Genomic DNA, 72,089 nt, shown 5'->3' on the forward strand with positions numbered 1-72,089 from the left:
AGATGAGTAATATAACTTATCTATGATAACCCAGCTAATATGTGGCAACAAAGGATTTGAACCTAGGTCTATCTGAACCTAGACCTAATTTCTTGCCCATGGTGTCTTCATACTGGTTAACTATGTCAAATGTCAGAGAGTTCAATAAGATATTGAAGAACGATCCATCAGAATGGGTGATTATGATGTATTTGACAACTTTTAATAAACCAATTTTAGTACAGGAGAGGGAGTAGAAGCCAGATTTCGGGGATTTGATTTGTAGAATGAGCATAGAGAATGTTGTTGTCATAAAGAAAATGGAATTATTCAAGCAAGGAAGAAAAAAGGTTAGCAGTATATAACTGAAATAACTTTGGAGCCAGGCTATACTGAGTTCAAATACTGTCTTTGCCAATCATTTAATCTTGGGCTCATTAACTAACTTCTTTGAATGTCCGTTTCCTCATGTGTAAAATAGAAATTCCTATCTTGCAATATTGTTGTGAAGATTACAGATAATGGATGTAAAATACTTTATATATTAGGCATTTATTCATTGAAGGAATTGAGATAGGATTTATGATGCAAAAGGGGCTAGTGTTGTAAGAGGAGGTAGTCTAAAGTATTTTACCCAGTAGCTATTATTATTATTATTATTCCCAGTAGTGGTCCTTACGTTTTTGGGGAGATCCCATACTTCTTTCAGAATTTGATGGAAGCTTTGAATTCTCTTCTAGAAAATTTCATACACACACAAGTGTTAAAGATAATTTCCATGGCTTCACTGGTCCAATAAAGGTTAAAAAATAATAATTTACATGTATTGAAGGTTTACTATATGTCAGATACTACTATAAGTTCTTCATATACATTAACTTGTGTTCATTTTAAGATGAAGAAATAGGCCCAGAGAGGTTAAGAAACTTGCCTAAGGTCACAGAGCTAGTAAGTAGGAGGGCTAGGATTCAAACCCAAACCACTCTACTATGTTGCTTTATAAATTCATATGTTGAAAATGCCACATGTAAAATGACATTATTTACAGAACAATTTTCAATAGCAAAAAATTATAAACCACCAGTAGAGAATAATTAAATTAATTATTAGACAGTCAAAATTGTCAAAAATTATTGGTACCTCCTTGTTTTTACAGATAGGCAATTATGTCTAAGATAATTTACTAAGTGGAAAATCAAGGTGCAGATGAATGTATATAGTTTACTGCTTTCTTATATTAAAAATGAGAGGAAACATATATATGTATGTGCTTGTATGTGCATAGAGTATCTGTGAAAGCATAAATAAGAACCTAAATATGGTAGTTGCCTCTGAAGGAGGGAAGCTGAGTAAATCTGATCTCAGCCTGCATTGTATTCTAGCACTAAGTATACACATCCCTAACTTTCTAAATTAGATTTTAAATTCCTTAAGGACAAGGACTTGTCTTATTCATCACTGAATCCACCCAAACATAACCTAGCACAGAGTCTTGCAATTAGTGAATGCTCAATTAACATAGCTACTCTGGATTCAAATGAATAAAGGAAAGTACTCTGAATTCAAATGAATAAAGGGTAGTAAAGACAGAGGAGATAGCAAAGAGAATACCAAAGGTACATTTGAAGACAGTCAAAAAGGCTCTACAGAGAACATGTAACTTTCATGTTAATGTTAGAATAATACGATATAGATGTTATCAGTTGATTCCCAGCATGAATGTTTAACTATGTCTATAGTTATTTAGTCATAATAACATTTTGACTGAATTTTTTAACAATCACTTATGAATCCCTATGAAACATGATTTGAGACAAAGATTCTCAAGGTGTGGTCTACAGATCCCTGGAGGATCTGAGACTCTTTCAGTGTGCCGTCAAGGTCAAAACTATTTTTATAACAATACTAAGACATTTTTACTTTTTCACTGTATTGACATTTGCACTGATGGTACAAAACATATGGAGGGTAAAACTTCTGATGCCTTAATATAAATCAAAGCAGTTGTATCAAAGTATTCTAGTATTCTTCATTGCCATACATTTATGGGTAGAAAAAGCAGTTTCACTTAAGAATGTCCTTGATGCAGTAACAAAAAAATTATTAATTTTGTTAAATCTTGACCCTTGAGTACAAGTCTTTTAATGTTTTGTTTAAAAAATAGGAAGCATATATAAAGTACTTCTGCTGTACATTGAAGTATAATGGTTGTCTCAAAGAAAAGCACTTGTAAATTATTTAAAGTTTGTGCTGAACTAGACACTTTTTCATGGGACACAATTTTTACTTGAAAGAAATTATAGTTGTTCAGATTTGGGTATTTGGCAGACATTTCTTAGAAATGATCAAAGTAAACCTGTTGCTTCAAGGAAAAACAACTGCCAAGTATTCGTTGCCAATATTAAAACTTGAGTTTTCAAGTAAATTAGAAATTGGACAACTTGCACCCATCATCATATACTTGACAGCTTCCTATTACTTACAGACTTTTCTGATGAAACCAGTGGTGATTGTAGCAAATGTGGTGCATTTTTGATTCTGTATAGTGAACTGTATCAAGTGTAGCATAACTCCATGAACCAATATGTTCCAAGAGACCAATGCAAGTGGTTACAAATAATGCACGGCTAAAAGACCAATTCAAAATACAAGATATATCAATGAATTTTAATAAAATAGAGTAGGAAAAGTTCCTTGATGTGCTTTCAGAATCCACATTGCAATAATCCTGTAAAAGCCTACTACTAGTTTAGTTTTTGTGTTGTAACAAAGAATATGTACACTCAAATGAAAGGATTATTAAAATGCTCAACTTTTTTCATCTCATCCACATGAGACCATATTTTTTCCCTAAATTACAACTGAAACAATATATCACAACAGATTGAATGAAAAAAATAAATATATGAGATTCCAGCTTTGTTCTGTTAAAGAGGTTTGCAAAAGTGTAAAACAATGTCACTCTTCTCACTATTTTTTAGTAAATTAGTTATATCTCATAAAATATATGCTATTTATGTTATCATACAATGTATTTATTATTTTAAGTGGATTAATAAATTAGAACTTTTATCCAAGTAGAGTTGATTTACAATATTGTGTTAGTTTCAAGTGTACAGCAAAGTGATTCAGTTATAATTTTCAGATTATATTCCATTATAGGTTATTAAAAGACATCAAATATAGTTTCCTGTGTTATACAGAAAATCCTTGTTGCTTATTTATTTTATGTATAGTATTTTGTATCTGATAGTCCCATACTCCTGATTTGTGCCTCCCCCACACCCTCTTCCCTTTGGTAACCCTAAGTTTGTTTTCTATGCCATCAATTTTAAATGCCTAATATGGGAAATATTGATAACGTTTACTTGAAACAAATAGACTGCCGGTATTTCTCCAGCAAAATGCGTTTAACAGGATCAACAGAGAATTGCAATTTGGGGTCTGTAAGCATGATAAGCCAAGTGCAAGTCCCCACACAGTAGGGGAAGGAGAGTGTTTTATAGAGAGGAAAAGAAAGTTTGGAGGGTGATAGTAAACAGCGAGTCCATGGCTTTTCATTCACTGAGTACTTGCCAGGAAAGAAGCGGAGTCTTTCTTCTTCCTGCTGGGCTCAGTTGCAGTTGCAGAGCAGGAGGGCGCCATCTTCTGGACTCCGAACTCTATTTAATTGACGTTTTTGTTTCATTATTTACAATAGATACAAACCGTATAAGCAAAAGCTTTTTGGGATCCTAAACAAGTTTTAAGAGTGTAAAGCAGTCTGAGACAAAAAGCTTGAGAATTGCTTATTTGAGGAATTTGACTTAATTGTTGATTTGAGGAATCTTTGCTGCTTGTCAATGCCTGAAATTTCAGACACTTGGAATCCATTCTCATGTGTTTGCAGTGCCCAAATCCTAAAAACCCTTCCTGTTTTAGTATTAAAGATATAATCACATCAAATTCTTTTGTGACAACAGGAACCCAGAGGGTCTGGAAAAGCACACTATCCTTGGAGAGAAAGCTGAACAAAAAGTCCAGAAAAGGAAGTTAGGGCACAAATATAGCCTTCACCTATTCCATCATGTTCTCAATGGTCAGTCTTAGTGATATTTATAAAGTTAGTAAACCTCATAGCAAGGAACCCAAAATAAGAAACCTAGAGAAGATATACCTTTCCTCATCCCTTGTCCTCTTGCCCATTGTTCATGGCTTTGACTATATAGAAACCAAATAGATGACCAATAATTTTGGGAAAGCTTATCATTCATGTTAATTCACAATATGTATATACAAACAGCCAGTTAGCTGAAGGAACCTTGTTCTTATGGACATTTTCTGAAATACATTTCTTTAGAAATTCACATCCTGTGAGACTAACCATTTCCCTTTTCAGGACTGTAGGTTCCTCACAGGGGGTCTCAAGAAGCTGCTCTGTGCTAATATCTGTCTCCAAAAACAAGCCTCTAGGGTTCAGGGAAATTATCTCCTCTTCCAGTTACAAAGTAAGGTTTTCTCATTGAAGAAAGGTACTTTAGTGTATGACTCAAAAACGTTTTAGTGAAAAATATGCAAAAATTAAACCCCTTCAAAGACTGATTTATTCCTACTTGTGAAGATTAATTTCCTCTTTCATTTTACTGATTACAGTTTTAAGTGCTCTTTTAAGAAAACTAATTCTTTTAAAATTACTCTTTATCTTCATTCTTACTGTCACTGCCCTAATCCATGCTCTTATTACCTTAAATGTAAATTATTGTCATTTCCTTCAATAGGGCTCTCCACCTCCTGTTTCATCTCTTCTCCAATGCATTCTGTGCAACTTTGTCTCAGCAATCCTTCATGGAGTGGAAGAAAAGAGGTTGGGCTCTGGAGCCAGACATACTTGGGTCTGAATCTTGCCTCTCTCACTTATTTGCTGTATGATATTAGGGAATTTAATTACCCTCTCTGTGTTTCAATTTGCTTGTCGGTAGGATAGGACATAATATTAGTCCCTACTCCTTAGGAATTTTCTGAGGATTAAGTGAGAGGATGTGTGTAAATTGCCTAGAATGGTGACTAGTACATAGAAAGTACACAATAAATAAGAGTTTTTAATCTCCCTCTCTCAGCTCTGTTTAAAGCCCGTGAATGATTTCCTGTATCCTATGGCTTCTGTACACTTAAGTTCTTCTTTGTATGGTTTCACCCTCTGAGTTACTTTCCTGCTGTTCCCTAGCATGCCCTATGCTTTAGTCAAAGTTTTGTCCTCACTATCACACAAATAGTATGTTTACTCTTCATTTACATGCTTGGCAATATTTCTTCTCTCTCCTGGAGTCCCTTGACTTCCCCTTTCTCTTTAAGCTGGTATTTGCCAAATTGCAGATATGCATATGTCTCTCCATTGTTTTTGCTATGTCTACTTACCCTCTATACTATTATTTGTATGTGTGTTGTTTAATCACACTTTTTAAAACTTAGCTACCTACTTTAGCCTCATCCTAAGTAGTATTATGAATGAAATCATAGACGTGAAGTGCTAATTTTATTACATTTAAAGCCTAAAAACAAATGTGTAACTTGAAAATGTTTAAACAGCAATTCCTTGTACCACCAAAAATAACCTTGCATGCCTCCAGTGGGACATGTTTCACCCATTGGGAATACTACTGAAACCAAATTTGTCTATTGCGCAAAGACCAGCCAACCTTCCCCAACAGGTTTAACCCATACTGAACTCATCTTAGCTTCCACACAATTTAATAGTAAATCATACTATTTATGCTTTCTATGTTATGTTTTCTAATTATTTTATGGAGTGATTAACGTGTCACTTAAACTGTATACTCTTGGAAGATAGAAGACATATTTTATGCTTCTGAATTCCACTCTTCCCACTCAGCATCCCCAAATTGATTGTTGTTATAGCTTCTTAAGCACTTATTGAAAGATTAGTTTTTAAAAGTGCAGGAATAATCTGTGTTTACAGAGTCAGATATGGGAAACTCTTGAAGACAGTTTATCTAAAGCAATTAATACTCACTAGTTCTAATGCAAAAGGAATTGAGATCACAACTCATTATTTCCTCTTTTTTTTCCACTTTTTGTTATACTATTGTTCCAGAAAGAATTGAAGATGGTTTAAAAGGACGCATACTATAGCAAGATAATATAAATAAAAAATAGGTGGAACATAATAAAGAAAAATGGACAAGGATGTAAAATTAGAGCCATGAAAGAAAAGCACACCATAAAAATATCTCCAATCTTGCAGCCAGCAGACTATAAATTAGTTCCAGGGTTTTCAGCAGATTATATAAAAAAAGACACATGACACAATTATCAGTATCTGTTAAGAATCAAATCAAACCAATTGCTTAGGAAAAATCTAGCTCTTCCCAATACTAAGATCAGGTAGTATTCTTAGGTCCTCCTAGAAAACACAGTATATTGTAATAAATAATGTCCTCAACAACAGCTATCACACCTAATTTACTGTTACTGTTAGAGAAGACCTAAAAGCCTTTGAAGCACAGACTCATAAACTTTCCTAGACCTAGGGAAGATATGATGTATCAGTTAAACTTTGAAAGGATACATAAGAGAGAAGGGAAGAGTTCAGAAGTATAGGCAAAGTGGGGCAGCTGTACTGTTTTTTAGACTTCTATGACTGGATATTTATTACTTGGTTTGAGGTGATAATGATTCCTAGACTACCAGTCATACTCAATAACTAAAGTCTCTCTTCTAAAAGTTAATTGGAGATGATTGTTAAATTATCAGCTTTTTTGGTTTGTCCACAGATTTACTCCTTTAATTAACACTAAAAACTTTACCTAAGTTGAAATGTTCTTTGCCTAAACTGGGTCACTGTCTTCTGAGCTACTTTTGCTTCCTTTTTTAGAACTAATGAAAGGAGAAGACACTTGCATGCAAGAGAGCAATGAGGTAAGCTGGCAAGCTATTTTCTTAGCAATGTTAAGATGTTGTCTGGGAAATGAAAGTGGGCAGCCGTGACAGTAACTAATTGTCAAGAAAGGGTTCCTTTTATCCTTTTGTCCCAGGGTTTGGCTTTAAAGGTCAACAGGTCTGGAACTTTCTTTGGCCAGAGAAGGATCATAGCCTAGGAAAACTGGCTTACACTGCCCAAACTCAGAAGGGATGGATTTGTAACAGAAAGCCAATTTAATAATTTATATTGAAGACCAGAACTGCCAAATGGACTGAAATGTATGTTGGCCTATCAGTGTATTCTTTCAGTAAGCGTGCCATGTCAGAAAACTAAATTAACAACAGATTGGAGCTGGATAAATATATGAAATCTGAATTAAGAAGGGGATTGCAAGGTCATGCATGTTTCATTTGATATACCTCAGCCAGGTTGGGTACTCTCTTCCTTTACCAGTTCTCACAAGTCATGGCCTTTTCATCAATCAGTTCAAGTTCTCAGTTCCTAGTGCTGAAAGTGTCTCTTTTCCATCTCTTGATGTCCTTGAAATTTATATTAGTGATCTCTGACTGTTGGGTGTGGCTCTATCTAGTTCTTGAATCATTCTAGTTTTACAAGAAGAGCATGTTGCAGATCCAGGTTGCCCTTCTACAAAAATGTTGTCAACCACTTTAATCAGTCTTATCCATAAATCCAGATGCTACTGTTTGATCTAACCCACAGTACTTTCTTTTCTCATTTGTTATGGTTATTACCCAAAAGGCTCTTTGCAGCTCTAAGCCCTGGGTTCTGAATTTAGTTTCCTCACATGCACACAGAGGTTTGTGCTGGTTTGCAAGCCTTGTTTCTTAGAACTACTCTCAGACTTGGCTGATACTATAGTCCCCAAGTGTATGATCTTTCTTTACTTGCAACTTATAAAGGCTCCACAGACAAAGACTAAACCTTAGTACACTGGAGGGAGACTGAAATATATATGGCTCATTTATTTATTCATTCATTATTTGAATATTTATTTTTTTCATTCATTCCTTCACATTCATTCAACAAGCATTCATGAAAGTACCTCGTGCTGGACTAGTTTGAAATGCAGAGATGAGTCAGACATGATCTTTGCCCTGAAGCAGTTTGCAATACACTAAGAGGGTAAGAAATGTATAAAAATAAACAAACTGCACATTAAATTATAAGCCCTGAGATGAGAGGTTGTGGAAAGGTACTCCAAATGCAGGGAATAGCTTAAGCAAAGGTAGTCTTACTGCTGTTAGTTCTGACATGTATTTTTTTTTGGCACTACTTCATAAGTTCATTGAAGGGAAAGGTTATTTTTCTATAGCTTTATAATTAAACTTTTTTAAACCCTCACAATTTAAACATAAGTCAAAATTATAAATAGTACCTTCCTAAATCTACATCATCATTAAAACTCCCAAAGTTCAATAAAATAATAAATCACAAGTTGAACAAACTCAATTTAAGAAAATGTAATGGGAGTCAGAGAATATTCTCTGACAGGTATTCTTGAGGTTTTCTCACTCTTTCTCTCTCAGGATTGAAGGAGTTGCAGTTTTCTTGTTCTTAGGTAAACTCTCTTCAGATTTTGCCTCAGAATCCCATCCTACCATATAGCCTACCAGAATCTAGTGAGATGGATAGGCATGTGGGTTGTAGTTGAAAGAGATAGGGTAAGAAACAGTGAAACCATGAGGAATGCCAGTATACAGTCATTATTTGTTTTTGAACACCCTTTAACTCTCTGCTCCTTGAATTTCTTTGCACGAATGAAGTAAAAACTAAATGAAACTTGAGTAATGTCTGCTGCTCAAGGGACTTACCTTTGGTCTGTGTAAATATGGTTTCTGTGGTGAGACACTAAATGCACTTAACTTCCTTTTTCAACAACAAATTTGTCAGTTATCAGTAAGCTCCGTGCCACCCAGACTTAAGCTTTTTTGCCTCCAGCTCCCTGCAAAGAAACAAGCCCAGCAAGGCTCCAGGGTAAGTTATAGCTTAATATGTGGGAATTGGTATAATTTGGTGTGGGAAGATTTGTGGGGACATGAAGATCCGGGACAGAGACAGATGTGAGACCAGTGTCCAAATTGAAAATAGTCCCTGGTTTCTTATTTCAGACTTATTACAGCAGGAGCAATCATGATTTCCCTTGAGTCTGACTAGAGTACAAAGTTAGGGTTAATGCCATCAGTCCCCACCATTATTCAAGGAGCATGGAGTCTGTGATGCAGCTCAGTCTTTGCTGAGGGTTCTTTGTTTTTTCATCAACAAGGGAAGATGGCACAAAGTGGTAAGAAAAGAGTATGGTCAGTGAGATTCATTGGGAAAGCTTGACCTATTCAGGCAGAAAAAGAGGATTTGGATTTCTGCTCTGTATAAATTATCTAGTTGCTTAGTGAAGGAACATTTTTATGTATAGGCTCCTCGCTTTGGTAAGTTTAACTTTCACAGGTACAGCAACAGATAGTAAATTCTCAGGAGAGAAAGAAAGAAAGTCAGATCATAGATTTGGGGGCTGAAGGAGCTCTTAGAGATCCAAATCCTTCACCATACAGATGGGAAAACTGAGAGACAGTGAAGTGAAGACACTTAAGATCACCCAGCTAGTTAGTCGCAGAGCTGGAACTAGAACATGTGTCTTCTAAACTACGGTCCCTTTTTCCTACAGAAGCGGGCATCTCCCAGAGAATACTGTAAATATATTTATAACTGTGTTGCATTTTAGGTTAGGAAAGGAGAAAATATGCCAGATGACAAAATCTGTTGAAATGATTTCAAAGTCTGTTCAGAGGCATTTCTCGATCCTTTGAAAGCTGCTTTTTGGCCCAAGTTCAGACCTACTGCATAGCAGAGCCCCAAAAAGAGGCACCTATCTTTTCAGTAATTATTGTTCTTATTACGTTGAGTGCTAGCAATCTCTCTGGTTCTGAGACAAGATGACTGAGTCAAAAGGAGACTTCCAGTTGGGTAATCCTTCAAGGTGGACTGTGCCACAACAGTTGGTACCAGAATCATTTTGGATAGAATGATAACAAGCTTTATTGTGCTTTTTGGGTGGAGTAGTCTCAGTCCCAAGGATCCTGCAAGTGGGAACATTTTTATTTTGGTTTTCAAATGGACGTGGGAGTCCTTGCCATTTCTATTAATTGAGGAGTTTATCCCTTAGCTGTGACACAGTAAAATTATTCACTGTTGAAAGTATGTGATAGGTCGATATATTGAGGCTGAAAACAGCCTGAACTATACTGAGAATCAAGTCATGCATTTGGGGGTAATTATCTTTGGAATAGTTCCTTTTGAACAGAGGGCCTTCTTTGATCAAAACAGTTCCTTTTGGGGCTCAACTGGAAAAGTTGTTGAGTTCAAGTTGTGCAGACTGCTCAAATCCTGGCAGTGGTGGAGCACAGGGCTTCAAATGAGTAAGCATACTTCTGGATGATTTTGGGTGGCTTTTCACAGCTAGTTGTGTTTGAGGTAAGTCAGTTGATGTCCTAAGAGGCAGGACAGTCTATGGACCTAATAAAGAGAACAGAGCTGTCTTTGTGAAACCATCTTTTCTAAGTGTTTCAACAATCAGAGCAATGATTGGCAGGAAGTCTATGCTTTACTTAAAAACTTTTGCTCAAAAAGTCTCATATTTCAGGTCGAGATGTTTTATATTAAATGTTCATCTAGTATTGATTCACATGCATCAGAGGCAGAGTGATGAAGTATATGAACCAACACACAGAGAGACAAAAAGTTTTGGTTCTAGGCCAAGTTATGCCAATGATTCAGTTTTGACCTTGGGCAAGTTGCTTTATTTTTCTGGGTCTCAGTAGCCTCACCTATAATAAGGGGGGAGGGGTTTGAAATAGATGGCCTTCAATTTCCTTCCTAGTAATACAAATGTTTGACTCTAGGCTCCTGGTGCCTGAGAAGAGCTGCATATCATGAAGTGGTAAATAATGGGACCATAGTAGGGAAATCTAACTACAGTGAACCTTCTTGAAATACAGTCTAGATCTCAAAGTGAACTCAGTAATCTTTGCTAAGGGCCATTATACTTCTTTCAGAGTAACATCATCATGAGAACTTCAACTTTCAGAGCACAGGCAAGTGTTTTGTAAATAATTTCCTTTTTTTTCAAATGATAAGATGCAAACATACAAGGGAGCAAGTTCTGTAATCTGATTTCCACAATGACAGTGTCACTCAATCAGTATTTCTCAATCTTTTAAGTTCAAAGTTCCCTTTGAAAAACATAAAAATCTCACTAAAAAGTTATTGTGGACTTGCTTAACTAGGAACCAGATCTTGGAGTCCTAGAAAAACCTATTCCATCACATTGACATTTCCCAAATACTGTGGGCCCAGTAGCCAAAAAGATTTTTTTAGATCTGCACTTTCAGCAGTATGTATTATATGGACAATAATTTTGATTTCCAAATATATTTACTGTAATAAGGAATTTTCTTTTCAAGTAACACATATTTTCCACTTTTCTACTTTAAGAATTATTGCATTAGTCTTAGTAAATATTTCTCACACCTATGCTTTTGGGGAGATTTTCTAAACTCAGAGAAGTACAGCATCCAATGAAAGGCTTATGGAGATTACTCTCTGTACAAGTAAAGTGGAAATGAACTAAGATTTATTTAACATATACAGTGTACCAGACATGAAAATATATACATTTTCTACTTAAAGATGTACATTTTCTATTTAATCTTTATAATAATATATGTTGCAGGCACTATGATCCTAATTTTATAAACGAGGAAACTGAAACCAAGAGATATGAAGTGAGTCTTTTCAGGCTAGACAGCTGATAAGTGAGTCAAGATATGAATCCAGGTCTGGCCAAAGAACACGATTCTTTCCATCTCCAAAATGCTGCCCCAAGTACAAAAATGATGAATAATTAGGCCTCCTTCTTACCTGATTAAAAATCCAGTAAAGATGCATGAAGGGAAGTTCAATTCCAACTCTAAGATATTAGTTTGTGAATAGTCTAATTGCTTTAATTTATTTTAAGGGTAAAATAATTTTCACTTCTAATTTATGGGGAAAATGTCTAGATTTGCAGAATAGATACAAACTTTTGTGTTTCTGACATTAAGCCAGGTTATTTACAGTTGATTTGAATTAATTCAGGAAATGGCTGAGTTCCAGATTCCAGTTGCTCTTCTTTGGCTGTGGTTATGAGTGATTGAATGAAGGACACCATGGTCATGGGTATAGGACTGGCTTGGATAATTCATGTGAGACTTCTGTGGTTTAAATAAGAAGAAAAAGGGGGAAAAAAGACAAGTTACATTCCCAAATGGCCTGTAGATATTTTCCCCTGTAGAGTGGGAAGGGCCTCCATCAGCAACATTTCTCTATTTAGTTCTCACTTCTCCTCCCAAGATGACAAGCTCACATACTGGCCCTATTATCAAAGAAAATAAGAGCCACAAATCTGACAGACATGTTCATTTAGTGGTATTAGTGACTTAATGATGAGGGGTGAAAAGAGGGAGAGGACTAAGAGGGTAAATCTTTATAGAGTTGTACTAGGAAAAGAGCAGTTACTTTGATGCCAGAAGCCTATGTTCTACACTCTTCACTCTGCCACTTGCATAGCATTCAGATAAATGTGATCACTTCTTGGAGTCTCAGTTTCCTGATCTGTAAAATGGGGATGATATCCTCTGACCTAATTTGTTATATATATATATATATATATATATGGTGTAAAATATGTATATATATATATACACATTTAATAATGATTAACAGCAATTATAGATGTAATAATGATGTGTAAAGTGTAAATCAGCAGGTAGGTTGAGATAGTGGCAGCTGTATCAATGATGGCAGTGGCAGTGCTGATGGTATTAGTTAGGGGTGGGGGTTTAGAGGAGCCAGGCCCGTAATGTCATGGCAAGTTAGAGCAGAAGGTAGTTAACATGATCCAGTTCATATTGTCTTATTTTAATAATGAGGGAAATGAAACCCATGTAAGGGAAGGGGATTAGCAGGACAACACAAAGAGACAGAATTTGAATAGTTACTAGAATCCAAGTGTTTTAGCTCCAAATCCAGTGTTCTTTTTAATAAATTCTACTGCTTGAGATTCCCCATCCTATCTGTCTTGTTATATTCAGCTCACTACTCTTATAAATACATTGTTCCAGTACTCTATCCATAGATCTATTATAGTTTGGGTTCATAGGCAAAACTCGTTAAAGATCCCCTACACTGACACCTGGTGGGCAATCATTTGCCATATATGTATAGTCATAAAAGTGCTAGAAATAGAACCAAGATTATTAGCTTCTTCATCTTTGAAGAATGGCCTTATCCACAGAAATGTTACTTTAAGGTATTTCTGTGCAACAAATTGTTTGCAGAGAAGAATTTTAGCTGTCTCTACTCATGAAGATCCTCATTATGACTGCAATTGTAATAGCTGTGACTTTGAGAAAGAAACTTTATCCTGCTGAACCTTCATTTTCTGATCCGTAAAGGGGTATAATAATAATTAACTCAGAGTTCTCTCAAAGATCAAAGATAATATATTAACAGCGCTTAGCTAAAAACGGACAGGATGCATGTGGAAACTTCTTGGATTTAGTAGTTCACTGAAACTTAGGAGTCTGGTACAAATTCTGATGCTGCCATAAAATAAGTTCATTTTGGCTATAACTTTGTGAAAGCACAGCATTGAGCTAGTTGGTTGGGAAGTGAAGCTGCTTTTGGGTAGACATTATTGGTACCTATGCTGTTCTTGGACTCAGACATAGTATGAGTCATATTTAGTGACATGACATACATTTGTGTTCTGAGACAAAATTTAGTTATTTCCATAAAGTCAAGTGTTTAATGACATAATAATAATTCATTTAACTGGCTCTAAAATAAAAGGTTGAGATTACAGGCTTTGGAGCTTTTAGATTTGTTAGACTCCAACCTTATTATCCTTGCCTTGACCATATTTTCCTCAGTAACAAAGGGTGAAAAACTATTGCTGTTGTTCAGGAGAGTAGCTTATGGGAGAGACATTAGAAATAAAACTGCCTAAGGCTCTGCTAATATGTGCCTATTCTCCATACTCTTACCTTTATAAACCAATGTGTATGAACTGAGATCCTACTACACGCCTAACCCTCTGCTAAACAAAATGAGGGATATAAAAGTGTAAGATACAGTCTTCCCTCATTGAGACTACATTCTTATAGTGTAGCCTAAAAGTCCAGTACAAATACAAAGAAGGAAGAAGTCAGAATAGGTTGCCCCATGCAAGAAAAAGATGAGATTTGAGATGGGATCTGGAGAGTGGAATAAAATATATACTTCTGAGATGGGATACAGGAGAAAGGAGTTTGATGAAGTTTTAATCATAAATTTTTTGTTTTTGTTTTTGTTTTTGTTTTGCGGTACACGGGTCTCTCACTGTTGTGGCCTCCCCCGTTGTGGAGCACAGGCTCCGGACGTGCAGGCTCGGCGGCCATGGCTCACAGGCCTAGCCACTCTGCGGCATATGGGATCTTCCGAGACCGGGGCACGAACCTGTGTCCCCTGCATTGGCAGGCGGACTCTCAACCACTTGCACCACCAGGGAAGCCCTAGTCATAATTTTATAACAACCTTCATTATCAGGAACATCCGTAAAGCTGCACATTTGAAGAGAATCTTGTTAGCTCAATCATGGTACCTGATTTTCCTGCTCTGATTATTAGATTAGAAGGCTGTGCTGGTCATTCCCTTTAGGGTTTAGCTCCCATTACAGGCCCCTCTTTCAAGAAGAGGCATCTCTATGAAGGTACTGGCCTTTGATGTAGGCAGTGTGTACCCTGGATAGAGCACTGAACACTGGATAAACCAAGAGGCATTTACTTCTTTAAGGATGGTATTGGAGGCACTGGGAATTTAGCCCTCATCTCTATCTGGGTGGTTCGCAGTCATAGAGCTAGGAGCTGAAGTATATACTAAAGATATGGTATTTTCACAGGTTATAATTTTGCCTGGGTTGCATTTTTTTGTGTGGTCCTGCTTAGCTGAGTTGGTTATGCAACAGCAATGAGGTTAAGTCTTTAGGATTAATCCCCACATGAGCCAGTTAACATCAATTTTTTTAATAGTGCTATATATTTAGCCTTGTTCTAGGGTGAGAGAGAGAGCGAGAGCGAGAGCGAGAGAGAGTGAGAGAGAGAGAGGACAAAATTTAGGGCATAATCCCTGACTTCACAAAGCTCACAGCCCGGTGTAGAGAGATTCATAAACAGGTAAACAATAAAAGAGTTGTCATAAGGCAGAATATTTGCCCAGTTAAAATATTTACTAAATGATTATGTGCTAGTTATTCTGCTAGGTTCTAGAGATTTAAAGATGAGTAAGTCATGCGCTTTGGCTTCAAGAATGCTCATAGTTTAGTTAGAAATAAAGAGATATAAATGGAAACATTCTAGAGCAGTGAGTGTATCATTAAAACAATCCTTATGATGACATGGCAGCCCAGATTTGCCTTTTTGATATATCATTTTGGCAGCAGAGTATAGAATAGATTTTAAGAGAGCAATCCTCAAAGCAGGTAGATCAGTTAAAGAGTGTTTTAATAATCCAGAGAGAGAGGAGGGAGAGAGAGTGGGAGAATGAGAAAACTTGGTTGATTTAATGAGAGTGAAGGTATCTAGGATTATTTTAAGGCTTCTGGCTCTTGTAATTGGATAGATGGTGTGGATAAGTAAAAGGTCAGGGAGTATGATGAGTTTAGTTTTGAATATTTTTATTTTGAGATGCCTGGGAGATATTGAAATGGGAAATCTCCACTGAAAGTTAGACATATAGGTTTAATATCTGAGAGGAGGCCAACCCTGGACATTGAGACATAAGAGTCATCTGGATATGGGTGGTAACAGAAGTCATGAAACTGGGTGATGTTACTTAGCACGAGGGCACTGAATAAGAAAAGAATATGCAGACCTAAGGAAACCAAACATTTAAAGGATGTGCAGAGATAAAAGAAACCATAAAGGAGACTCGGTATGAATGGATAGATAGTTAAGAGGAGAGTCAAGAAAGAGTTGTGGCTTAGAAGCCAACAGAAGAGAACATTTAGAAAACATGGAAATGATCAGACTGTGTCCAAGCCGGCAGAGAAGCCCTGCCTGATTTAGCAATGTGATGGTCACTTGTCACCTTTATTAAAGTAGTTTCAGTGATGTTGTAAAGATATGCATGTCACCTTGGAGTGCATTAAAGAATGGATATAAAATGAGAAAAAGAAAACAGTCAGTGTCAAAAACTATTGTGAGACGTTTATTTAAGACGAGAAGGAAAATGACAAAGAGCTAGAATAAGATACATTGACAAGAGTAGTATTATTTTGAGTGTTGGAGAGACTTGATGACAAATATCTAGCTGAGAGTGAAGGACAACATGATGATCTAGGAGTGAAAGGGAACAGCTAATGAAAGAAGATCCTGAGAAAGATAAAAGGGATTAAGAGCATGGGAATTCATCTTGTGCAATAGGAAAGACAGCTGTGTTGGGAAGGATGCAGTTGTAGATAAGATTGTGTGGGTTGGAAGGGGACAATGGATGAAACTGAGTTGTTTCTCACCCAATAACCTCAATTTTCTTGTGATTTAAGAGGTAAGTTTCTCTGCTGAGAAAGTTGGGGGATGGGAGAACAGGAGAGAAGAAACTTTAAAAGAGTTGTGAAGGTGCTGCATAGGCAATAGGAGAAGAAACTAATCAGGCATGTGCAAAAAGAGGCTGGAGCAAAAAATCTTAGGCTGGAGATCATACTCTTCTAATTTTAGCATTTCAAATAGATACTGGTATTTTTAATAGGATCATTCGGCAGTTTGGATAGTAAAAAAGAAAATGGATTGTGGACTTGATCTGGGATTAAGACCTTGCCAGGCTGGTACAGCAGAAGAATGATGAGCAAAGAAGTTGAGGGTTCTTGTGTGAGAATAGTTAATTTGACCATTTAATGTAGTCTGTGTAAGGGAGGAAGTAAGATGAGGGCGGGTGCCAGATTGGCTGAGGAGAAATGGTGAGATTTAGAAATTTCAGGTCTCTGGGAGTGTCTGGTGCAAGCTAGCATAGTGAAACTTGCAGTGAAGTTCAGTGATTTTAGTGTTAGAGAAAGCAAACCATCTGAAGAGTCAGGAATTTATGAAGCTTGGCAGAGAGTACAAATTTGAAAAGTTCTGGAATAAGGAAGAGTTTACTTTTGACTCAGAGTGTCAGGAATAGTGAATGCTGTGAGCTGCTAATCTGAAAGGGCTTTGGAAAAGTACAAAACTGCGATATCCTTGTATAACATTTCACATGTTTTATAAATGAAGTTATCTTTGACTCCTCAAGCAGTCTCCCAAACACTGGTCAATTCCGTATCTGACTTTTACTTGAAATTCCAATATTCATGCCATACCAAGTCAGAGCTTTTTTTTTTTTTTTTTACTTCCTTGATTGTTGGAATAGTAGGATGATCGATTATTCTGTTTGTCCTGGACTGTCACCAAAAATCTTACATGCTGGGAAGCCCTCAGTTCTAGGCAAACCTGGACTGTTGGTCACCCTACAAACTCACAACTAATTTGGACCTCCTGTCTCTGGTCTCCCAATCCATCTTCCACACTGTTGCCAGAGTGATCTTTCTAAAACACAAGTATAGTAATATCACATCTCTTCCCAGAATCCTTCAATAATTCCCCATAAAACTCTCCATGATCTAGTTGCATCTACCTTTTAAGTTGCTTTTCCCTTCCACTACCTTCTTCCACTCTAACCTCCTATTCCACCTTCCCCACCATCTCACCCTGTTTTCCAGCTGGTATAGAACACCTATTCTTCCTTTCTATGGGTCATTCATTTTTATACTTTGAGAACTTTGAATGCTTTTCATTCACCTCTGAAACTCTTTTTTTCATCCATTTTTCCTACAGCCTTCCCACTCCAGCTGTTTATTAAAAGTGAACTTATCCTTCAGGATGAGCTCTCATACTCCTCTTCTGTGCAGGATTCATTTCTACTTTCACAGAAATTTCTTTGTTATCCCTTTCATGGCACATTTAAAAATCTATTATGGTTATTTATTCTTATGTCTTTTTCTCCTTAAATGACTATAAACTTCTTGAGGACGACAATCATGTATTATTCTTCCTTGAAATTTCCCACCCCACTGCACTATCTTCATCAATTAACATATCAAATACACATAAAGCAGAATGTCCCTTTGCTGGATAAAATTATGAATTGCTAAATCCCAGATGAATGGTATTGATAATACAAAGTTCAGCCTTTCTTGAAGAGGTGGAACTTGACCACAGCTTTGAAGGGCAATTTAGATTTAAATACAATAGTGTATAATTCAGGCAAAGTAAGGTTAACTTTTATCTTCTCCCCAGCCACCATCAGCATTTTTCTCTCTAACCCTTTCCCTGTAGTGACCAATAAAAGAATGCAGGTAGCTTGACATAAGTGCCATCTTCTCTGGCTCGAGGTGCTCTATCTCTCATAATTTAATAGAAGCAGCCCAACATGGTTGAAAGAATGTTAAGTAAGAGGCATACAAACCTGACTTCCGGTCCTAGTTTCACCATATTTTAACCCTGTGACTTTGGACAGGGTACTGAGTTGTTCTTGAATACATCTCTTTGTCAGCTAAACAATATGGTAGGGGTATTACTGATGTCTGTCCTGCTTACCTCACAGAGATGATGCTGTGCCAACATGAGGATTTCTTATCACCTATGACATTCACCTCAGCTCTTGTCATGCATTGGTTGTGATGTTGGAAATGTAAAAAATATTTTCTCCACCAGACCAGAAGTTTCTCAGGGACAGAGATTATAGTAGATGATTCTATATTCTCCATAGAACCTAGCACAGAATTCATAGTATGATGCTTATTAAATATATGTTGATTGAGTGTTGGCCTCCAAGGCAGCCAGAGCCCTCAAAAGGCCAAAGAAAAAGGTAAATACACAAGTTGTTTTCCTTTTATGATTAATTTCCATGTGGAAAATTAAGCTCTGGGGACTACAGATGTTACCTCTCACTCTTGTTCCAAGTCCCACAAGCCATTTGCTGATGCGATGAGGCAGGTATATCTTTCATTTGCAGAATGACAATCAACAAAAATAAAGTGTTGAGAAGCTTTTGGAAGCAGATCACAAGGACTACCCTCTCCCTGAGGTCTAGATAATAGTGTTGATGGTACTCTGAGATGTTGGGCTGTGCCGGTATCTACCTACAGGATATGTCTGACCACCTCTGATTCTAAATTGAATATTTTGCTCTTTTCTCAGGCTTCTGAAGGCATGTTATTTTCTTAGTTTTAAAGGGTAAGTGCAGCAAATATTGATGATAATAGCCCAAATCAGAAGACAACTTTTGAGGGAAATAGCAAGCAGCAGAAATATAGGGCTGGCCAAAAAGTTCATTCGGGTTTTCCATAAGCTCTTACCCCATATATTAGGTGACATATCAGGGTTTGCATTTTTACTTAATGATTCCAAATAAGGACTTTACACTATTTTGTATGCAATTGAATCCAATTATATCACCTTTCTTTGGGTGTTTACTAAGTCACAGGTTAAGTCTTGGCTATACGGTCATGAACAGAATAAATCTTTTTATGGCACTAATAGGGCTAACAGCACAGTGAACGAAATGGTCAATAAAAGGTGAGCAAAGATCTACATCACAAGTATTGATGCTACGAAGAGAAATTTCACGGAGTGTGATAGTATGTAATGCTATGTAGGATGACCTAAATAATAGTGTCAGTGAAGATGTCTCTGACCTTCCAATTGAGGTTAAAGGAGCCAGACATGTGAAAAAGAAGGAAGATAATTCCAGACCGAGGAAACAACGTGTGCAGAGGTTTTTCTCAGGAAAAAAGTTTGGCTTCTTCTAGAAACTGAAAGCATCTCAGTGTAATTGAAACAGTAGTGAATGAGGAGAAGAATGGCATGAAATGATGTTAAATGACACGGGAATGGCCTTCAAGCCATGGTGAGAAGTTTGTCCTTAATACAATAGAGAACCAGCAAAGGATTTTAGACAGGAGAATGACAAGATATTTCAAAGAAAAACCACTTAGGCCACAGTGGGGAAGAGGTTAGAAAGCGTTAAGAGATTACATAGTCCCTGCCATCAAGGAGTGCAAAGTCTACTTAAACAGAAAGACATGTTAACAGAATTTCAGTGTGTGTGTAGTAAGTGCCATGACAGAGGTAAGGGAGTATGGATACAAGCGTGGGTTCCAATTCTTATATACCACTTCTACACTATGTAAGTTTTGTGACTTTGGCACAACTTATTTAACCTCTCTGGGTCTCAGTTTTCTCATTTGTAATATGGAAATAATCATTGAGTTGCTATAAGGATTAATGAGATAATATGTGCTTAGCCTATAAATAGATGGTAGCTCTCAATAAGCAGTAGCCATAATTAATGTTAACGTTAGACACAGTATGGGGCTGAACTGCAGGAGACAAGACTAGGGTGCAGGGAATCCAGTAAGGCATCTTCTACAATAATCAAGAGGAACAATGACAGTGGCCTGGGTTAGAACGGCAACAGTGTAAGTGGAGATGGATTGGAGATAGCTTTCAGAGCTTTAAAGGAGACAGAATCACCTGGTTTCTGATTAGATATGGGTGAAATATAGTGATAGGAGTTGGATGAATTCCCAGTTTCTATCCATAGTGTCTGGGAAGAGAGTCATGGCACAGACAGAGAAAGGGAGCTTAGACTCAAGAGTGAATCACCAATCATGTACCCTTTCCTGAGAGAGGAACCAAAAATATGTCTAGATTGAAGGGAAGAGAGATCAGTATCACAGGGGGCACGAGCCAACCACAAATAGTCAATAATAGAGCCAGAGCCAAAGAGAGAGGCACAGAGACAGGAGCAGGGGCAGAGACTGAGAGAAGGAACATGTTCTGACTTTGGACCTTCCATTCAGCCTTCTCCTTTTAGTGGCTTCTTTGGTTGTTCTCCTTTCTAAAATTTCAGTAGTGTCACAGATTGTTAACAGGAAGCTAAATGTTCCCTGAGAGAGTTTATATTTTCACCCTACCCCCCAAAATTCCCCCAGTTTCCCATTACCATGGGGATTTTACACTTAATTGTCACCAGACATATTTGGGGAAAAACCCTTCCTACCTCCCCTTCAGTCTGGAGAAGAAAAAAGATTTTGGAAAGCAGGTCATGCAAATCTCTAAACTTGAAATAAACTGAATTGCAGAAGCATAAGAAACCACAGAAACAAAATAAATTGTGAACATCTTGCTGTTCTGGCCTAATAGGACTTTGTTATTTAGCACAGAGGTATGAAAACAACCTGTCACATTAGTAAGTGAAATTTTCTGTACCAGTGAAGCAGAAACAGATATCCATGTTTATAAAGTGCAGAAGTGGAAGTGTAAACTTGGTGGGTATGAGCTGTTTTTAGTTCTTAGAACTGTAATGCACTTGATGTAGCCTCCCTTGCTCTCTCACAAACCTATGCATAGACAATAGATAATAGTAGAAACAGGATCAATACTGAAGTAATATGGAAATAATCACTGGGCTGCTATGAGGATTAATGAGATAATATGTGCAATAAAATGTGAGATAATATGTGAGATAGAAGTGGGTGGTAAGGAGGGGTGGGTGACATGTGTGAGGACAGATGTTTAGTTATATCCTGATGGCATAGCTAGAGTAATTCTAATGTTACAAGATCATAAGGTCCTACTATGGGGTTAGAAACGTTCTGCCATAATGTGCCCTCCAGATATCACAATGATCCTCATTCTATTAAAAAGTCCCTCCTAAGCAGGGAGAGGCAACTGGTATAGTGGAAATAGCACAGACTTTGGATCAAGTCAGGCATGGTAGTAAATCCAATTTTTACCATTTTTTAACTTTGTTACCTAAGACAATTTACTGAATCTCTCTGAACCTCAGTTTCTCATCCGCACTATAAGAGTAATAATAGTAACTTACAATGGTTGTGAGAATTGAATTATGTAATGCATGTGAAAAATTCCATTGCAGATTCTGGGGTACATAATTGATAGGCCATTATAATTATTTCATTTCTTTTCACCTGTGAGTACCCCTCTACCTTTGTTCTAAGTCATACATACACAAGCATGACTCTTTAAGATATATCACAGATAGGTCAAATAGGGAGTATAAGAGGAGGGAAAATGAAAGTACTCTTTAGAGTAATGGTAGCTTATAAAGTTGACTCTCTTTTATCTGTGAATTAATCCTTTGGGGTTCTGTTCTTTTATCACATTTCTATTCCCTGGAGTAGGACATAGAATGATATAGGAAGTCATTTTGCTACTTATGAAGAGAATCTAAGAGGCCACTCCTTTGTTTTTGTAAACATACTTAAAAAAACAAAACAAAAACAATACCAACAACAAAACTCCACCTGAGGAAACCTCAGTACTTTTTTTTTTTTCCAATTCTAGCTCTAAAGGCAACAAACATTCCTGCAGTACGGACAGAAGCTATGTTTGTAAAATTTGTCTTTGAGAGGAAAACAAATGATGGACAGAAGGGTGTGTGGAAAGATTAACCACCCTTTCCTCCTTTTTGAAGTCCCAGATCTTTCATTTAGTAGATTTGTGGCCTTAATAAATCCCTCTCTGGGCCTTGCTTCTTCTACCTGTATCATATGGTGGCTGAATTAAATGTTTTTTAAAGGTCCTTTTCAGTCTAAAATTCTACAAATAAAATAACAAGGTTGTTGCTGCCCTGCCATTCTTATTTGCAAAGAGCCTGCATAAATCCATGGACAGACCTTGAGAAGCCCTAAAAATTATTGTATATTCCCCATGTCTTACATATAATACACAATAAAAATTATACTAAAGCATAAAATAAACTAAGGAAGTCCAAAAAACTTTCTCATTATGATGAATAATGAAAAAAATATTAAATCTTAAATTGTTTCAAAAAATGATTTTGGTGGCCTATTTTGCTGGTACCTTAATCAATGTTCACTGTGGCTGTTGGATAATCTGCCAAGACATGATGTCACACCAGTACAGAATTGCCCTTAGATAGAGAATAGGTCTCTTCCCTTTCCAATCACATAAGGGAAAACATCCTGGTTCAGCTTCTAAATCCATATATTACTGAAAAAATTCATGTACATTTGGAATGAAACCTAAGCTAAGAGAAAGAGAGAAAATGCATGAAAACCACCAGCTATTGTGATAGAATAATAAGGAGGTAATATTCCCAAGCCATGAAAATCAACCAGGATACTGGTAATGCAGGCTAAAGGAGGCAGGTCTGTTTTCCAGGTGCTGTGGTGTCAAGTTAGGAAGTCAGGACCCAGTGAGCAAGGTGGAAGACAAAGGAGAGGCAAGAAGACCTGAACAACAAGACTGGACTTCTACCATTGCAATTGGGAAATAGTGAACAATGGTCATCCCAACCAGAGCTTGAGGCAAGAGAAATCTTGATACAAAAGAAAAAGACTCAAATATCACATTATTTTTCTGTGGTTAGAAAAACAGACGGAATATTTCAGGACTTCCTTACCTGCAAGACACAGCTTTGACAATCTGGGAGGGCAAGGCAGTTGGATGACAATTCCATGGTTCTCTGACTGATTCACTGGGTGACCTTGGATCAATAGTGTATCTTCCTTGAGCATCTTCTTCTTCATCTGTAAACAAATCCCTTCTAATTTTAATATCCTATGACTCTGTAGGTATAAAAACAAATCTGGTGATACCTCATCATATTTTTGATTTGCTTTTCTCTAATAATTAATGATGTTGAGCATCTTTTCATATGCTTGTTGGCCATCTGCATGTCTTCTTGGAGAAATGTCTGTTTAGGTTTTCTGCCCATTTTTTGAATTTTTTTAATGAGCTGTACAAACTGTGTGTTTTGGAAATTAATCCCTTTGTCAATTGCATTGTTTGTAAATAATTTCTCTCATTCCATAGGTTGTCTTTGTGTCTTGTTGATGGTTTCCTTTGCTTTGCAAAAACTTTTAAATCTAATAAAGTCCACCTTGTTTGCTTCTCTTTCCATTACTCTAGTAGATGGATTATAAAAAAAAAACTATTGCTGTGAGTTATGTCAAAGAGCGTTCTGCCTATGTATTCCTCTAGGAGTTTTATAGTATCTACTCTTACATTTATATCTTTAATCCATTTTATGTTTATTTTTGTGTATGGTGTTAGAGAATGTTCTAATTTCATTCTCTTACCTGTAGCTGTCCAGTTTTCCCAGCACCACTTATTAAAGGGATTGTCTTTGCTCCATTGTATATTCTTGCCTCCTTCATCATGAGATTAATTGACCATAAGTGTGTGGGTTCATTTCCGGGCTTTCTATAATGCACCATTGATCTATATGTTGATTTTGTGCCAATATCATACTGTTTGATTACTGTAACTTTGAAGAATAGTCTAAAATCAAAGAGTATGATTACTCCAGCACATTTATTTTTCTTTTGTTTTTAACATCTTTATTGGAGTATAATACCTTTACAATGGTGTGTTGCTTTCTGCTTTATAACAAAGTGAATCAGTTATACATATACATATGTTCCCATATCTCTTCCCTCTTGTGTCTCCCTCCTGCAACTTCCTCCCTCCCACCCTCCGCATCCCACCTATCCAGGTGGTCACAGAGCACCGAGCTGATCTCCCTGTGCTATGCAGCTGCTTCCCACAAGCCATCTATTTTACATTTGGTAGTATATATATATGTCCATGCCACTCTATCACTTTGTCACAGCTTAACCTTCCCCCTCCCCATATCCTCAAGTCCATTCTCTAGTAGGTCTGAGTCTTTATTCCCATCTTGCCCTTAGGTTCTTCATGAAATATTTTTTTTGTAGATTGCATATATGTGTTAGCATACGGTATTTGTTTTTCTCTTTCTGACTTACTTCACTTTGTATGACAGACTCTAGGTCCATCCACCTCACGACAAATAACTCAACTTTGTTTCTTTTTATGGCTGAGTAATATTCCATTGCATATATGTGCCACATCTTCTTTATCCATTCAACTGTTGATGGACACTTAGGTTGCTTCCATGTCCTGCCTATTGTAAATAGAGATGCAAAGAATATTTTGGTACATGACTCTTTTTTTTTTCTTTTATTTGGTATGCGGGACTCTCACTGTTGTGGCCTCTGCCGTTGCAGAGCACAGGCTCTGGATGTGCAGGTGCAGCGGCCACGGCTCATGGGCCCAGCCACTCCGTGGCATGTGGGATCCTCCCGGACCAGGGCACGAACCCATGCCCCATGCATCAGCAGGCAGATTCCCAACCACTGGGCCACTAGGGAAGCCCTGTACATGACTCTTTTGAATTATGGTTTTCTCAGGGTATATGCCCAGTAGTGGGATTGCTGGGTTGTATGGTAGTTCTATTGTTAGTTTTTAAGGAACCTCCATGCTGTTCCCCATAGTGGCTGTACCAATTTACATTCCCACCAACAGTGCAAGAGTGTTCCCTTTTCTCCACACCCTCTCCAGCATTTAATGTTTCTAGATTTTTTGATGTTGGCCATTCTGACCAGTGTGAGAAGATATCTCATTGCAGTTTTGATTTGCATTTCTCTAATGATTAATGATGTTGAGCATTCTTCCATGCGTTTGTTGGCAAACTGTATATCTTCTTTGGAGAAATGTCTATTTAAGTCTTCTGCCCATTTTTGCATCAGATTGTTTGTTTTTTGATTTTGAGCTTCATCAGCTGCTTGTAAATTTTGGAGATTAATCCTTTGTCATTTGCTTCATTTGCAAATATTTTCTCCCATTCAGAGGGTTGTCTTTTCATCTTCACTATGGATTCCTTTGCTGTGCAACAGCTTTTAAGTTTAATTAGGTCCACTTTGTTTATTTTTGTTTTAATTTCCACTTCTCTAGGAGGTGGTTCAAAAAGGATCTTGCTGTGATTTATGTCATAGAGTGTTTGGTCTATGTTTCCTCGAAGAGTTTGATAGTGTCTGGCCTTACATTTAGCTCTTTAATCCATTTTGAGCTTATTTTTGTGTATGGTTTTAGAGAGTGTTCTAATTTCATACTTTTACATGTACCTCTCCAGTTTTCCCAGCACCACTTATTGAAGAGGCTGTCTTTTCTCCACTGTATATTCTTGCCTCCTTTATCGAAGATAAGGTGACCATATGTGCATGGGTTTATCTCTGGGCTTTCTATCCTGTTCCATTGTTCTGTGTTTCTGTTTTGGGGCCAGTACCATACTGTTTGAACACTGTAGCTTTGTACTATAGTTTGAAGTCAGGTAGCCTGATTCCTCCAACTCTGTTTTTCTTTCTCACGATTGCTTTGGCTATTTGCAGCTTTTTGTGTTTCCATATAAATTGTGAAATTTTGTGTTCTAATTCTGTGAAAAATGCCAGTGGAATTTTGATAGGGATTGCATTGAATCTGTAGATTGCTTTGGGTAGTAGAGTCATTTTCACACTGTTGATTCTTCTAATCCAAGAACATGGTATATCTCTCCATCTATTTGTATCATCTTTAATTTCTTTCATCAGTGTCTTATAATTTTCTGCAGACAGGTCTTTTGTCTCCTTAGGTAGGTTTATTCCTAGTTATTTTATTCTTTTTGTTGCAATGGTAAATGGGAGAGTTTCCTTAATTTCACTTTCATAATTAGTGTATAAGAATGGGAGAGATTTCTCTGTATAAATTTTGTATCCTGCTACTTTACCAAATTCATTGATTAGCTCTGGTAGTTTTCTGGTAGCATCTTTCAGAATCTCTATGTATAGTATCATGTCATTTGCAAACACTGGCAGTTTTACCTCTTCTTTTCTGATTTGGATTCCTTTTATTTGTTTTTCTTCTCTTGTTGCTGTGGCTAAAACCTCCAATACTATGTTGAATAATAGTGGTGAGAGTGGGCAACCTTGTCTTGTTCCTGATCTTAGTGGAAAAGGTTTCACTTTTTCACCATTGAGGACAATGTTGGCTGTGAGATTGTCATATATGACCTTTATTATGTTGAGGAAAGTTCCCTCTACGCCTACTTTCTGGGGGGTTTTATCATAAATAGATGTTGAATTTTGTCAAAAGTTTTTTCTGCATCTATTTATATGATCATATGGTTAATCTCCCTCAATTTGTTAATGTGGTGTATCACATTGATTGATTAGCATATATTGAAGAATCCTTCCATTCCTGGGATAAACCCCACTTGATCATGTTTTATGATCCTTTTAATGTGCTGTTGGATTTGGTTTGCTAGTATTTTGTTGAGGGTTTTTGCATCTAAATTCATCAGTGATATTGGCCTGTAGTTTTCTTTCTTTGTGACATCCTTGTCTGTTTTTGATATCAAGGTGATGTTGGCCTCTTAGAATGAGTTTAGAAGTGTTCTTCCCTATGCTATATTTTGGAACATTTTGAGAAGGATAGGTGTTAGCTCTTCTCTAAATGTTTGATAGAATTCGCCTGTGAATCCATCTGGTCCTGGGCTTCTGTTTGTTGGAAGGTTTTAATCACAGTTTCAATTTCAGTGTTTGTAATTGGACTCTTCATATTTTCTATTTATTCCTGATTCATTTCAGAAGGTTGTACATTTCTAAGAATTTGTCCATTTCTTCCAGATTGTCCATTTTATTGGCATAGAGTTGCTTGTACTAATCTCTCATGATCCTTTGTACTGCTGTAGTGTAAGTTGTTACTTCTCCTTTTTCATGTCGAATTCTATTGATTTGAGTCTTCTCCCTTTTTTCCTTGGTGAGTCTGGCTAATGGTTTATCAATTTTGTTTATCTTTTCAAAGAACCAGCTTTTAGTTGTATTGATTTTTGTTATCATTTCCTTCATTTCTTTTCCATTTATTTCTGATTTGATCTTTACGATTTGTTTCCTTATGCTAACTTTGGGGCTTTTTTGTTCTTTTTTCTCTAGTTGCTTTAGCTGTAAGGTTAGGTTATTTACTTGAGATATTTCCTGTTTCTTAAGGTAGTATGGCATTGCTATAAACTTCCCTCTTAGAACTGCTTTTGCTGCATCCCATAGGTTTTGTGTCATCGTGTCTCCTTTGTCATTTGTTTCTAGGTACTTTTTGATTTTCTCTTTGATTTCTTCAGTGATCTGTTGGTTATTAAATAGTATATTGTTTAGCCTCCATTGGTTTGTATTTTTTACAGATTTTTTTCCTGTATTTGATATCTAGTCTCATAGCACTGTTGTTGGAAAAGATACTTGATATGATTTCAATTTTCTTAAATTTACCAAGGCTTGGTTTGTGACCCAAGTTATGATCTATTATGGAGAATATTCCATGAGCACTTGAGAAGAATGTGTATTCTGTTGTGTTTGGATGGACTGTCCTATAAATATCAGTCAAGTCCATCTTGTTTAATGTGTCATTTAATGCTTGTGTTTCCTTATTTATTTTCATTTTGGATGATCTTTCCATTGCTGAAAGTGGGGTTTTAAAGTATCCTACTATGATTGTGTTACTGTGGATTTTCCCTTTTATGGCTGTTAGTGTGTGCCTTATGTGTTGAGGTGCTCCTATGTTGGGTGCATAAATATTATAATTGTTATATCTTCTTCTTGGATTGATCCCTTGATCATTATATAGTGTGCTTCATTGTCTCTTCTAATAGTCTTTATTTTAAAGTCTATTATTTCTGATAGGAGAATTGCTACTCCAGCTTTCTTTTGATTTCCATTTGCATGGAATAACATTTTCCATCCCCTCACTTTCAGTCTGCATGTGTTCTTAGGTGTGAAGTGGTCTCTTGTAGGCAGCATATATATGGGTCTTATTTTTGTATCCATTCAGGCAATATATGTCTTTTGGTTAGATCATTTAACCCATTTACATTTAAGGTAGTTATCGATATGTATGTTTCTATTACCATTTTCTTAATTGTTTTGGGTTTTTTTATTTTAGGTCTTTTCCTCCTCTTGTGTTTCCTGTGTAGAGAAGTTCCTTTAGCATTTGTTGTAAAGCTAGTTTGGAGGTGTTGAATTCTCTTCCTTTTTGCTTGTCTGTAAAGGTTTTAATTTCTCGATCACATCTGAATGAGATCCTTGCAGGGTAGAGTAATCTTTGTTTTATGTTTTTCTCCTTCATCACTTTAAATATGTCCTGCCACTCACTTCTGGCTTGCAGAGTTCCTGCTGAAAGATCAGCTGTTAACCTTATGGGGATTCCTTTGTGTGTTATTTGTTCTTTTTCCCTTGATTCTTTTAATATTTTTTCTTTGTATTTAATTTTTGATAATTTGATTAATATATGTCTTGTCCTGTTTCTCCTTGTATTTATCCTGTTGGGACTCTTTGTGCTTCCTGGACTTGACTAACTATTTCCTTTCCAATATTAGCAACGTTTTCAACTATAATCTCTTCAAATATTTTCTCAGCCCCTTTCTTTTTCTCTTCTTCTTCTGGAACCCCTATTATTCGAATGTTGGTGTGTTTAATGTTGTCCCAGAGGTCTCTGAGACTGTCCTCAATTCTTTTCATTCTTTTCTCTTTATTCTGCTCTGCAGGTTATTTCCACTATTTTATCTTCTAGGTCACTTGCCCATTCTTCTGCCTCAGTTATTCTGCTATTGATCCCTTCTAGAGAATTTTTAATTTGATTTATTGTGTTATTTATCACTGTTTTTTTTTTCTTTTTTTCGCTCTATAGTTCTTCTAGGTCCTTGTTAAACGTTTCTTGCATTTTCTCTATTCTGTTTTCAAGATACTGGATCATCTGTATTAACATTATTCTGAATGTTTTTTCAGGTAGACTGCCTATTTCCTCTTTATTTGTTAGACCTAGTGGGTTTTTACCTTGCTCCTTCATTTGCTGTGTGTTTTTCTGTCTTCTCATTTTGCTTAACTTACTGTGTTTGGGGTCTCCTTTTTGCAGGCTGCATGTTTGTAGTTCCCATTGTTTTTGGTGTGTGTCCCCAGTGGCTAAGGTTTGTTCAGTGGGTTGTGTAGGCTTCCTGGTTGAGGGGACTAGTGCCTGTGTTCTGGTGGATGAGGCTGGATCTCATCTTTCTGGTGGGCAGGTCCACATCTGATGGTGTGTTTTGGGGTGTCTGTGGCCTTATTATGATTTTCAGCTGCCCCTCTGCTCTTGGGTGGGGTTGTGATCCTGTCTTGCTAGTTGTTTGGCATAGGGTGTCCAGCACTGTAGTTCTCTGGTCATTGAGTGAAGCTGGGTCTTGGTGTAGAGATAAAAATCTCTGGGAGATTTCACTGTTTGATATTCCGTGGAGCTGGGAGGTCTCTTGTAGACCAGTGTCCTGATCTTGGCTCTACCTCCTCAGAGGCACAGCCCTGATGCATGTGTGGAACACCAAGAGCCTTTCATCCACATGGATCAGAGTAAAAGGGAGAAAAGGTAGAAAGAAAGAAAGAGACAAGATTAAATAAAATAAAGTAAAATACAATAAAATAAAGTAATTAAAAAATAATTATTAAGAAAAAAAATTTATAAAGTAATAATAATAAAAAAACCATAACGGACAGACAGAACCCTGGGACAAATGGTAAAAGTAAGTCTATAGAGACAAAATCACACACAGAAGCGTACACATACACACCCACAAAAAGAGAAGAAGGGAAAAAATTATATATATATCTTTTCTCCCAAAGTCCACCTCCTCAATTTGGGATCATTCATTGTCTATTCAGGTATTCCACAGATGCCGGGTACATCAAGTTTATTGTGGAGATTTAATCCTCTGTTCCTGAGGCTTCTGGGGGAAATTTCCCTTTCTCTTCTTTGTTTGCAGAGCTCCCGGGTTTCAGCTTTGGATATGGCCCCACCTCTGCATTTAGTTGGCCTGAGGGCGTCTGTTCTTTGCTAAGACAGGATGGGGTTAAAGGAGCAGCTGATTTGGGGGCTCTGGCTCACTCAGCATAGGGGGAGAGAAGGGTACGGATGCAGGGCGAGTCTGTGGTGGCAGAGGCCAGCATGACATTGCACCCGCCTGAGGTGTGCCGTGTGTTCTCCCGGGGAAGTTTTCCCTGGGTTACGGAACCCTGGCAGTAATGGACTGCACAGGGCCCGTGAAGGGAGGTGTGGATAGTGACCTGTGCTCGCACACAGGCTTCTTGGTGGCTGCAGCAGCAGCCTTAGCGTCTCATGCCCGTCTCTGGGATCTGCATTGATAGCCGCCTGTCTCTGGAGCTCCTTTAAGCAGCGCTCTAGATCCCCTCTCCTCATGCACCAGGAAACAAACAGGCAAGAAAAAGTCTCTTGTCTCTTCGGCAGGTCCGGACTTTTTCCCAGACTCCCTCCCGGCTAGCCGTGGTGCACCAATCCCTTCAGGCTGTGTTCACACAGCCAACCCCAGTCCTCTTCCTGCGCTCTGACTGAAGTCCTAGCCTCAGCTCCCAGCCCCCGCCCGCCCCGGTGGGTGAGCAGACAAGCCTCTTGGGCTGGTGAGTGCTGGTCGGCACTGATTCTCTGAGCGGGAATCTCTCCACTTTGCCCTCTGCACCCCTGTTGCTGTGCTCTCCTCCTTGGCTCTGAAGCTTCCCCCCTCTGCCACCTGCAGTCTCTGCCCTCAAAGGGGCTTCCTAGTGTGTGGGAACCTTTCGTTCTTCACAGCTCCCTCCCACTGGTACAGGTCCCGTCCCTATTCTTTTGTCTCTGTTTTTTTCTTTTTTCTTTTGCACTACCTAGGTACGTGGGGGAGTTTCTTGCCTTTTGGGACGTCTGAAGTCTTCTGCCAGTGTTTAGTAGGTGTTCTGTAGGAGCTGTTCCACATGTAGATGTATTTCTGCTGTATTTGTGGAGAGGAAGGTGATCTCCACGTCTTACTCTTCTGCCATCTTGAAGCTCCTCTTCCAGTACCATTCTTTCTCAAGATAGCTTGGCTATTCTGAGTCCTTTGTGTTTCCATGAGGTATCACCACACACTGGTCACAATGGTTATCATCAAAAAGTCTACAAATAATAAATATTGGAGAAGGTGTAGAGAAAAGGGAGCCCTCCTACAGTGTAGGTGGAAATGTAAATTGGTACACTCACTATGGAGGACAGTCTGGAGGTTCCTTAAGAAAACCAAAAATAGAGTTATCATGTGATCCAGCAATCCCACTTCTGTGCATATATCCAGAAAAGCCAAAAACTAATTCAAAAAGGTACATGCACCCCAATGTTCATAGCAGCACTATTTACAAAAGTCAAGACATGGGAGCAACCTAGGTTCCATTGACAGATGAATGGGTGAAGATGTAGCTGTGTATATATATATATATATATATATATATATATATATATATATATATATATATATATATATATATATATATCTTACTCATCCATAAAAAATGAAGTAATGCCATTTGTAGCAACATGCATGGACCTAAGATTATCATACTCAGTGAAGTAAGTCAGACAGAGAAAACCAAATATGATATGATATCACTTCCATGTAGAATCTAAAATAATGGTACAAATGAACTTATTTACAAAACAGAGATAAACTCACAGACATAGAAAACAAACTTACAGTTACAAGAGGGGAAAGGGAGAGAGGGATAAATTAAGAATTTGAGATTAAGTGGTACACACTACTGTATATAAAACAGATAAACAACAAGGACCTATTGTGTAGCACAGGGAACTATATTCAATATCTTGTAATAACCTGTAATGGAAAAGAATCCGATATAACTGAATCACTTTGCTGTACACTTGAAACTTTGTAAATCAACTATATTTCAATTAAAAAAAGATCTGGGTGTCAGCTAAAGTACTGGTTAACCATTATACCCTTTTTCTTTCTTTTTTTTTTTTGTTTGCTTGTTTGTTTTGGGCAGGGATCATAACTTCACGGCTTACCTTGATGAATATACTGAAATATTCAAGATGGGCAGCAACAATACCAGCAATGCTGAGACTCACTGCAATGTCACTAATTTGACATTTCAGTACTCCCTCTACGCCACCACCTACATCCTCATATTCATCCCTGGTCTACTGGCCAACAGTGCAGCCTTGTGGGTTTTGTGCCGCTTCATCAGCAAGAAAAATAAAGCCATCATTTTCATGATCAACCTCTCTGTGGCTGACCTTGCTCATGTGCTGTCCTTACCCCTCCGGATTTACTATTACATCAGCCACCACTGGCCTTTCCAGAGGGCCCTTTGCCTACTGTGCTTCTACCTGAAGTATCTCAACATGTATGCCAGCATTTGTTTTCTCACATGCATCAGCCTTCAGAGGTGCTTCTTTCTTCTCCAGCCTTTCAGGGCCAGAGACTGGAAGCGTAGGTATGATGTGGGCATCTGTGCTGCCGTCTGGGTCATCGTGGGGACTGCCTGTTTGCCATTTCCCATCATGAGAAGCACAGACTTAGCCAACAACACTGAGTCCTGCTTTGCTGATCTTGGTTACAGGAAAATGAATGCAATGGCTTTGGTTGGGATGATTACAGCTGCTGAGCTGGCAGGATTTGTGATCCCAGTAGTCATCATTGCATGGTGTACCTGGAAAACCACTATATCCTTGCGACAACCACCAGTGGCTTTCCAGGGAATCAGTGAGAGACAGAAAGCACTGCGGATGGTTTACATGTGTGCTGCGGTCTTCTTCATCTGTTTCACTCCCTATCATATTAACTTTATTTTTTACACCATGGTAAAGGAAACCATCATTAGCAGTTGCTCCATTGTCCAAAGCTCACTGTATTTCCACCCTTTTTGTCTATGTCTTGCAAGTCTCTGCTGCCTTTTGGATCCAATTCTCTACTATTTCATGGCCTCAGAGTTTCGTGACCAACTATCCCGCCATGGCAGCTCCATGACTCGTTCCCGCCTAATGAGCAGAGAGAGTGGTTCATCAATGATTGGTTAAAAATAAAATAGATCTTTGATTATGGCTTTGTTTAACTATGATTCCTGGCTTTTTGCAAAGGCGAAAATGACCAGCCAGACAATTTTGTTAATTGAATTTTGGGAACAACAGAAATATTTGTGGTTACAGGGGTGGGATGGTGGAGGGAGAGTGTGAAAAATCTGGGAGAGGAAGGGAAGATGGGAGTTGTATGTTTCCTCTTTGAAATTCAAGGCACTTTCTTACTTAAGAGATATAGATCAAGGCTTTACAGATGTCTTAAACAAATGGAAATTGGATATTTTATCTTAAACCTTTCTTTAGTAAATGTGATGTTGTTAATGATACAATAAATGCATGAATCTTTTCCAGAATGCAAAAACAAATCTCTTTCATACGAAGACCATTATTTGTGAGTGAGAGCAAAAAAATCTCCAGTCTTTCTAAAGGATAAATGCACAGGCAGGGGGTATGAATGTTGAAACAACATGTGTATCAATTTTAGGACACAAACTTCTTATTGAATAAAGGGCATGGGAATTTGTTCATTCATTGAAAATATATTGGATGTCTATTGTATTCTGGGTTACCACTTTCTTGGGTACTTTCACATATAGCATCTCATCTAGCTCTTCTAATAAAGTTGTGGAAGATTATACAAATGAATAAATGGAACCTCAGAAAGATGAAACAACTTCCCTGGAGATAATCAGTGGTGAGTCAAAATTTGTCCTGAATACACCACATATGCTTAAGTTATTGCCTCTATTTGTGTTATTATTCACTTGGTTAATGCTAAACTTGGTCTGAATGGTGAAAACACAGACTAAATTTAAGCCACCCAAGACCAAGATCATTTCTATACAATTTTTTGAAGATTATTTGAAAAGTCTGTGGCTTGTGGGGATGGTGTGCCAGGCTTCAGGTTGCAAGGTATCAAATAATAAATAGGTTGTTGTAATACTGTCCCAAACTACAGAGTCCTGATGATCAGGGGTATAGGACACACAAGTAGTTTATTATTAACACAAAATATACTTTAAGTCTTAATGTTATTAATATAAACCCATAAATGGAAGAAAGAAAAAAAATCTATAAGGCTGGAAGATAAGCATTCTGTAAAATTTACATTTTTTTTTGAATTCACCCAACCTTTCTTCTTAAACATTACTATGCATAGATCTGAACAGATTTGTGTTTATTAAGAAATTTCTCTGTGAGCAGAGCTTACAGAATTGTATTGGAAGCATAATATTATCACATCATGAATAAATGGCAGAAAAGTTTATGTCCTCTTTCTGGCAATCTTATCTTCATTTTTTTAAAAAGGTTATGGCTGTTTCAGAATTATTATGGAGGTTTTAAATACAAGCAATCCTCAGATTCTCAGGTTGGCATTTATGAAGCTCAATCCATCACTCTCATTATTTTTTTTATTCCTGCAGTTTAAGTAGCATAGACACTTGGTGTGCAGGGAGGAGAAGGGAAGTGGTCGTCCTCAGATATCCATTTGAATACAATGTCTAAGGAAGAGGAAGTAGGGACAACTGAAAAAGGAGGAATTAAAAGGAAAAAATACCATAAGTTTTCTAGGGAAGAAGAGAGTTCTGTAATGATAAAGTAATGAAACTGTTTTTATTCGTGTGTTTTATTAACCAGAATCTAAAGGCATAGCCTAAAGAGGGTTTCCAGATATGCACAGGCAACCCTACTCTAAGGAGATTATTTTGAAAGAAAACCCACTTGGAACTACACATCCTGTTATCTTTGTGAACAAAAGGAACCTCAGTTCTAAATAGTCACACTACATATTCCCTCCTTTCACGTTGTTGACAAGAGGCTGTGCTTCAAGCACCAGATTTGTGGGTTAGTGAACAAATTAAATTTCATCTGTCCACCATTAAAGAGAAATCTTTGGGCCTTTTCTGACATGTGAATCTCTATTGTAATGAGAGAGAAAAAGATAACTTCAAAACAAGCAATGATTCGTTCTTGAATTTTAAAAGCTGGTTTGCCTTATATAATGTTAGGGGGAAAGGTGACAGTGCTTGATCTAATGAAATAACAGCTCAAGAAATAGGTAAGGCTACGTTAAGGTGTTACAATGACCAATTTGAACAAGGACATTCTGTGAGACAAAGGATAGCAGAACATATATCCTTGCATCAGCTTTTCAAGAAGTCACCCAAAAAAGCTGTGCATTTCCCAAAAATCTCTGTAAGACGCCTGTCACAATCCAATTATTAACCATTCAGAATCTCATAACCTTAATGAAATACTCTTTAGTTTTGTGATAATTTTAGTTTAAACAAAGGAAAGGATTTTGAGGAATATAGTAAAGTTGTACAATAATCTATATGAACTTAAATACAGTTTATGCATGATTGGTTATGCTGTTTACTTTAAGAAAGCTTCAATTACTAGCACAGACTATAGATATCACATTTATCATAGATTAAATTGACAGATAATCTTCATGGAACATGAGGTCATTTTTATAAAAAAATATATTAAGCATCATTCTCTTATTTGAAAATTGAACTCACTTATTATAAAATTGCTTCTATAAGAAACTCAGTTTCTCCTCATATGCTTTTACATGTTTTCCAGGAATGTAACCCACCATAAAAGTAAGGTACTGCTTAAATAGAAATTTTAAACCACATTCCTCTTTTAACTAGTAAGTAGTTTGGGTATCATATTAACTCTTTAGAGGTAATACTGTACCTTTAAATACATTAGAAACACAATATGTAATTACAAGTAAAAGTATGCTATTATTCTTTAAGGCTTTGAAAGAGTTAATTAATCTCCCAAAGTTCCAAATTTACCACCAATGAATAATTAAGTTATTTTCACTTCCTGACATTTTAATAATTAAACACAATGTTGTATTTGGAACAGGAAATAGGTTTCCTTTTTTTTTTTTTTTTTTTTTTTTTTTTTGCGGTACACGGGCCTCTCACTGTTGTGGCCTCTCCCGTTGCGGAGCACAGGCTCCGGACGTGAAGGATCAGCAGCCATAGCTCACGGGCCCAGCTGCACTGCGGCAAGTGGGATCTTCCCGAACCGGGGCATGAACCCCTGTCCCCTGCATCAGCAGGTGAACTCTCAACCACTGCGCCACCAGGGAAGCCCAAGTTTCCTTTTTTAATGTAGGTATTACTTTCTCCAAGTAAACTGTTCAGAATTTGTGAAGTAGGGAGGGAACAATTGGTTTACAGAAGCTGAATTTCAAACTGGATATTAAGAGCAAAGATGGAGAGTAGCAAAATATCAGGAGCTGTTATCATAGACTAGCAGATTTCCTGATCTTCTGGAGTTGGGGGGGCAGATTTCCTTGACCTGAGAAATTGCATTTGAACTTGGTCTTACATGATAGAAAAGTTTGAAAATTGTTTTTAAATACCAAAGAAGAGTAAGCATTCTTATTGGAAATCCTCCTAAGCCAAGGAAGGAAAGAGAAAAAATCTGGAAGGTGACTAATACTGAATACTATAGTTTGGCTAGAATTATATGAGGGAGCAATAAGTAATGAGGCTATAATGAGTATATGTAGAGGCCTAGTTCTGGTTCAAGTCCCTGAACTCACCTCATCCTAGGAACACACCAAATCTACAAATATATACTGAAGAGTTTCCTTTGAAAAAAGCCAAAAAACCCAGTGGAGGAACCACTTCACATTGAAAAGTGAGACAGAAACCACATTGAAGAAGGTAGGAAAGGCTAAGACACAACCTCCTCATAAACCCCACCCCAACTACGGTGATCCACAATCAGGAGGGAATTCAAAACACAGATCTTCAACTTGAGGAGCAAACAGTCTGTATCTGATGTTGGGCACCCCAACTTTTAATACCCACATCTGAGACATGAGCCCCTGCCAAACATCAAGCTTTCAAGACCAACAGCACTCAAGCCCACACATCAGTGGGGATATGGTGAGCTTAAAAATGACTCTTAAAGGCCTCACATAGATCTCACCTGATCCAGGGCCCAGCACAGAAGCAGCCCTTTGAAAAGTGCTTAGACTTTCTGTGAAAGGGATTCAGTTGAAAATTTTAAAGCATCAGTCTGAGGGTCTTGCTGGGATACTCTCTGGGGATGGAGGCTGGTAGATATCATGTTCCATGCTCTTCCTCTGCCTTGTTAAAACAGGAGCCATGTGATTTTTTCTTTTTCTTTTTTCATTAAAAAAAAATTCTTCTTTTTTTCTTTTTCTTTAAACTTTGCTTTTCTTTATATATTTTTTTCTTTTTGGCTTTCATTTTTCTTTCTTCTGTTTTCTTCTCTTTTTTTTCTTTATCTTTGGCAGATATTTTCTTTATCTTTATTTATTTTTGGCAGATAGCATCGTTTCTTTTTTTTAACATATATTTTTATTTTTTAACATTTTCATTGGAGTATAATTGCTTTACAATTGTGTGTCAGTTTCTGCTTTATAACGAAGTTAATCAGTTATACATATACATATATCCCCATATCTCTTCCCACTTGCATCTCCCTCCCTGCCACCCTCCTTACCCTACCCTTCTAGCTGGTCACAAAGCACCGAACTGATCTCCCCGTGCTATGTGGCTGCTTCCCACAAGCTATCTATTTTACATTTGGTAGTGTATATATATCCATGCCACTCTCTCACATTGTCCCAGCTTACACTTCCCCCTTCACATATCCTCAAGTCCATTATCTAGTAGGTCTGCGTCTTTATTCCCAACTTGCCCCTAGATTCCTCATAACCTTTTTTTTTCCTTTTTGTTTAGATTCCATATATATGTGTTAGCATACGGTATTTGTTTTTCTCTTTCTGACTTACTTCACTCTGTACGACAGACTTGAGGTCCATACATCTCACTACAAATAACTCATTTTCGTTTCCTTTTATGGCTGAGTAATATTCCACTATATATGTGCCAAATCTTCTTTACCCATTCATCTGTTGATGGACACTTAAGTTACTTCCATGTCCTGGCTGTTGTAAATAGAGCTGCAATGAACATTTTGACACATGACTCTTTTTGAATTATGGTTTTCTCAGGGTATAACACCCATTTATGACAAAATCCCTCCAGAAAGTAGGCATAGAGGGAACTTACCTCAATGTAACAAAGGACATATATGACACACCCACAGCTAACATCGTCCTCAATGGTGAAAAATTGAAATCATTTCCACTAAGATCAGGAATAAGACAAGGTTACCAATTCCCACCACTATTATTCAACATAGTTTTGGAGGTTTTAGTCACAGCAATAAGAGAAGAAAAAGAAATAAAAGGATTCCAAATTGGAAAAGAAGAAGTAAAGCTGTCACTGTTTGCAGATGACATGATACTATACCTGGAGAATCCTAAAGATACTACCAGAAAACTATTAGAGCTAATCAATGAATTTGGTAAAGTAGCAGGATACAAAATTAATGCACAGAAATCTCTTGCATTCATATACATTAATGATGAAAAATCTGAAAGAGAAATTACAAAAACACTCTCATTTACCATTGCAACAAAAGGAATAAAATAATTAGGAATAAACCTACCTAAGGAGACAAAATACCTGTAGGCAGAAAATTATAAGACACTGATGAAAGAAATTAAAGATGATACAAATAGATGGAGAGATATACTGTGTTCTTGGAATGGAAGAATCAACATTGTGAAAATGATTATATTACCCAAAGGAACCTACAGATTCAGTGCAATCCATACCAAACAACCAGTGACATTTTTCACAGAACTAGAACAAAATTTTTCACAGTCCATATGGAAACACAAAAGACCCCAAAGAGCCAAAGCAATCTTGAGAAAAATAATGGAGCTGGAGGAATCAGGCTCTCTGACTTCAGACTATACTACAAAGCTACAGTAATCAAGACAGTGTGGTACTGGCACTAAAACAGAAATATAGATCAATGGAACAGGATAGAAAGCCCAGAGATAAACCCACGTGCATATGGTCAACTTATCTTTGATAAAGGAGGCAAGAATATACAGTGGAGAAAAGACAATCTCTTCAATAAGTGGTGCTGGGAAAACTGGACAGCAACATGTAAAATAATGATATTAGAATACTCCCTAGCACCATACACAAAAATAAGCTCAAAATGGATTAAAGACCTAAATGTAAGGCCAGACACTGTCAAACTCTTAGAGGAAAACATAGGCAGAACACTCTATGACATAAATCACAGCAAGATCCTTTTTGACCCACCTCCTAGAGGAATGGAAATGAAAACAAAAATAAACAAATGGGACCTAATGAATCTTAAAACTTTTGCACGGCAAAGGAAACCATAAACATGATGAAAAGACAGCCCTCAGATTGGGAGAAAATATTTGCAAATGAAGCAACTGACAAAGGATTAATCTCCAAAATTTACAAGCAGCTCATGCAGCTGAATATGAAACAAACAAAAAAAAACAACCTGATGCAAAAATGGGCAGAAGGCCTAAATAGACATTTCTCCAAAGAAGATATACAGATTGCCAACAAACACATGAAAGAATGCTCAACATCATTAATCATTAGAGAATTTCAAATCAAAAGTACAATGAGATATCATCTCACACCGGTCAGAATGGCTATCATCAAAAAATTTACAAATAATAAATACTGGAGAGGATGTGGAGAAAAGGGAACCCTCTTGCACTGTTGGTGGGAATGTAAATTGATACAGCCCCTGTGGAGCACAGTATGGAGGTTCCTTAGAGAACTAAAAACAGAACTACCATACGACCCTGAAATCCCACTACTCAGCAGGTGCCATCTTTGCATTTCTCCTGTGACCCTCTGTAGCCAGTGGGCACTATCTTCACACTCACCCTTTGGCATGTTCCAGAGTGCTAGTATCTTCCAGAGCGGTGCTTCTACACAGTTCTGGTGATGTAATTTTTTTTTATCTAACTGAATTTTGTATTTGCCGCAAAGGGGGAGTCCTTTAATCACCTAACTGGAGATCTGGGGTCTTGTCATCCCATATGCCATGGGACTGTGTCAACGAAAGTAAGATTTCTTGGTAGACTACCACTCCCAGGTCAGTTCACAGATTGCAGACCCCCAGTCTTTCTGAGAAAGAGGCCTATATGCTTGTCCAGGAATTTTGGCCTGAGGGGTAGGCTTCTCTTTTGGCACATACATAGGGGCCTATAGAGGTATTCTCAGGCAATAGAGCTTAGTGGATTCAATATTTACACTTTCCCTCTGGCTCACTCCAGCTCATAAATATCTTCCAGAAAAGAGCTTATACCTTCTCTGGTTTTACAGCTGATTTTTATAGCTGCTGCCAGAAGACACATCTATATCACCACTCTCAGGTGGTCAGTGGGGCTTACACTCACAGGTCCCACAAGACTGTAACCAATGGAGGAAGTGTTCTTCAATAGATACCACTCTCCAGGGCACAGCAAAAGGCAACAGATCAAAGAGCTCAGTTTTTCTGTGAAAGAGGCTTTATTAGTTTATCATAATAGCTGCAGGCTGAGTGACAGGATTCTAATTACACACACATTTAAGGGCTGACTGTAAACTTTTCCTGGGACTTCAGAGGGTAGGCACTTTGTGCTCTCCCCATGCCATGGTCCAGAGTGCCAACATTTCTCATAGCAGAGCACTTATATGTGCCTTGTGTCCCAGGTTTTATGTCTGGCCCCTTATTTTTGCAACTGCTGCCCAGGGATACTCCCTTGATTGCCTAGCTCTGGTGGTCAAGAGGGCTTGTATTCCTGGGACATAAGTGACTGTGACAATCAGAAAAAGAGTGCTTGGCAGAATACCACCCCCAGAGAACTTCACAGATAACAGACTGAAACACACCCTCAGGCTTTCTATGAAAAAAGCCCACTTGCTTGTCTTGGAGATTCTGTTTTAGGGGCAGGATTCAGGTTTTGTACACATCTAAGAGTTATTGAGATGCTCTCAGAAAATGTAGGCAAGGTGCCATGTTTGTGCCCTCCTGCTACCCCACTACAGCTCACTGGTGTCTTCTAGAAAGGAGCTTATAAGAACGTCAATTCTTGTGACTGCCTCCCAAAGGACACCTCCAGATCACTTGGTTCTGGTGGCCAATAGGGCTTATGTTTGCAGTTCCACAAGACTATGTATATTTAAACTCTAAAAGCTGCTGCCTGAGGGTCTGGCTTCGAATCAGTATGTATTTGGTACTGACAGATCCTCCACTTAGGGACACTGACTGTCCCAAATGTCATGGCACACCATCAACTACTGGGAGCTCTTAAAAATAAAATGGGCTGCTTAAACAATCAAAAAGGTCTGAGAGACAACCAACAACTAGAGTAGGGTTGAATGATAAGTTTTATATCCTACACAATTCCAACCCTAGAAGACTGGAAGAGGTGGCTATTTAATCCAATACATAGAAAACAAAACAGAAAGTCAAGGAAAATGAAGAAACAAAGGAATATGTTCCAAGTGAAAGAGCAAGATAACTCAGGGGGAAAAGAAACCTTAATTAAGAGAAATAAGTAATTTACATGTTAAAGAGTTAAAAGTGATGATCATGAAGATGCTTACCAAAATCAGGAGATGAATGGATTAACACAGTAAGAACTTCAACAAAGAGATAGAAAATATGAGAAAGTACTAAGCAGAAATCACAGAGCTGAAAAATACAATTGCTTAACTAAAAAATATGCTAGAGGGATTTGACAGAGAGTAGATAAAGAAGAAAAGATCAGTTAACTCAAACAAAGGGGAGAGTAACACCCAATCATAGCAGCAAAAAGAAAAAAAAAAGAAAAACATGAAGATAGTTTAAGGGACTTATGAGAAAACATCAAGCAAACTAACATTTGCATTACATGAATATGAGAAAGAGAAGAGAGAGAGAAAAGGGCAGAAAAATTATTTGAAGAAAGAATGTCTGAAGACTTCCCTAACCTGAGAAAAGAAACAGACGTACAGATCCAGGAAGCTCAGAGAGTTCCAAATAAGAAAAATACAAACAAAACCACACCAAGATACATTAAGATTAAAGTGTCAAAACGTAAAGACATGGAGAAAGTTAAAAGCAGCAAGAGAAAACAACTGATCACATACAAGGGAAACCCCATAAGACTAGCAGTAGATTTTTCAGAAGAAACTTTGCTAACCAGAGGATGTGGCATGATATATTCAAAGTATTGAAATTTAAAAAAAAATGTCCAACCAAGAATACCTTATCTGGCAAAGTTATCAGTTAGAATTGAATGAGAGATAAAGTTTTCCAGCTACGGGATTTCATTACTCTTAAACTGACCTGAAAGAGAAAAACAAATACTGTATGCTAATAAGCATATATGGAATCTAAAAAAAATCCAACCAAAAATGGTCATGAAGAACCTAGGGGCAAGACGAGAATAAAGATGCAGACCTACTAGAGAATGGACTTGAGGATACAGGGAGGTGGAAGGGTAAGCTGGGACAAAGTGAGAGAGTGGCTTGGACATATATACACTACCAAATATAAAATAAATAGCTGGTGGGAAGCAGCCACATAACACAGGGAGATCAGCTCGGTGCTTTGTGGCCACCTAGAGGGGTGGGATAGGGAGGGTGGGAGGGAGGGAGACACAGAGGGAAGAGATATGGGGATATATGTATATGTATAACTGATTCACTTTGTTATAAAGAAGAAACTAACACACCATTGTAAAGCAATTATACTCTAATAAAGATGTTAAGAAACAAAAATCTATGCTGACTATAAGAGATTCACTTCATATGTAAGAACATATGTAGACTGAAAGTGAAGGGATGGAAAAATACTCCATGCAAATGGAAACAGAAGAACGCTGGGGTAGCTCTACTTATATTGGACAAAAATAAACATTAAAACAAAGATTGCTATAAGAGGGAAAGAAGGATATTACATAATGATGAAGGGGTAACTGTAACCAGAGTACATAACATTAGTAAATATTAATTCACCCAACTTAGGATCACCTAAATAAATAAAGCAAATATTAATAGAATTAAAGGGAGAAATAGAAAATAAAACATTAATAATAGGAGACTTTAATACTCCACTTACTTCAATGGATGGATCATCCTGCCAAAAAATCAAGAAGGAAACATTGTCTTTAAAGGACTCTTTAGACATGTCAGACATAACAGATATATACAGAACATTTCATCCAAAAGCAACAAAATAAACATTCTTAGTTCACACGGAACATTCTCCAGGCTAGATCATAAGTTAGGCCACAGAACAAGTATTAACAAATTTAAGAATACTGAAATCATATCAAACATCTTTTTCAACTTCAAAGGTATGAGGCTAGAAATGAACTACAAGAAGAAAACCAGAAAATTAAAAATATGTGGAGATTACACTACATAATACTGAACAACCTATGGGTCAATGAAGACTTCAAAAGAGAAGTCAAAAATACCTTGTGACAAATAAAATTGTAAATAAAATATATCAAAACTTATGAGATATGAAAAAGTAGTTCAAACAGGGAAGCTCATAGCAATAAAATTTTACCTCAAGAAACAAGAAACATCTCAAATAAGCAATATAAATTTACACCTCAAGGAATTAGAAAAAAAAAGAGCAAATGAAGTCCAATGTTTGTACAAGAAAGGAAATAATAAAAAATGATCAGAGCATAAATAAAGTACAAACTAAAAAAGACAATAAAAAATTAATTAAACCAAAAGCTGGTTCTTTGAAAGATAAACAAAACTGATATACCAAGAAAAAAAGAAACAGAACTCAAATAAATAGAATCAGAAATGAAGCAGGAAATGCTACAACTGATACCCCAGAAATACAAAAGATCAGAAGAAACTACTATGGATAATTATGCCAACAAACTGGACAACCTAGAAGAAATAAATTCCTAGAATTAAACAATCACCCACAACTAAATCATGATGAAACAAAGAAGAGTTAATGTCTATACTTCTCAAACTCTTCCAAAGAATAGGTATAAAGGGAACATTTCCAAACCCATTTTACATGGTGAGCTTTACCTTGATACCAATAACATACAAGGAAGCCACAAGAAAATTACAGGCTGATGTATATAATAAGCATAAATGCAAAAATCCTTAACAAAATACTAACAAACCATATTTAACAGCACATTAAAAGGATCACACACCATGATCAAGTTGGATTTATGCCAGGGATGCAAGGTTGGTTCAAATTTTGCAAATCAATGAGATACACCACATTAACAAATGAAGGATAAAAATCTTATGATCACCTCAATAGATGCAGAAACAAGTATTTGACAAAATAAAAGTCAATTTATAATAAAAATTCTCAACAAAATGGGTATAGAGGGAATGTGCTTCAACATACTAAAGGCCATATATGACAATCCTACAGCTAACATCATACTCAATGATGAAGAGCTAAAATCTTTTCTTCTAAGATCAAGAACAAGACAATAAAAACCCTAAAGTCTCCACCCAAAACCATTAGAATTAATAAATTGTAGCATACAAAATCAATACACAAAATTGGTTGCATTTCCATGAACTAATAATGAATTATAAGGAAGAGAAATTAAGAAAACAATAACATTTACAATCTCATCAAAAATAATAAGATGTCTAGGAATAAAATTAACCAATGAAGTAAAAGACCTCTATTCTAAAAACTATAAGATATTGATGAAACAACATTAACAACAACTTGAAGAAGACACATACAAATGGAAAGATATTCCATGCTCATGGATTAGAAGAATCAATATTGTGTAAAAGTCTGTACTACCCAAAGCAATGTACAGATTCAGTACAAACCCTATCAAAATTCCAGTGGCATTTGTGAAACCTAACTCAAAATGAATTATAGACTTGAATGTGAGATTGGATCTGGATGGTAGAGTAGGAGGACATGAAACTCACCTCTCCCTACAAATACATCAAAAACACATTGACATGTGGAAAAATTCTCATGGAAAACTAACTGGAAACTGGCAGAAGAAATATACAGTCAAAGCTGCAAGAAGGATTTCTACATAACCAGGCAGAAAGGAAAAAAGGCATAGGGTCAGGACCTCTGCCCCTGGAAAGGATATGAAAGGAAGAGAAAGTCTGCACAGGCAGACACTCGTCCTGGGGAGTGAGTAGGTTGAGCCACACACTGGGTGTCTCAGTCCTGGGGTCCTGCACAGAGGAGGCAAACCTCCTTGGCTGCTGGGACAGATAAAAGGGCTGGAGGGGCTTCCCTGGTGGCACAGTGGTTGAGACTCCACCTGCTGATGCAGGGGACATGGGTTTGTGCCCCGGTCCAGGAGGATCCCACATGCTATGGAGTGGCTGGGCCCATGAGCCATGGCCGTTGAGCCTGCACGTCTGGAGCCTGTGCTCCTCAATGGGAGAGGCCACGACAGTGAGAGGCTCACGTACCACGAAAAAAAAAAAAAATTGTGGCTGGAGAAGCCTAGATTCTACTCATGAAGAGTGCACGGGTGCTGACATGACAACAAACAGTGTGGAGAGAGCTCTGCACTGCCAGATGCCACCTTGCCACACTCCCCAATACAAGCCAGGTTAACACCCTGGCCTCTCTCATTCCACAGCACAGCTTGGTGCTGGATCTAGGGCAGCTGGACCCTGGGAAAAGACTAGCAATGCAGAAATGGCCTGGGGGTCTGGTGTGTGGTCAAGGTGGGGTTGCAGCGGGCATTGTCAGTACTTACTTGGGTGGTGCCTCTAGAATCCCTGTGACCAGCAATTTTTATCTCCCAGCCTATTGAGTGCTCTGGCCCCACCCACTCCACACTACAGCTTGGTGCTGGATCTGAAGCAAACAGGTCTTAGGAGAAGACTTGATCTAGGGACACAAAAGTCCTGGGAGACTTGGATGTGGTCCAGGTAGAGGAGCAGTGGTCACTGTTGGCAGTTACATGGGTAGCAACTTGGGAGCCACCATGACCATCACACTGCCGTCTGTTTCTTAGCTAACCAAGTGTTCCAACCTCACCCACTCCACACCACATCTTGACACTACATCTGGGCAGATGGGTCCTAGGATAAGACTGCCACAGAGGCAACCCAGATCTATGAGGTCACTTCAATATCTGCAGCCACAATCCCCAGTTCCCACCTAGCAAATACCGTAGTCTTTCCCACCCCACACCACAGCCTTGCACTAGATTTGGAACAACTACAACAGGGGAAGATATGTAACCTTTGGCTGTATCTGAGCAGAGCCATGAATACCTATAAAGGTGGTAAATCAGTCTTCTCTGAGTGCACTGGCCTCACTTCCTGCAGCACTCTCCTCCTTTGGGGCAGGACACTCAGTAAAGGGGAATGATGTCTGATTGAGCCTGAAACTCAGGGCTTCTGATCCAAGGGAAGAAGAGCAGACCCCACCCATGAAAGGGTGGCAACAGCCATGGAGCAGAGAAGTCCGGCCTCATGCACTGCATAGGCTTTAGATCTTCCAACACCAACCACAGCCACTATCAAGATGATAGTGGCCAGAACACTGTGAGGAAAGATGTGGCTGACATCCATATCAAAATCAGCTCTCACACCAAAGACACTGGACACACAGAGCCTACATAGGAATGTTCTCACATGAAAACACCACTTTGAGACCACAATCGATAACTGTTTCTCTTAAATTCATAGAGATAGAGAAAGTTAAGTAAAACAAAAAGGTAGAAGAATCACTCCCAATTAAAAGAGTAAGAAAAATCCCCTGAAGGAATAAATAATGAAACAGAGATCACTGATCGACCAGACACTGAGTTCAAACAGGTGGTATTAAAATTCTAACTGAATTAAGAAAGATTACTGTAACAAGGAGCTAGAAACTATAAAGATGAATCAATCAAAAAAAGACAATTCAATCACTGAGATAAAAACCAATCTGGAAGTAATGAATAGAGGACTAAATGACACAGGAGAATGAATAAGTGATCTGGAAGTTAGAATAATGGAAACCACACAATCAGATTAGCAGACACAAAGAAAAATGAAAAAAGAAAAAGAAAGCAACATACAAAATTGATGGGATAATATGAAATGTGCTAACCTACACATAATAGGTGTTCCAGAAGGTGTAGAGAGAGTGAGAGAAAGGAATTGAAAACGTATTTGAAGAAATTATGGATGAAAACACCCCAAGTCTAAAAATCGAAACAGATATCCAGGTACAGGAAACACAGAGAGTCCCAAACAGGATGAACGCAAACAGACCCACAACAAGACATATCATAATTAAAATGGTAAAATTAAAAATAAAGAGATGATTCTAAGGGCAGCAAGAGAAAATCAAAGAGTCAGTTACAAGGGAACCCCATAAGGTTATCAGCTTATTTCTCTGCAGAAGCTTTTCATGCCAGAAGGGAGTGGCATGATATATTCAAAGTGATGAAAGGGGAAAATCTACAGCCTAGGATACTCTACCTAGCAAAATTACCATTTAGGATCGAAGGAGAGGTAAAGAATTTCTCAGACAAGCAAAAATTCAGCAATACTAAGCCTAACCTAAAAGAAATATTGAAGGATCTTCTCTAAGTAGAAAAGGAACAAGAATTTATAGAAAAGAGAAAATCACAATAGAAAAGGCAAATATATAGTAAGGATTGAAGATCACTTAACTAAGCTACTACATAGATTAAAAAAAACAATAAAAAATTGTAAAAGCAATTATAACTACAACAAACAGAAAAAGGATAAGCATGAAGATGTAAAATAGGACATTAAAATCACAAAATATAGGGGAGAGATATAAAACCATAGATATTTTAGAAAGTAAACTTGAATGACAGATTAAAGCAAGTAGATATAGTTATGGGTAAACATACTTGAACTCCATGGTAACCATAAAAAAAGCATACAATAGATACACAAAAACAAAAAAATAAATTAAAGCATAATACAAAAGAAAATCATCAAAACACAAAAGTTAAAACAAAAAAGAGTAAAAAACGAACAAAGAAGAACTACAGAAACAACTGGAAAAAAAGGGTTAAAATGGCAATTCATACATACCACTCAATAATTATTTTAAATGCTCAGATTAAAAGACTGAGCATTGGATTTTTTAAAAATGGGATATAATATTCTGCCTATAAGAGATTCATTTCAGCATGAAAGACATACACAGACTGAAGGGGAGGGGATAGGAAAATGTACTTCATGCAAATGGAAATGACAAGAAAGTGGGGGTAGCAATACTCATATCAGATGAAATAAACTTTAAAGAAAATGCTATAAAGAAAAACAAAGAAAGACATTATATAATGATAAAGACATCAATACAAGGAGAGGATAATAACACTCATTACCATAAACACACCCAATATAGGAGCACCTAAATATAGAAAGCAAATACTAACAGACATAAAGGGAGAAATTGACAGGAATACAATAATAGTAAAAGACTTTAATTCTCACTGACATCAATGGACAGATCATACAGACAGAAAATCAATTGGCAACAGAGGTCCTAATGACACAATAGAAAAATTGGACTTAATTGATATCTAAAGGACACTATATACAAAAAAAGCAGAATACACATTTTTTAAGCATGCAAGGAATGTTCTGTAAGATAGATCACATAGCAGATCACAAAGCAAACCTCAACAAATTTAAAATAAGAGGATAGAAATTATATTAAGCAACTTTTCTTACCACAATTGTATGAAACTAGAAATCAACTACAGAAAGAAAAACAGAAAAATAACAAACATGTGGAGATTAAACAAAATGCTACTAAAAAACCTACAAGTCAATGGCAAAATCAAAGAAGAAATAAGACAATACCTTGAGAAAAATGAAAAGGAAACACAACTTTACAAAATCTGTGGGATGCAGCAAAAGCAGTTCTAGAAGGCAAAGTTCATAGGAATACAAACCTTCCTCAAGAAATAAGAAAAATCTCAAATAAACAACCCAACTTACCACCTAAAATAATTGAAAAAGAAGAAAAAGCAAAGTCAACATAATAAAGGGAATAATAAAGATCAGAGAGGAAATCAATGAAATAGAAATAAAAAACACAATGGAAAATAATCAATAAAACCAAGAGTTGGTTTTTTGAAAAGATAAACAAAATTGGTAAACCTTTAGCTAGGCTCACTAAGAAGAATAAAGGAGGACCCAAATAAACAAGAAATGAAAGAGGAGAAATTACAACCAATAACATGGAAATACAAAAAAATCCTAAGAGAATACTATGAACAATTTTATGCTAACAAATTGGACCACCTAGAAGAAATGGACAAATTTCTAGAAACATACATCATGCCAAGGAGGTGAAAGACCTATACGCTGAAAACTAAAAAATATTGATAAGGAATTTGAAGTTCATTCATAGAAATGGAAGGATATCCCATGCTCTTGAATTGGAAGAATTAATAGTTTTAAAATGACCATACTACCCAAAACAATCAACAGATTTAATGCAAACCATTTGAAATACCCATGATATTTTTCACAGAAACAGAACAAACAATCCTAAAATTTATATAGAATCACAAAAGACCCATAATTGCCAAATCACTCCTGAGAAAAAAGAACAAAGCTGGAGGTATGGCCTTTTGAGACTTCAGTCTATACTACAATGCTATAGTAAAACAGCATGGTACTGGCACAAAAACAGGCACATAGATCAGTGGAACATAACAGAGAGCCTAGAAATAAACCCATGCATCTATGGTCAATTAATCTACAACAAAGGGGCAAGAATATACAATGGAGAAAACACAGTTTCTTTAACATTTATGCTGGGAAAGCTGAATAGACAAAAGTAAAGCAATGAAATTAGAACATTCTCTTACACTGTATACAAAAATAAACTCAATGGTTAAAAGACCTAAATGTAAGACATGACACCATAACACTCTTAGAAGATAATATAGACAGAACACTCTTTGACAAAAATCATAGCAATATTTTCTTAGATCAGTCTCCCAAGGGAAAATAAATAAAATCACAAATAAACAAATGGCACCTAATCAAACTTAAAAGATTTGCACAGCAAAGGAAACCAGACAAAATGAAAAGACGACCTACAGAATGGGAAAAAAACATTTGAAAATCATGTAATTGATAAGCAGTTAATATCCAAATATATATTTAAAAACTCATACAACTCAGTAGCAAATAAACCCTAAATTATCCAATTTTAAAATGGGCAGAGGATCTGGGTAGACATTTTTTTGAAGAAAACATACAAATGGCCAACAGTTACATGAACAGATGCTTAACATCACTCATCATCAGTGAAATTCAAATCAAAACCTCAGTGAGATATCACTTCACACCTATTATAATTGTTATTATCAAAAATACAAGAAATAAAAAGTATTGGCAAGGATGTGTAGAAAATGGAATCATAGTACACTGTCGGTGAGAATGTAAATTGGTTGAGCCATTATGGGAAACAGTATGGAAGTTCCTCAAAAAATTAAAAATAGAAATACTGTGACTTCTGCAATTCTACTTCTGCATACTTATCTGAAGAACATAAAAACAATAACTGGAAAGTATATATGCACCTTCATGGTCACTGCATCATGATTTACGATAGTGAAGGTATGGAAACAACCTAAATATCCACTGACAGATTAATGAATAAAATGTGAGAAATATATGTTATTAAGACATAAAAAAAAACAATGAAATCTTGCCATTTGCACCAACATGGATGGAACTTAAGGACATTATGCTTAGTATAAGTAAGATAGAGAAAGACAAATACTATATGATCTCATATTAGGACACCCCTCCAAAAAAACAAGCTATAATTATAGAGAACAGAATGGTGTTTGCCAGAGGTGAGGGTGGGGTAAGAATGAAGGGTTGATGAAATGGGTGACAGGAGGCAAAAGGTACAAAATTCCAGTTATAAAATATATGTCATGGGGATGTAATGTACAGCACAGTAATTATGGTGCATAATACCATATTGCATATTTGAAAGTTGCTAAGAAAGTAGATATTAAAAGTTCTCATCACAAGAAAAAAATTTGTAACTATGTATGATGATGAATGTTAACTAGACTTATTGTAGTGATAATTTTGCAATATATACAAATATTTAATTATGTTGTACACCTGAAACTAATATAATGTTGTTTTTCAGTTATATGTCAATTTAAAAAATAGAGGCCTATAATATGGAGGAATTTGAATGCAATTTTGTGTGGTGGGTAGGAGGTAGATCATAAGGATTATGAAAATAAAATACCTTATATCTAACAGGTCTTGAGAAATAATGATAAAATATAAGAATGTGGGGACTTTATATGGTTTGTCACAATCAATCCTCACAATTCCATGATAGGTATGATAATTATCATCATTTGCTAGATTACAAAAAACAAAACAAAAAACACAAGATAGAGAGGTTATGTAATTTGGTCAAGGATATACAGCTAATAATTAGTGATAGGGCTGGGAATTTTTTAATCCTGGAAGTCTGAGTCCAGAAATCATGTGTTTAATCACTGTAGAATTTGTCTATAAACTAATTCAGTAAAATATATTTCCTGGGAAGCATTTACATTTTACGGTGTTTTTCCCTTTTAATAAAAATATGTATCATACACACAGAATGTTGTGATACATGCATTTGGATTTTGTTCACATTTTCCAACCTCCTAAAAACTCATTTTTGTCTCTACCTTCTTTCTAAATGCTTATTTCAATCTCTTGTGTGGGAGCAAACCTTGGAGATGAGTGTAAATAAATATATGATATTATGAATGGCCTCAGCCATAATTGTATACAAATGCATAAAAGAAAAACTTGAAAAACAACACTGAAATATTAAATTTGGTTATCTTTGGTAAACTTGCTTATGAATAGTTACAATTTTCTACTTTAATTTGTCTGATTTGCTAGAATTTCTTTAGTATACATATTGGTTTTAATCAGAAAATAGTACTATAAAGCATGACTCAGCAATTAGGTAAATGAAGAAAAATACAATTGCTTCAGAACAAATAACATTTTGAGATGCACTAAAAAAGACAGTAAGGCATAATGGATAGTTGGTAGACATTACATCACATAGAAAGAGAGTGTAGGTTATGAAACATCCATGGAATGTATTATATAATAGATTATATACTAGACCTTATAGGAAACCTGAGATGAAAAAAGCAGTAATTATGAATGTGACCTTATGAGACCAAGGTTAGAATTACCAAGAATGTAGATAGTAGAAAATAAAAAGGACACTGAATAACCAACATAAGATAATGTAAGGCAATGCTATGATATCTAATGCAAATAAATTTTAAAATACATTTTAATGGATGATTTTCTATTAAAAGAATTATCCAAATGAAATAAGAAAATAAAAATGAAACCATAGAATATTTTCTCACACCATATACAAAAATAAATTCAAAATGAATTAAAGACCTAAGTGTAAGACCAGAAATCATAAAATTCCTAGAAGAAAATATAGACAATACAGTCTTTGACATGATACTTAGCAATATATTTTGGATCTGTCATCTTGGTCAGATGAAACAAAATTAAAAAATAAACAAATCAGATGTAACTAAATGCACAAGCTTTTGCACAGTGAAGGAAACCATCAAAAAAACAAAAAGAAAACCTATAGAATGAGAGATGATATTTGCAAATGTTACTTCTGATAAGGTGTTAATATCCAAAATATATAGATATCAATACCCAAAAAACAAACCGATTAAAAAATGTGCAGAAGATGCAATTAGCCACTTTTCCAAAGAAGATATACAGATGCTCAATAGGCACATGAAAAGATGCTCAATATCACAAAGCATTAGGGAAATGCAAATCAAAACCACAATGAGGTATCACCTTAAATCTGTCAGAATGGCTATCTTCAAAAGACAGCAAATGTGTGACAAAGTGAGAGAGAGGCATGGACATATATACAGTACCAAATGTAAGGTAGATAGATAGTGGGAAGCAGCCGCATAACACAGGGAGATCAGCTCGGTGCTTGGTGACCGCCTGGAGGGGTGGGATAGGGAGGGTGGGAGGGAGGGAGACACAAGAAGGAAGGGATATGGGAACAGATGTATATGTATGACTGATTCACTTTGTTATAAAGCAGAAACTAATAAAAAATAAAAAATTAAAAAAAAGACAGTAGATAATAAATGTTGGCAAGGATGTGGAGAAAATAGAACCCTAGTTCACTGTTGGTGGGAATGTAAATTGGTACAGCCTGTATGGAAAAGAGTATGGAGGTTCCTCAGAAGGTTAAAAATAGATCTACCATATGATCCAGCAATTACACTCCTGGATATTATCCAAAATAAATGAAAACATTAATTTGAAAGGGTATATACACCCCAATGTTCATAGCAATATTATTTACAATAGCCAAGACATGGAAACAACCAAAGTGTCCATTAACAGACGAATGGATAAAGAAGATGTGATATACATATATAAAATGGAATATTCCTCAGACATAAAAAAACTAAATTTTGCCATTTATAACAACATGGATGGGTATTATGTTTAGTGAATTAAGTCAGAGAAAGTCAAATACTGCATGTTTTCACTTATATGTGGAATCTAAAAAATAAAACAAATAAAAAAATAAAAATATATAAATATACTCATAGCTACAGAGAACAAAACAGCTGCTGGAAGAGGTGTGGGGAGGGGGCAAGATAGGAGAATGGGATGAATAAGTACAAACTACTAGGTATAAAATAAATAAGACATCCCACACCCCTATTGTCAATTAATCTACGACAAGGAGGCACATATATACAATGGGGAATGGAGAGTCTCTTCAAAAAGTGGTGCTGGGAAAATGGGATAGTCACATGTAAAACAATTAGATTAAAATATTCGCTTGCACCTTCTAGAAAAATAAACTAAAAATAATTTAAAGACCTAAATGTAAGAACAGAAATATAAAACTCCTAGAAGAGAATATAGGCAGAACATTCCTTGACATAACCTGCAGCAATATATTTTTTTGGATCAGTCTCTTAAGGCAAAAGAAATAAAATGAAAAATAAACAAATGGGACCTAATTAAACTTAAGAGCTTTTGTACAGCAAAGGAAGCCAATGACAAAATGACAAGACAACTTATGGAATGAAGAAAATATTTTCAAATTATGTGACAAATAAAGGGTTAATATCCAAAATACGTGAGCAGCTCATGCAAATCCATATAAAAAAAAACAAAAACAAAACAAACAATCCAATCAAAAAATGGGCAGAAGACCTGAACAGACATTACTCCAAAGAAGACATACAGATGGCTAACAGACAAATGAAAAGATGTCCAACATCATTAATTATCAGAGAAATGTCAATGTAAACAATGATATATCACCTCAAACCCATCAGAATGGCTGTCATCAAAAAGTCTACGAGTAACAAATATTGGACAAGATGTGAAGAAAAGGGAACCATTTTACACTGCTTGTTGGAATGTAAATTGGGGCAGCCACTATGGAAAATAATTTTAAAGGTTCCTTAAATACCAAAAATAGACATACTATATAACTCAGCAATTCGACTCCTGGGTATATATCCAGAAAAAAAAGACTAATTCAAAAAGATACACACCCCCTCATCCAGTGTTCATAGAAGCCTTATTTACAATAGCCAAGACATGAAAGTATCCCAAGTGCCCAAAAGATGATTGGATTAAGAAAATATTTTATATATATATATATACACAATGGGATATTACTCAGCCATAAAAAAGAATGAAATTCTGCCTTTTGCAGCAAAGTGAGTATCAGTGAATATTATGCTTAGTGAAATAAGTAATATAGAGAAAGACAAATACCATATGATATCACTTGTATGTGGAATCTAAAATATAATACAATGGAATGTATGTCCAAAATAGAAACAGATTCACAGATTTAGAAAACAAACTTGTCATTACCAAAGGGGATAGGGAAGGGGGTAGGGACAAATTAGGGGTATGGTATTAACAGATACAAACTACTGTATATAAAATAGATAAGATACAAGGATACACAGTATAGCACAGGGAATTATAGCCATTATCTTTAATATTCTCTAACAGAGTATAATCTAAAAAAATACTCAATCACTATACTATATACCTGAAAGTAATGTAATATTGTAAATCAACTATACTTTAAATAAATAAAGGAAGGAAGGAAGGAAGGAAACAAAGAGAGAAAGAAAGAAGAAAGAAAGAAAGAAAGAAAGAAAAAAGAAAGAAAGAAAGAAAGAAAGAAAGAAAGAAAGAAAGAAAGAAAGAAAGAAAGAAAGAAAGAAAGAAAATACAACAGTGTAATGCACAGCACAGGGAAGGTAAACAATATTTTATAATAACTTTATTTTATTATTTTATTTGGTTTTTATTGGAGTATAATTGCTTTGCTGTGTTGTGTTAGTTTCTGCTGTACAACAAAGTTAATCTGCTATATGTATACATATATAACCTCCCTCTTGAGCCTCCCTCCCACCCCCCATCCCACCCCTCTAGGTCATCACAGAGCACAGAGCTGATCTCCCTGTGCTATACAGCAGCTTCCCACTAGCTATCTATTTTATACATGGTAGTGTATATATGTCAATGCTACTTTCTCAATTCATCCCACCCTCCCTTTCCTCCTGTGTTTCCACAAGTCCATTCTCTACATCTCTGTCTCTATTCCTGCCCTGCAGATAGGTTCATTAGTACCTTTTTAAATATATATTCCATATATATGCGCTAATATACAGTATTTTTTTTCTGACTTACTACTCTGTATGACAGACTGTAGGTCCATCCACATCACTACAAATGACCCAGTTCAAAATTTTATGGCCGAGTAATATTCCACTGCATATATGTACTACAACTTCTTTATCCATTCATCTGGCGATGGAAATTTAGGTTGTTTCCATGACCTGCCTATTGTAAGTAGTGCTGCAATGAACGTTGGAATACATGTATTTTTTTGAATTATGGTTTTCTCAGGGTATATGCCCAGTAGTGCGATTGCTGGGTCATATGGTACTTTTATTTTTGTTTTTTTAAGGAACCTCCATACTGTTTTCCATAATAGCTGTATGAATTTACATTCTCACCAACAGTGCAAGAGGGTTCCCTTTTGGTCACACCCTCTCTAGCATTTACTGTTTGTAGATTTTTTGATGATGGCCATTCTGACCGGTGTGAGGTGATGTCTCATTGTTGTTTTGATATGAATTTCTCTAATTATTGATGTTGAGCATATTTTCATGTGTATGTTGGTGATCTGTATGTCTACTTTGGAGAAGTGCCAATTTAGGTCTTCTGCCCAATTTTTGATTTTTGTTTGTTTGTTTGTTTGTTTTTTGTGGTATGTGGGCCTCTCACTGTTGTGGCCTCTCCCACTGCGGAGCACAGGCTTCGGACGTGCAGGCCCAGCGACCATGGCTCACGGGCCCAGCCGCTCCGTGGCATGTGGGATCCTCCTGGACTGGGGCATGAACCCACGTTCCCCACATCGGCAGGCAGACTCCCAACCACTGAGCCTCCAGGGAAGTCTGATTGTTTGTTTTTTGATATTGATTTGTATGAGCTGCTTGTATATTTTGGAGATTTACCCTTTGTCAGTGGCAAATATTTCATCTGAAAATATTTTCTCCCATTCAGAGGATTGTCTTTTGATCTTGTTTAGGGTTTATTTGGCTGTGCAAAAGCTTTTAAGTTTAATTGGGCCCCATTTATTAATTTTGGTTTGTATTTTCATTATTCCAGGAGGTGGGTCAAAAAGGATCTTGCTGTGATTTATATCAAAGAGTGATCGGCATAAGTTTTCCTCGAAGAATTTTACAGTGTCTGGCCTTACATTTAGGTCTTTAATCCATTTTGAGTCTATTTTTGTGTATGGTGTTAGGAAGTGTTCTAATTTCATTATTTTATATGTAGCTCTACAGTTCTCCTAGCACCACTTAGTAAAGAGACTGTCTTTTCTCCATTGCATATACTTACCTCTTTTGTCAAAGATAGGGTGACCATAGGTGCATGAGTTTATTTCTGGGATTTCTATCCTGCTCCATTGATCTATATTTCTGTTTTTGTGCTAGTAAAATACTGTCTTGATTAATGGAGATTTCTAGTATAGACTGAAGTCAGGGAGGCTGATTCCTCCAGATCCATTTTTGTTTCTCAAGATTCCTTTGGATATTCCAGGTCTTTTGTGTTTCCATACAAACTGAAAAAAAATTTGTTCTAGTTCTTTGAAAACTGCCATTGGTAATTTGATAGGGATTGCATTGAATCTGTAGATTGCTCTGGGTAGTATAGTCATTTTCACAGTGTTTATTTTTCCAATCCAAGAACATGGTATATCTCTCCATCTGTTTGTGTCCTATTTGATTTTATTAATCAGTGTTCTATAGTTTTCTGCATACAGGTCTATTGCTGTCTTTAATAGATTTATTCTTAGATATTTTGCTCTTATTTTTTGCAATAGTAAATTTGATTGTTTCCTTAATTTCTATTTCTGATTTTTCATTTTTAGTGTGTAGGAATTCAAGAGATTTCTGTGTATTAATTTTGTATCTTGTGACATTACTAAATTCATTGATGAGCTCTAGTAATTCTCTGAGAGCATCTTTAGGGTTTTCTATGTATAGGATCATGTCATCTGCAAACAGTGACCACTTTATTTCTTCTCCAATTTGGATTGTTTTTATTTCTTTTTCTTCTCTGATTGCCATGACTAAAACTTCCAAAACTAGACCAGAGGGCAGACAGCAGAAGCAAGAAGAAGTACAATATTGCAGCATGTGGAACAAAACCACATTCACAGAAAGACAGACAAGGTGAAAGTGCAGAGGGCTATGTACCAGATGAAAGAACAAGATAAAACCCCTGAAAAACAACTAAATGAAGTGGAGATAGGCAAGCTTCCAGCAAAAGAATTCAGAATAATGATAGTGAAGATGATCCAGGACCTCGAAAAAACAATGGAGGCAAAGATCAAGAAGATGCAAGAAAAATTTAACAAAGACCTAGAAGAATTAAACAACAAACAAACAGAGATGAACAATACAATAACTGAAATGAAAACTACTCTACAAGGAATCAATAGCAGAATAACTGAGGCAGACAAATGGATAAGTGACCTGGAAGACAGAATGGTGGAATTCACTGCTGTGGAACAGAATGAAGAAAAAAGAATGAAATGAAATAGAGACAGCCTAAGAGACGACTGGGACAATATTAAATGCAACAACATTCACATTTTAGGGGTCCCCGAAGGAGAAGAGGGAGAGAAAGGACAGGGAAAATAATTGAAGACTATAGGTGAAAACTTCCCTAACATGGGAAAGGAAAGAGCCACCCACGTACAGGAAGCACAGAGAGTCCCATACAGGATAAACCCAAGGAGAAACACACCATGACACATAGAAATCAAAGGTAAAAATTAAAGACAAAGAAAAATTAATGAAAGCAGTAAGGGAATAATGATAAATAACATACAAGGGAACTCCCATAAAGTTAACAGCTGATTTCTCAACAGAAACTCTACAAGCCAGAAGGGAGTAGCATAATATACTTAAAGTGATGAAAGAGAAGAACCTAAAACAAAGATTACTCTATCCAGCAAGGATCTCATTCAGATTTGATGGACAAATCAAAAGCTTTACAGACAAGCAAAAGCTAAGAGAATTCAGCACCACCAAACCAGATCTACAACAAATGCTAAAGAAACTTCTCTAAGTGGGAAACACAAGAAAAGAAAAGGACCTATAAAAACAAACCCAAAGCACTTAAGAAAATGGTCATAGGAACATACATATCAATGACTACCTTAAACATAAATGGATTAAACACTCCAACTAAAAGACACAGGCTTGATGAATGGATACAAAAACAAGACCCATATATATGCTCTCTACAAGAGACCCACTTCAGACCTAGGGACACATGCAGACTGAAAGTGAGAGGATGGAAAATGATGTTCCATGTAAATGGAAACCAAAAGAAAGCTGGGGTAGCAATACTCATATCAGGTAATATAGACTTTACAATAAAGAATGTTACAAGAGACAAGGAAGGACACTACATAATGATCAAGGGATCAATCCAAGAAGCAGATATAACAACTATAAATACATATGCACCCAACATAGGAGCACCTCAATACATAAGGCAACTGCTAACAGCTATAAAAGAGGACACAATGACACAATAATAGTGGAGGATTTAACACCTCACATCAATGGACAGATCAACCAAAATGAAAATAAATAAGGAAACAGAAGCTTTAAATGACACAATAGACCAGATAGATTTAATTCATATTTATAGGACATTCCATCCAAGAAGAGCAGATTACACTTTCTTCTCAAGTATGCATGGAACATTCTCCAGGATAGATCACATCTTGGGTCACAAATCAAGCCTCAGTAAATTTAAGAAAATTGAAATCATATCAAGCATCTTTTCTGACCAGAACGCTATGAGGTTAGAAATGAATTACAGAGAAAAAAACATAAAAAACACAAACACATGGAGGCTAAGCAATACTTTACTAAATTACAAAGAGATCACTGAAGAAATCAAAGAGAAAATCAAAAAATACCTAGAGACAAATGACAATTAAAACACGATGATCCGGGCTTCCCTGGTGGTGCAGTGGTTGAAAGTCTGCCTGCCGATGCAGGGGACACGGGTTTGTGCCCCGGTCCAGGAAGATCCCACATGCAGCAGAGCGTCTGGGCCAGTGATCCATGGCCACTGAGCCTGCGCATCCAGAGCCTGTGCTCCACAATGGGAGAGGCCACTACAGTGAGAGGCCCGTGTACCACAAAAAAAAAAAACCCAAAAAACCCCACAACAATCCAACACCTATGGGATACAGCAAAAGCAGTTCTAAGAAGGAAGTTTATAGCTATACAAGCCTACCTCAAGAAAGCCCTAGAACCCTAGAAACAAGAAAAATCTCAAATAAACAATCTAACCTTACACCTGAAGGAACTAGAGAAAGAAGAACAAACAAAACCCAAAGTTAGCAAAAGGAAAGAAATCATAAACGTCAGAGCAGAAATAAATGAAATGAAAAAAAAAGAAAACAATAGCAAAGGTGAATAAAACTAAAAGCTGGTTCTTTGAGAAGATACACAAAATTGATAAACCACTAGCCAGACTCATCAAGAAAATGAGGGAGAGAACTCAAATCAGTAAAATTAGAAATGAAAAAGGAGAAGTTACAACAGACACCGCAGAAACACAAAGCATGCTAAGAGACTACTACAAGCAGCTCTATGCTAATAAAACGGACAACCTGGAAAAAATGGACAAATTCTTAGAAAGATATAACCTTCCAAGACTGAACCAGGAAGAAGTAGAAAATATGAAGAGACCAATCACAAGTAATGAAATTGAAACTGTGATTAGAAATCTTCCAGCAGGGCTTCCCAGGTAGCGCAGTAGTTGGGATTCCACCTGCCAATGCAGGGGACATGGGTTCATGCCCTGGTCCAGGAGGATCCCACATGCCGTGGAGTGGCTGGGCCTGTGGACCATGGCCACGGAGCCTGCACATCTGGAGCCTGTGCTCCGCAGTGGGAGAGGGTGGTGGTGTGATGAATTGAGTGATTGGGATTGACATGTATACACTGATGTGTATAATATTGATGACTAATAAGAACCTGCTTTAAAAATATATAAATAAAATTAAATTAAGAAAAAAGAAAGAAAAAGAACCCAGGACAGACTTGATAACTGCTGAACACTAAATGAACTCCCCAACCCATATCCAAGCAGACCCATCACCAGAGGGTAAATGACTTACCAGATTTGAGGTGTCTGAGCAAAATCTCTGTCCAAATCATTGACTTATCATTAAGCTGTGTAAACACTGACATGAACTCTAGGAAGTCAGGCTATACAAAAAAAAAAAAAAAAAAAAGAAAAACCTTCTAAAACTATGTTGAATAATAGTGGCAAGAATGATCACCCTTGTTGTGTTCCTGATCTTAGAGGAAGTGCTTTCAATTTTTCACAATTGAGAATGACGTTTGCTGTGGGTTTGAGATACATGGCCTATATTATGTTGAAGTAGTTTCCCTCCATGCCCACTTTCTCAATAGTTTTTTCATAAATAGGTGTAGAATTTTGTCAAAAGCTTTTTCTGCATCTATTGAGATGATCATATGGTTTTTACCATTTAAATTGTTAATATGTTGTATCAAATTGATTGATTTGCATATATTGAAGAATTCTTGCATTCCTGGAATAAAGCTCACTTGATCATTGTTTATGATCCTTCTAATTTGTTGTTGGATTCTTTTTGGTGGTATTTTGTTGAGGATTTTTGTGTCTCTGTTCATCAGTGATATTGTCCTGTAATTTTCTTTTTTGTGATATCTTTGTCTGGTTTTGGTATCAGGGTGATGGTGGCCTCATAGAATCTGTTTGGGAGTGTTCCTCTCGCTGCAATATTTTGGATGAGTGAGAAGGATAGGTTTTAGCTCTTCTCTAAATATTTGATATAATTTGCCTGTGAAGCCATCTGGTCCTGGGCTTTTGTTTGTTAAAATATTTTAAATCATAGTTTCAATTTCAGTGTTGTGATTTGTTTCTTCATACTTTCTATTTCATCCTGATTCAGTCTTGGAAAGTTTTACTGTTCTATGAATTTGTCCATTTCTTCCAGGTTTTCCATTTTATTGGCATACAGTTGCTTGTAGTAGTCTCTTATTATCCTTTGTATTTCTGCAGTGCCATTTGTAACTTCTTTTCTTTTCTAATTTTGTTGATTTGTATCCCCTCCCTTTTCTTCTTCATGAGTCTGGCTAAAGGTTTATCAATTGTGTTTGTCTTCTCATAGAAGCAGCTTTTAGTTTTATTGATCTTTACTGTTGTTTTCTTCATTTCTTTTTCATTTATTTCTGCTCTTATGTTTATGATTACTTTTCTTCTACTAAGTTTTAGGGCTTTCTTCTCTTCTTTCTCTAATTGCTTTAGGTGTAAGTTTAGGTTGGTTTTTTTTTGAGATTTTTCTTGTTTCTTGAGGTAGCAATGTATTGCTATAAACTTCCCTCTTAGAACTGCCTTTGTGGCATCCCATACTTTTTGCGTTTTTGTGTTTTCATTTTCATTTCTTTCTAGGTATTTTTTAAAATTTCGTCTTTGATTTCTTTAATGATCTCTTGGTTATTCAGTAGCATATTGTTTAGCCTCCCTCTGTTTGTATATGTAACAGATTTTTCCCTCTAATTGATATCTAATCTCATAGTGTTGTGGTCAGAAAAAGATGCTTGCTATGATTTCAGTTTTCTTAAATTTACTGAGGCTTGCTTTGTGACCCAAAATGTGATCTATCCTGGAGAATGTTCTGTGTGCACTTGCGAAAAAAAGTGTATTCTTCTTCTTTTGCGTGGAATGTCCTATAAATTTAAATTAAATCTATCTGGTCTACTCTGTCTTGTAAAGCTTGTGTTTCCTGATTAATTTTCTGTCTGGATGAATTGTACACTGGTGAAAGTGGGGTGTTAACATCCCCTACTATGACTGTGTTACTGTTGAGTTCCCCTTTATGGCTGTTAGCATTTGCCTTATGTGTTAAAATGCTCCTATATTTGTTGCATAAATATTTATAATTGTTATAGCTTCTTCTTGGATTGATCCCTTGATCATTATGTAGTGCCCTTCCTTGTCTCTTACAACAGTCTTTATTTTAAAGTCTATTTTATCTGATATGAGTATTGCTACTCCAACTTTCTTTTGATTTCCAGTTGCATGGAATATTTTTCCATCCCCTCACTTTCAGTCTGTATGTGTCCCTAGGTATGAAGTGGGTCTCTTGTAGACAGCATACACACACGTCTTGTTTTTGTATCCATTCAGCCAGTCTGTGTCTTTTAGTTGGAGCATTTAATCCACTTACATTAAAGGTAATTATCAAAGTGTGTGTTCTTATTATCATTTTCTTAATTGTCTTGGGTTTGTTTTTGTAGGTCTTTTCCTTCTCTTTTGTTTCCTGCCTAGGGAAGTTCCTTTAGCATTTCTTGTAAAGCTGGGTTCATGGTGGTGAATTCTCTTAACCTTTGCTTGTCTGTAAAGCTTTTGATTTCTCCATTGAATCTGAATGAGATCCTTGTTGGGTAGAGTAATCTTGTTTGATAGTTTTTCCCTTTTATCACTTTAAATATATCCTGCCACTCCCTTCTGGCCTGCATAATTTCTGCTGAAAAATCAGCAGATAACCTTATGAGTGTTCCTTTGTCTGCTATTTGTTGCTTTTCCCTTGCTCCTTTTAAAATTTTTTCTCTGTAATTTTTGTTAGTTTTATTAATGTGTGTCTCATCATGTTCCTCCTTGGGTTTAACCTGTAGGGAACTCTCTGTGCTTCCTGGATTTGATTGACTATTTCCTGTCCCAAGTCAGGGAATTTTTCAACTGTAATCCCTTCAAATATTTTCTCAGGCCCTTTCCCTTTCTCTTCTTTTTCTGGGACCCCCATAATTCGAATGTTGTTGTGCTTAATGTTGTCCCAGAGATCTCTGAGACTGTCTTCATTTCTTTTCATTCTTTTTTCTTTATTCCACTCTGCTGCAGTTATTTCAACCATTCTATCTTCCAGCACACATATTCGTTCTTCTGCCTCAGTTATTCTGCTATTATTGTATTTTTCATTTCAGTTATTATGTTGTTCATCACTGATTTTTTTTTCTTTAGTTCTTCTAGGTCCTTGTTAGTCATTTCTTTTTTTTTTTTTTTTTTTTTTTTTCTTTTTGTGGTATGCGGGCCTCTCACTGTTGTGGCCTCTCCCGTTGCGGAGCACAGGCTCCGGATGCGCAGGCCCAGTGGCCATGGCTCACGGGCCCAGCCGCTCCGCGGCATATGGGATCCTCCCAGACCGGGGCACGAACCCGTATCCCCTGCATCGGCAGGCGGACTCTCAACCACTGCGCCACCAGGGAGGCCCTAGTCATTTCTTTTATCTTCCAATCTGTGACTCCGTTCTATTTCCAAGATTTTGGATCATCTTTACTATCATTACTCTGATTTTTTTTTTTTTTAGGTAGATTGCCTATTTCATCTTCATTTATTTGGTCTTGTAGGTTTTCACCTTGCTCCTTCATCTGTAACATATTTCTCTGTCATCTCATTTTGTCCAATTTACTGTGCTTGAGGTCTCCTTTCCCCAAGCTACATGGTTGTAGTTCATTTTGCTTCAATCTCTGCTCTTAGTGGGTGAGTTTGGTCCAGTGTCCCGTGTAGGCTTCCTGGTAGGAGGGACTGGTGCCTGCATTCTGGTGGGTGCAGCTGAGTCTTTTCCCTCTGATGGGCAGGACCATGTCAGGTGTTGTGTTTTAGGGTGTTTGTGAGCTTAGTATGACTTTAGGCAGCCTGTCTGCTCAAGGGTGAGTTTGTGTTCCTCTCTTGTTTGTTGTTTGGTTTGAGGCGTCCAGCACTGGGGGCTGCAGGCAGTTGGGTGGTGCCACATCTTGGATTAAGGTGGATGCCTCCGTGAGAGCTCTCACTGATTATTATTCCTTGGGGCCGGGAATTCTGTGGTGCTCCAGCATTTTCATTTGTGGGAACACACACTGTCCATTCAGATATTGCATAGATGTAGGGTCTACTTAGCTGTTCACAGGGATTTAATCTGCAGCTTGTGGAGCTGATGGAAAAATTTTCAATCCCCTTCCTTAGTTGCTCTGCCCCTGGGGCTCAGCTGTTGTTTTATCCCCACCTCTGTGTGTAGGCCACCCCAGGAGTCTGCTCCCAAGGCTTCCCTGGAGCACTCTTTAGGTATGTCCTGGTGAGGACCGGGTGCAGAGGTGGCACAGCTGCTTGGATTGTGGGAACACTGGTGGCTCCAGGTGCACAAGGAAGCTGGTGGCCACAGGTGATTATAATAGCTTTAAATGAAGTACAGCATGTAAAAATATCGAATCACTATGTTGTACACCTGAAACTAATATAACATTGTACATCAACTATACTTTAATAAAATTTTAACAAAAATATTTTTATAAAATGAAACCATTGACTGCATAAGAAATTAAGAAAAGTTAAACACATCTCCACCAAAGGCAAGTATCCATGATGCATTGTTTACAATTTTCAATCAGTAGATTTCCTTTTTTCATAATTGCTCCTAAAATATACAAACAGATGTAAGCTTCTAATTCATTTTGTAATGCATTATGGTCCTTATTAAGATACACACATAAAAATAAATGACTTTTATTTATGAATATAGACTCAAAGCTAAATAAAATATTGGGAACTAAAGTTCAGCAATGCGTTAAAAACTTAATACTGCCATTTCAAGTGGTAATTTTATAGCATATTTTATTTAAGCATAATTTTAGTACAATGTCAGGAATAAAAGGAAATTTCAAAAGAAAGTTTTTCCAATTATAAATAAACCTAACAAAATCAAACCTTTTTTCATGTTCTCCCCAAGTTGAAAATAAAACCATCTTCAAGGGTAAAATCCAAACACATATCAGTCTGTAAGGGATAGTTCAATAAAGTGATGTGAATTATCTGGTTGTCTTAGCTGGCTATTGTCAAATAATCCAAAAGAACAAAAAGTATATATATAATTTTATTATCACTATTTGATAAAAAATGGAATCCAATGATGGTATTGACTGTTAAGCCCCATAAAAATTGACCTTTTAATGTTCTTCAGCCTTTTGGGAACTTATAGATGATTGGTCCATGGAAGACAGTAGATTTCAGTTTCCAAAGTATGTGGTCAGTCTCACTCAGGTTTGGCATAGGAGAAATATTTGCTAACAGTCTCTAGAGACAGTCTCTGTCAAGGCTCAAAGGCAAGATAATTATGTATGTAAACATAAGAAAAATAAAGACAAGACATTGAAACCTGGATCAACAATGCATTTTTGGGACATCTGACTAATTTTGAAAACTAAGAACTGTGTCTTCTGGAAGGGTAACTATAAAGACTTTCATAATATAATTAATTGGTCACCAAGAAACACAAATCCTCATTTCACTGCATTAAAATTTTTTTTAAATAAAACTTTCTTCTTGTTACTCAAGATACATGAAGTCTTTGGAGAGAAAGGAATTTAGCCTATGTTTTACTTTGGAAAATCGAACTTAGTTTAAACAGCTAAGTTTCTTTCTATGTCATCTGCAAGCCATGGTAATGATTCACTAGTTTCTGATACACAATGTGGCTACACTTGGATTGTTGACATATATCTAAAGATGCCATGGACATGGCTTCCTTCCAATCACAGACCAAAGGAGCGTGGCCAAGTCCTCCCTGTGATGTGATGGAAAGCACACATGAAAACCATAGGAGTGGCACATCAGAATAATAATGATTACTTTTTAAAGATATAAAAAAAGAGGGAGAGGGAGGAGGAGAGTCTATGAAAAAAAACAGTCTTAGTTTTAACTTGCTTTCTTCTGGTTTCTACCTCCTTTAGAGTTTGTTTTAGTCCCCCATTATGGGTTCACAGATGCTGCCTTACTTGCCTCTGTGGTCTTGACAGTATCTGTACTCTTATTCTTCTTCACTCACTCAAACAATCACCATAATGAAGTAGAAACACAGCTTTGGACTCAAACAGACTGGCTCCAAGTCCTGATTCTTCTACTTATTGGCTGTTTGACCTTATGCAAGTCAAGTTACCTCTTTTATCTGGGATTCTCTGAGCCTCAGTTTCCTTATATATAAAGAGAAGCTACCAATATTTCTCTCTGAAGACTATTGTGAAGATTTATTAAATAATGGCTATGAAATGCTCTGTAATCTGCTATATTAATATAGTTTTATTGTTCATTCTGTATTTGCTGGGTATAATAAGTTAAAGGAAATGCTGTACATCTTTAAGGGCATAAAGTGAAATAAATAAGGCAATTTCTGCCATTGAAGGACTCCTCTAAGATCTGGGTATTTTCTACCCTACATTCTCTCATATACATGTACTTATCAAAATTTACCTGGTCTATGTTCCATTCCCTCAGGACTCTGATTTCAGTCATTCAATATAATAGAGTAATCTATGATAATGTGCTCATGCTTCCTGAGAGCATCATTGGTTACCATGCAGGATATCTGGGTATTTAAAATAGGTTCTTGGAGACTATGTGGCAAACAAAGGAATGACTGACAGTGGGAATTTCAAGTGACCCACATACCCAAAATTTAGATTTCTGTAAACCACATATGGAAGTAGCTTTGAGTACTCACTATGTGTGGGAGACTAGTCTTGCTAATATTTTACTGCAATGAAAATAGATGACTCCCTTTGGGAAAAGCAGTTTGGAAAAATGTATCAGGAGTTTTTAAAATGTTCACACATTTTGACTTTGCAATTCCATTTTGAGAAATATCTTAGTGAACTAAATTTGATTACAAATGTTTTTGACAAAAATGTTCATTCTGGTGCTATCTATAATAGCAAGCAATAGCAAACAGTGTAAATGACTAATAACAGAGGAGTGATTGCATAAACTGTACTCTATCCATCTGGCATAATGCTATAGACCAATTAAAATTATTTAATGAATATTTTAATGATGTATGGAAAAGTTTATGTTATAATGTTGATTAAAATAAAATGTTGGATTTGGCTTGAATATACAAAGTCATATTTACAATAATAGTTAACTACATAAAATAGATACTTAAAATTATATTCAAAAAGTAAGATATGTCCTCTTAAACAGATCTTTATTGAGTACTTACTATTTGCTAGGTGCTTCCTAGACACAGAGTTTATACAGGTGGACAAGATAAAAACAGTCTTTGCATTCATGAATTGGGAAAAGTAGGGCAAAAAGCTAGTTATTAATTTTATGAAGTACAAAGAAAGAATTAAAGGAATTATGCGAAATAAAATACCTAGAATAAACGAATTTAAGATTAGGTGGTCAATGAAAGTTTTTATGAGGTGATATCTGTATTCATTCTTGAATAATCTGAAGAGGGCATTCATCAAAGATTTGGGTAAGAACTGTCCAGGCAGAAGAGATGGCATGTTCAAAGGCCTTAAAAGAAAATTGACATGGCATGTTCATAGAACATGAAGGGGACACTATGGCAGATAATAGTTAACTATAGAAAAGTGGAATGTAATAAATTTGGAGAGGTAAGTATGAGCCAAATAATGGATGACCTTGTAGTTACAATATGAAGTCTGGCTTTTGTTTCAAGAAGAATGGCAAGCCATTCAATCACTAAATTTTTCATTATATAAAAATAATAAAAATCTAGAACACCAACAGTACAATATGACCAAGCAATCCCCCTACTGGGCATATACCTTGAGAAAACCATAAATCAAAAGAGTCATGTACCACAATGTTCATTGCAACTCTATTTACAATAGCCAGGACGTGGAAGCAACTTAAGTGTCCATTGACAGGTGAATGGATAAAGATGTGGCACATATATGCAATGGAATATTACTCAGCCATAAAAAGAAACAAAATTGAGTTATCTGTGGTGACGTAGATGGACCTAGAGTCTGTCATACAGAGTGAAGTAAGTCAGAAGAAAGAGAAAAGCAAATACTGTATGCTAACACATATATATGAGATCTAAAAAAACAAAAAAAGGCTATGAAGAACTAGGGGCAGGACAGGACAGGAATAAATACGTAGACCTACTAGAGAATAGACTTGAGGACACGGGGAGGGGATAGGGTAAGCTGGGATGAAGTGAGAGAGTGGAATGTACTTATATATACTACCCAATGTAAAATAGATAGCTAGTGGGAAGCAGCCGCATAGCCCAGGGAGATCAGTTCGGTGCTTTGTGACCACCTAGAGGGGTGGGATAGGGAGGGTGGGAGGGAGACAAAAGAGGGAGGAAATATGGGAATATATGTATATGTATAGCTTATTCACTTTGTTATAAAGCAGAAAGTAACACACCATTGTAAAGCAGTTATACTCCAATTAAAATGTTAAAAATGTATATATATATATATATATATATATATATATATATATATATATATATATATATACCCTCAAAAAAAATCTAGAGCAAAATACATCATAAACAAAGTCAAAAGGCAAGTACCAAACTGGAGGAAACTATTTTCAACATATGCAACAAAAGTTTAACAGCCTTAAAAAACAGTTATTATAAATGTAATAAGACAAAAGAAGGACACTGCAATGAAAAATGGACAAGAGACATAAAGGGGGAATCCACTAAAGAAAAATTGCAAGCTATCCATAAGCATGAAAAAATATCTAAACTCAATATCAAATAAATACAAATTAATACAAAAATGGGATATATGTATCCTGTCAAAATAACATCAATTAAAGAAAATGATAATACGTCATCTTGGTGAGTGTTCAGGGAAAACAGGCCTTGTTAGTTGAACTGTAAATTACTACCTTTCAGGAAGGCACATTTGTTTTCAACAATAATATTTCTAGAAATGTATCCTTATTATGGTGCTTAGAGTTCCTCTGGAAAGCTTATGCTCAAGGGAACAAACTTGACATTCCTTTCAGCTACATGAGTCTATGACGAAGTCCCTGACATCTTGGTATGAATGAGTTTGAATATTTATGCTTTAAAAGAGAATGAGACAGAAATCAATGTTTCACTAAAAATTTAAAATGTATGATTTTAAACACTTTAGCAACATGTCTTTTTCAGCCACCCTTCGAATCATACAGTCATTAACAGAAAACACTAATTAAGTGGTATAGTATGTTAGACACTGAGGATGCAGGTAGACACAACCTTTGAGCAAATCTCATGTAATGTGGAGAAACACCCCCTAGACCTTAAAAGGGAAATAGTAAGTTTTGTATTTATGTGTTATACTGTTTCTCAACAAGAAATGCCAGAGAGATTGGTCCAATTCCACTAGAAGTCACCCGTTTGCTGGAAAATTACAAGAGCCAGGTGCTATCAGGACCCCTGAAGTACATTTTAATGTTAACAGGTCACAATTCTGAATGATAATAACAAAGGAGCAAATATTTCGTGAACGTTTACTGTATGTCAGACACTGGGCGAAGAGGTTTATATTTAGCTTTCAAAAAAAATCCTGAGATAGGTAATATTATCAATTCCATTATATACACGATAAAACAGAGGTTCAGAGAGGTTAAGAAATTTGTCCAAGGTCATATAAGTGGCAGATGATAGAGCCAAAATTTGAACCCAAAGAATCTGAATTATTTTGGATAATGAGGACTGTAAAAACTGGTATTTTTATAGCACTTTACCTTATAAGGGGCTGTCTCATAACTTTTTTTTTTTTTTTTTTTTTTTGTGGTACGCAGGCCTCTCACTGTTGTGGCCTCTCCCATTGCGGAGCACAGGCTCTGGACGCGCAGGCTCAGAGGCCATGGCTCGCGAACCTAGCCGCTCCGCGGCATGTGGGATCTTCCTGGACTGGGGCACAAGCCCGTGCCCCGTGCATCGGCAGGAGGACTCTCAACCACTGTGCCACCAGGGAAGCCCCTCATAAACTTTTTAAATCCTTACTACAATCCTTAGAGATAAGTACTGTTATTATCTCCATTTTGCTGCTAGGAAATAGAGAAGTTATGTGAAATAAACTCAAGCTTAGAGAGCCAATAAGGACTAGACTCAGGTTATCTGCTTCCAAATTTTATGTTCTTTCCATGACACCACAGTCTGCGTTTACTGGTTTCCACATTTTGGGTAGTCTCAGAATGCAGCACATGATTCCTAATCCTGTCCATATCTTATGAATATGGTCCACCAGACACTTTCTTGTTCTTAACTTGACACATAGAGGTGTGTGAGAGTATTTTGCATGTTTGTATGTGTGTGAGAGAGAGACAGACAGGCACCAAGAGTAAAAGAGAGACAGAAACAGACACAGATATTGAGATAGAGTGATTCAGCAAACAAGTCAGAGAGAAAAGGATACAAAGGCACTATGGAACAAATAAATAGGAGAAAAAAGGACTATGGATGTTAACTTCTAGAAATCAAAGAAATGCACATTAAAATAGTGAGATACTTATCTGGAGTCCAATGTTAAAATTGCCCATGATTTTTTAAAAGAAAAAATAAAACCCTGATAAAACCGTTGATATAGTTCAAATTGCTATACTCCCACATTATCTCTAACACCATATTACAACTCTTCTCAAGGCTTTAATGATCAAATAGACTCTAACATCAAGTTGAAAGAAAGAAGGTGGACTGTACTGCTAAAATATGTGTGATTAGGAATCATGTGCTACATTTTGAGACTAGCCAGAATGTGGAAATCCATAACCACAGGCTGTGGTATCGTGGAAAGAACATAGATTTTGGAGGCAGATAACCTGAGTCTGAGTCCTTCCTGGCTCTCTATATTGGATTTACTTCACTTAACCTCTCTGAGTAAATTTCCTAATCAGCAAAATAGGGATAACACCAATACCTATCTCTAAGGATTGTAGTAAGGATTAAATGAGTTTATGAACGAGCCCTCTGTAAAAGGCAAAGTGCTATAATAATTTATAGGCAGT

General features: G+C 36.7%; 1 protein-coding gene across 1 annotated transcript; it reads left to right on the forward strand.

Moving 5' to 3' along the window:
* Positions 1 to 8,814: 8,814 nt before the first annotated feature.
* On the forward strand, positions 8,815 to 33,848 carry LOC309797076 (putative P2Y purinoceptor 10). Its single transcript, XM_082610504.1, has 2 exons — positions 8,815 to 8,893; positions 32,697 to 33,848. Exon 2 carries the CDS (start codon positions 32,746 to 32,748, stop codon positions 33,730 to 33,732), a length of 987 nt encoding a protein of 328 aa, XP_082466630.1. The 5' UTR covers positions 8,815 to 8,893; positions 32,697 to 32,745; the 3' UTR covers positions 33,733 to 33,848.
* The last annotated feature ends 38,241 nt before the right edge of the window (positions 33,849 to 72,089 follow it).

This window comes from Mesoplodon mirus (genome assembly GCF_964341445.2).
Source record: "Mesoplodon mirus genome assembly, chromosome: X".
Lineage (NCBI taxonomy): Eukaryota > Metazoa > Chordata > Mammalia > Artiodactyla > Ziphiidae > Mesoplodon > Mesoplodon mirus.

Coding starts and splice junctions, on each gene's coding strand:
- LOC309797076 (XM_082610504.1), top strand. CDS start 32,746: ATGGGCAGCAACAATACCAGCAATGCTGAGACTCACTGCAATGTCACT.